We start from the raw sequence: 70298 nt of genomic DNA, 5'->3' as shown, positions 1-70298 counted from the left end.
AGCATTGCCATTTTCCAATGAATACCATAGGCCGAGTAATCAAGGTGTTGGTGAAGGCCACAACTTTATGCTCACAAACACCAGGAAACTTGTTCTGAGCAACAGTAGACATGTGTATCCGCTAAAATATGATGAGCTGGCCTGATTTGATGTGTTTGTTTCTGATGATTGAACATTCTCCGAGCATGCAGCATAATGAGCTCTTCTATAGAGTGAGTCGGACACAATGTACATCAAAATTAACAAGGAATAGACATCAGTCAAATGATTCATGGCGTCACCAGCTGCAGCGTTAGCATACCAGTGCACAAGGGGCGTAAAGTGGCGGCTTCTGTCAGATCCACAGCTGCGCCCGGCTACAATATCTCGAAGCCTGAAGTTTAACAAACCCTGTGATTGAGCCACAGAAGGCGCCTTTTGCGGAACTACCGGAATTTTGCAATTCCGGCTATCATCGGAGGCTCTGGCTTTCTCTTGGTGCTACAGCACCTTCAGTCTCAAGTGATGGTGCTTTACAAGAACGAAGGCTTGCGTTTCCATGTCGAAGACTAAGCAGGTTGCATCATTTTGGATGACTACGTTGCGTCACTGTGAGTCCGTGTTTTGTTGGGAGGCACGCACATTGGTTCGCAATACATTCGAGCTCCTTGAATGCAGCCGAAAGTTGTCATTTATCTGGAAACTAGCCATGAAATCGTCGCGGCCAATGTTGATGCCACGCCGTGAATGAGGCCAGCTTTGTGTTGGAGCACCCCAAACTGCGGTTTCAAACTAAAACTTGTCGGCTATGCTGAAGCTACAGTTTGGCTTAGTACCATGCTCACTTTTAGCTCCTGTTGGCGTTTGCCTCTGTGGCAATATTCGATGGCTTAGCCTAAAACTCTCACTAACAAACCGACGTGCGCAGCTCCAACAGCCTTCAGGATTGGGGGGTCAACAACCAATCCATCGAAATGCACAGCTCCATCAACAACCAGCAGAGGTTGCTTTAGCGTCAAGGAGTCAGCGGAGCCTGGGACTCTTCCGCAGGTTTTACGAGCAGCTGCCTCGAATGCTAGTGTTGTCGAGAGCCAGCAGCTTTACAGACACGCCAGGAAGCAGTATCGGACGTTAAGTGAGAGGTGCACGAGATGTCTAACTGGCTGTAATACCCTAGCCCATGATCGTTCCTGCTGATCGAAGAATTGTGTGTCCAGCACGTGTGGCTCACAGCATTTTGTAGCATCTGTTAGCCACGGTCCTCCATGGCGGAGGAACGTAGGACCTGACAAGAGCAATACCTAAGAGAATCGTTCTTATGTTGCATCGGTTTACTTGTATGTGCGTGAGAATGGCCCTGCTCAGCAAATCTCTCCATTCTGCTTCTGCAAATGAAGGCGACAGGTTAGTAATTCTGCTATATATAACTGAGACTAAGACTCAGAGGATGCCTTTTCATTCCGCTCGATTGCGTATGTTCATAGCGTATAAACCGCAAGGAGATGCGGGGTGCGGGGAGGCACAAGTGATATCGCTGTCGCAACATGCAGGCTGTAACTATTGTCTCGCTAATTCCTGCGCCTGTAGGCGTATAGTTGTAAGCATTAGATTCTCCGTCTTGCTTCTTTCTAAAAGCCAATGCGCCTGAATATTCATTGAGTACCAGAAGCGGCACTCAGCATGCAGGAATATATAGTATTGCGAAGCATCGGCAAATGTATGCACTCTAGCAACAAGGAAGTGGAAAATGAATAACGGGACTTGCGGGAGGCATAAAAGCATCTTCGAAGTCCAAAAGCCCAAGTCCCGAATTGGTAGTTGAAACAACGCAAGTAGAACTGGTAGATTCTCCTGCGCTGCTCGGCTGTCAATTGCTCGACCCACTGCTGTTGAACATTCGTCATGTGCTGCGCTAGAGCAGCTCCATCCGAAGCCATGTTTGATGTAAGCACTATTCGAGCTAATGCGAGTAATTAATGGTGGCGCCTTGCTTTTGTAATATTCGCCTGAAGAGAAGAGATCCATAGTAGTCCATTAAATAGAAGCCTTCAACGCGGGAAGCAGTGTTAATTATTCTTTCACGGTACTTCCTTGGATCATGGGTTCTTGTCCAGGCATTAGAGTCCTGGAGCTTGTTAAATTTTTATCCACTGCTCGTAAACGTATTTTCCGCGCTCATGCGGGAAGCTGAACTACCACTGCTGCGCTGTGCTATCGCATAATGTCAAGATGACACCAAGGAGCATGGGTCCAGAGGATATTCCTGAAATGGCGAAGTTCGTCCTAGCCGCTAAGGGGCACATTCCGGAAAGCCCGTGATTACGTCCGCTTCAATGACTTGCAATAATCTGGAAAGATGACTCTTGCTTTTTTTCATCATCATCCTAGTTTTGAAGCTCATACATGCAGCACAGCTCCGAATTCCCTTCAGCAACAAGGCTTCGGCCGTAACAAGTCTAATGCTAGACACAGCATAGCTAAACTGTAGACTCGCAGAGCTTTCAGTTTATGTGATTGAGTACAAAGGTGGCACAGTGCCACAAGAATACGTCAAAGCTGAAAATTAAAGCATTTGACTCGTCAGATTTCCTCTCATTGGAAATGTCCGTGTGAGGACAGCGGATACATACAGGTTCGAATATTTTCCTGATTATTTTCCGTTATGAACTATGCTAGATATCAGACTGCATACGCGCTACATCATACATCCGTATTAACTTTACAGACTTGGCAACTAGTTTAGGCGCTCATTTAGGGGAAATTCGACAGCATGATATCTTTCCATTGTGTTTTTCAGCAGTTTTTTATTTCCTGGGCTATACTTGCTGCTTACTTGCGCCAGGGACTTTCCTGCTACATGCGCATCAGTTGTTGGATCGCACAGTTTTCTATCGAGGAAGTCCTTGAACCCCGAATATTCCTCTATGATGAAGTAAGTCAGTTATGCAGGCAGAAAATCAAAATCGTCAGCCTTCTTGTAAAGGATTAGTCGAGTGTTCGCGCCTTATCTACTAGTATGAGTTTTTGGCACAAAGCGCTTTACGCAGAGATCTGTGCCATGACTTCGCTTATGCGGGAACTTTCCGTTTTGGTTAGAAGCTTCGGAATCAACCTGGTTGCATTGTTTGGAGGGTGCAGAGCTGAATAAACTAACTTTCTACTCCGAGTAGTCATATTGCTTCAAGCAGACAGTATGTCATTCTGTAGGAGACTTTCATTCGCTGTTCTTCCTGACGCATGCAGTGATAGTCTACATTTGACGCGAAGAATTGTCCATTACTGGTATTCGAAAAGTATCAAACGAAAGCACTACAAGTGACAATTTGGTTCCAATGTATTCGTCGTGATTCACTTCAAAAACACTTATCAGGGAAATTCTACATGTCTTTCCATTAGACAAGCTCTCAGAAGATATAGGAAATTTACTGCTGCGGGAGGACTGGACGGGCGCGTAGTTAGCTTTTTCAGACAGCTGCCCTGTGGTATTGCGTGTCGATTCGCAGATTTCGAGACGGGCACGATAGCACCACTGAGCGTCGACCTTCCAGTGCAGGAAAGGAATGTCACGCAAATAAAAAGGGACTGAGAAACACAGTACTGTTCTTCAAAGGTTTATGACCTGATACACGGGTTTTCTATTCAATGCAGAGTGGGTCTTGTCACGTGATGTGATGCCACCCTACTCAAGTAAGAGCTAACTCTTGAGCAACGCGTTCGACAAAAGACCGCTGCGCTTTAAGGAAAGTGCGATATATTGTGACACACGCCGTATGCTTTGCTTTCCCTGCCGTCGGTTCGCAAAGCAATGCTTTGGCTACATGATTACAACAGATGTCCACCTTGAATGAAGGTCTGCTCAAAGTTTCGTTCTTTCGCGGGTCGTTCGTCTTTCGTGCGGTCATGAAATTTCAGCTTCTCAAAACGAGGATTCGGTTACCGCCTGCAGACCGCTTTTCACTCTGTCTGAAGTGTTGGTCTTGGAAGGTGCAACCATGGAGACCCATCGTTGCTGGGTGATTGACAGAGGGTACCACGGCTACAATAAAGCCTGACGCAGGAGTAGAGTGATTCCCGCATCAGAATGTGGCGAACGGTTTCTCGTGGACACACCGCAACAGCTCCGGAGAAATGGTCGCATCCATGGGCCAGCTCAACAAGGAAAGATTGTAGTCCAACAACGCTCGTAATCCTGAGGTGCGCGCATACAGTTAACGCCGCGCAATGCATCGAGTTCTGATAAGACTTGCAGAAACAATGCAGATGAAATGCAGTGCTTTGCACGTGGAACTCCTGACAAACTTAGGGCCTCCTACCACACTGGTAGCTGCAGAAAACTGGCACGAAACTGTAGCTGAACTGGTCACACAGCGGCTCTCGAAACACTGCGCAAATCGAACCTGTTGATTGGTGAAAGCATCAAAAGCTTTATCACGTATGTGGAACACAGAAAAACTTAGTGGGCACACTGCATCAACAACGTTATTCGAGACCACTACGCATTTGACGGAAAAAGCAAAGTAGCTTCTTGAATTCTCTAATGAATTTTCTCCCTACAAAGTGCAGACTTTGAAACAACGCCATGTGAATTGTTACTTGAGAGAACTCCTCTTAGCATCACAAGGAAAATGTACTGCTTTGGAAACAATGCAGAGTCCCACGTGGTTGTAGAATACAGTGGTAAAAGAACCATGTTAGTAGGCAATCACATAGGGGCTTGAAATCTGGTTTTTAAGCTGAATTTTCTCGTGCATTTGAGTATTCTTTGACGCATCAGTGGTTCTTGCTTCCTGACATGAAGTGAAGACACCTGTAGAGCGTGCGGCCACCAGTTGATGAGTTCAGTTGCCTTTATCCCAGGGATTTACGTCAGGTTGGTTATAGGTCCACCGAACTCAAAGTTTGAAGCTGTTGCATGACTCGCTCGCGAAGTAAACCTGGAGAATATGAACCGCGTAGCTGTTGGCGACTAGGAGCTCTATGCTTTTACTGATACTTGAGCTCTGTTGCTACTGGACTGATTGAATGCTAGCTCACGTGCCAAGCAGCGGCTGTTTTTTCTTCTGTGTAGGCGTCACTCTTAACTTCGCGAGGGCCAATGGTAGATTCACTCTCCCGGGTAGTGGCTACTGCGTCTGCTATCCACTATGACACGTAAAGATGCAGTTGCCGTAACAGTCGTCGGACAGAGTCGTGACATCTGGTTTTGTACATATTCATTGCAACACTTGAGCGTGGAACTCGCCGACCCTATTCTGTGTGCTTGTGCCATTGGGAGCAGGAGGAGCATCGAACAGGTATTGCGTCCTCAGACTCGCCAGCATACGTGGGAGGATGAGAATTAAAATATCTTGTGGTTCCGCTAAAGGGGTAGAGTCGCTGACATTGCACATGTCTTCGAATAGCCGCGATATTTACTGCGTAGTCCAAGTAGGGTCCACCACTTCGAAACACTTGTTTTTGAGCAAGCCGGTATGCCTGCCTGGTTCAGTTGCACGACTACAGGCTATGGGACTCTCCCCTCGCTGTTCGACATTACGCGCATCGGCATTCGTTTCCTGGCTTCTTGTGGTGCCAGGGAACTTGCTGGTTACCTGCATTATTTCATAATCTGCATTAGCAATGAGTATGTACCGAATGGGAGATTTGCCGAGAGGCATGTGACGTAACAGACTACTTGGATCTGTAACCAGACACCGCCCAAAGGACAGAGTATAACATACATGCATGACTTGTTTCAGAGTTTTAGAGTCCGCAAAGCGTTCAGTCACGGATTTAGCTCAGAGGCAACCGTTTGACTTGTTCACCGATTTTCTAATTTGCGGCTGCTTGAAAGCCACTGTGGCACATTGCCGGGTTACCAAGCTGTGCAGCTAGATGAACTTCTCCTCAGACGTGCAAATCGCAGGCTCCCATACTCACTGTTGTGAGAAATCAAATACACTTCTCAGCACTGCTATAGGTGGTCATGTTTGTTGAGGAGGAATCTAATTTTAATCATCGCTCTATCTGCTATTCATACTACTCGCATATAAGAAAATTGGGGGGAGAAGCGGCATGAGTTGCTAGGCACTTTTCGTCCACAGTGTGTGTAGGTGCACATTCTGTACGTTCCACCAACTGTGCTGTCAACAAGTATGTCCGGTAAATTAGCCACTGAGAAACGCCCCGCAGTAGCTTTTGCAGTAAAGCATTGTGATGTAATTCAATAATGTACAGCATATGCGGAACATTTTTGTTTTGTTTCTTAATGGTCTGTGATATAGAGGGTGTATACGTTTCGGTGCGCCAGATTTGATGAAATTGCGTTTATCACTTGAACTTCTGCTGAACAGGAAACAAAGCGCGCCCGTTATCTAGGAAGGAGTGTATTTTCAATGTGAAGAGAGATTTCGCGGCCTTTACGCGTGGTGTCTTGACGATAAACGGTACAGTCTTCCATGTGCCCAGCAAATCTAAAACGTAAAGCGCGTATACCAGAACACGCATAAAAATGTTCTATTTAGTTTTCTTGTGTTTATAAGATCGTAAAATAAATAGTATCTGATTAGCTTCTGCCTGGGTTTATTGGCTGCGTAACTACTTTGTTCATACGTGTGAATGATTGAGGTGTTAATTTCGCCCAAAGACCGGGAACCAGAGGTTCTGAATGCTTGAAACATATCCAGGGAGTAGAAATTCTGCAATTCGTTCTCTTGGCTAAACCGGTGCATTTATGACCAAATGCTTAAATCTTTACGATGAACAATATTTCGTTCTCGCAGGGTAGAAATATAGCGTCAATTTTAGGTAGATTAGATTCTTTTCGATGGTAATCTTCTCTCAGCTCTCATGGTAATCATACGTATCAAGGATATTCTATCTGCGTTGTTGATATGCACATCATAGCACGAACAAGGTTTCCCGCTCTAGAAGCGCAGTCGATGATACCTTTAGTGCGTAAAATAAATAGTATCTGATTAGCTTCTGCCTGGGTTTATTGGCTGCGTAACTAACTTCGCGCTTACACGTTAGATATTCACGGAACTCCACATGGAAGGCTGTCACTAATGCAGGCACTAGCACATGCATTTCGTTTCATTTGCCGTACACCAATGAGCGCCTTACAGCAACCTGCATTGTGTTGTGATTCATCGAAAAGAGCCGTATCTGCTGAGAGATTTCAAAATCAGCAGATGAAATATTTGGAGCAAGTGAAGCTCTTCCACGCAATAGCTAGATGACATAGAGCAGCAGCGTGAAAGCTTTCGACAAGATATTCACCAGGTCACGGTACGCCATGTCGTGAATTTAAACAAATCCTATCCGTACATTGTTGCATTTCAATATAATTTGGGGAGGAGCAATAATTCGTAAATACTGTATTGCATGGATATCCTAAATGTTTTGTGATCCTGTGTATATGGACAACCATCATCTTCCTCCAAACCGTATTGGTCCGAGATAGAAACCCAGGAATGATGCTACTATAAACTCTTGTTTTGACCGTCTGGAGCTAGCCAGTCTTCGTGAACTTTTAGCAAGGAATCATTCTATAGAGGAAAAACCTGTATTGCTGTAGAGAAATCACAAGTTAACATTCCTTCACAGAACCCTGTTTTTTATACTTTTGCGAAGCATAGAACATGTACACAATAAAGTAATTCTTCGCTCTACTGTAGGAATGAACTTATTGTATTAATGACATCTGCGGCGAAGAAGAATCACGTACAAAATATGTAGTCGTTCAGAGGCAGTCTGGAGATCATGCCCGTGCTGCTGTGGAAGCCAGTATAAAAGGGACACATTACAACTTTCAATCGTAAAGTCTGTTGTATAGTGCATATAACCTCTCTCAAAACGTCGCACTATCCTTTTAATGATGACATTATATTGTTTTTCCTAGAGCGTTTTTCATAAATTGTTAGAACTGGATCCTTGACTAGACTTACAAAATCCGTGTATCTGCATAAACGTCAAACATAAGCATTCAACCTGCTAGACATCCACAACCAATGCAGTCTGTAACTGGGCGATGACTGCTCGCTACGACCCATTATGTTTGCATACGCATCAGTACATCGGAAATTACCCGAGGTATAAATGGAATGCTACTATTGTACACCACTAGGCTGCACAATGTTCTAGCAATATTAGCGAGGAGACATTGGTCGTTCTGAAATTCTTCACAATCACACTAGTAAGAGTGGAACTATCATTATTCCGTGACTATGAGACTCTCGCATATTTAGTTCGAGAAAACTCTATTCAGCTGCATTTTCACACCGCTGCGTTTTTCAACCAAGCATTGTCGGTCGAATATTGATCATGGCAATAACCTGCTTTTTTTCATGATGATGTCTAGCAGTTCTATTTCATACACATGGAAAATAGGAGTTTTTCGTGAAATTATCAAGACACACTGTAGTGTCTGTGACTATCGATAAGTGCACTTTGATGTTGTTGACTGTTTGCTTCCACCATCTGCTTCTAGAGTGCGTTTGTTGCATCCGTTCCCGTTGATAAAAAATAGTATCTGCAGGATTGCAACAAACGTTCTGCAGTGTTGAGCCATTTCACATCTCATTTCACCTTGAAATTTCCTGTAACTATTCGAACATTTCTCAGAATATGGGTTGTTTGCTCACTTCACTCGCCTCTTATTGAACGTGGGTTGACGCTTAGTGCACAAGAAAATGATACAAGGCAATCATCTATTCAAAAATGTTTTTGCTGTTTTTGAGTTGCTAGTGCTCGATGGCTATTTCTTCTGTCTAAAAAAGCACACCACGAGAGGAAGAGCGGCATTTTTTCTGAATCCTCCTAGCCAGCGTTTACTGTTACCGTTCTTCCTGCCAACTCCTTGTCTAGTACTAGTTTCGACGAATCGCCACTTTCTTCAGAAAAGCGTATAATTAGCACGCTTCACTAATCCTATTGAATCCCGCCTGTGTATAATCAGTTGTCTCAACGAATAATTATATCTAGAACAGAAAATACAACACGTTAGTTGCAGGATTACGCTACCTCAGATGAAGTTTATGTCACATGCAACAGCATTGAACTTTTCTGCTTATGAATGGAGGCCGCTTCAGTGACATTTTTTTTGTTTGTAATAAAAATATACGCGGAGCAGTTTGGCAACCCAGGAGGGTGATACATTTTTCTCTTGCATTTTCCTCTATGACCTCCAAATCTTCGAAGATATTGCTGAGTGCGTCTGTGTATCAGGAGACCCCGGACCAAACGCGGTTGTTGTGGGTTTCATTGTGCAATCTTTTCTGACTGTCACTATATACAGCACAGATGTTTTCCAGTCGCCTTAAGCCACCTGAAGCCAAGAGCATTACTCCTACGCGTAGTAGCAAGACTATTGGTGGATATCCGGCGCTACAGTTCTCTACTAAAATCCTGCAATATCGCATCTCACGTATCCCAAAGTAGCAGAACGACTCAGCACGACTTTTATATTTGGTAGGCGTTCTTTGATCCTGCTGCTGCATTAGTAGAATGTTAGTCATAACTAGGTTTGCCTGATTATTTCTTTCTATTTACGACTGTCTCTGTAATGTGGTTTTGCAGTCTCCTATTATTCTTACCATTCATCAGTAAGCTTCCCCATTTTGAATCAACTCGGATTGTCAAGCTAGCACCAACGCCTATTACAAAACTATACAAAACAGAGGGACCATGTTTACGACGGCTCTTCACCGGCGCTTCCCATGTTTGAAGCTCTCCAAAAAGCTATGAGGATGCGTTCATAGCACCGAACTTAATAGGGGCAACATTTTCATCCTACTCGACTTGCATACACAAAAATGCTTTCATCCCAGTCCTCAATTGATAGTACTGTGGGTGCATGAAGCTTACCAACGTTTATAGTCTTCTGCAGTTTCACTGATGATATTTGCACCGCTCTAATCCGCAGCAGAACAACTGAGACACCCATTTTCCTGCAGTGATTTAAAGTGAATGATTCATTGCTTCTTTCAAGCAGGGATGCAATCAATAACGACGAAACTGCAGTGCTTTCTGATATCGCAAAGATTCAAGTGTTAGGCACCTAGGGATGACAGAATACCTGTAGTGCACAGGCGCTACGATACGGCTTGCTAGTAACCTGTAGAAGATAGCTAGCTAGCGACCTACACGTGGTCGCAACGCCGGAGCAGGGCTGAACTCTCTTACTAGGATTGATGAAAGACAAGTGTCTGCGAATTAAAATGCGTGCAGTGTAGCTGCCTGTAAATACGTGAAGGCTGCGGCTGGCGCTAGCGCCCGCAGCAGTGCAGGTCTCTTTTGCACGGCGCCCATGAGGCAACAACCCCGAGTGGTGGGGATTTTCAAAATACAAGATTTTGGAAAAGTAGAAATAACTATATTTCGTTACACCTGGGCTACTCTGTCACGGAAAAGCGTCTCCGCTAGGTCATTATCATAGGCCACTGCTCGACTCGGCACCTAACAGCAGAGTGGCAGCGGTAGACGGCCTGTACTACAACACCGTTTGGGAAGGTTTGAGAGCGCAGTCCGCCGCCAAATCACGTGCAGTCATTTGGAGCTATCAGCGACAACAACGTCAGACAGAAATGACACCATAACCGCTTATAAAGTTTGTACGAGCTTGAGGGCTTTAAAAGCTACGATGTTTCCTTTCGCGCTTGAAATCCCCGCAGTTGTCTGTTAGTCAACCTTCAACTGGCGAGCGCGGCTGTCATTCAGCTTCTTCACAGTGCAACAAACGACTTATGGCACCAAAACCATCATCCTCTTTTAACAGACATACGTAACGTATGGGAGCCTCTAGAATGAGACCATGCTCGCTGAATGCACGTACAAGGAGCAGGCAGCACAGCAGACTCGTATGCATGTTCTGTCTTGATTTTCTCCAGTACCCCGGCACTCATACCAAGGGCATTCATAACGCTTCGCCTCATGGTCTGAGCAGGAGTTAAATTACTCACTCCAATTCTGCTTCAAGTATGTTTGGGCAAAGGTGTATAGCTGTTGAACAGCGAATCAGCACTACAGCTTCATACGGAAGTAATTAGCTACACTGCCTTTCTCCTGAGAGAGCACCGCCCCTATTCACTTTCCGCCTCGCTTTTTCGCGTTAGACAATGCGCGGCAAGCCTACTTTTGTCTTTGCAGAGTTCGAATATACCTAGCTTATTATATTGAGAGGGCACTAATGACGGGTGCTGAGCCAACGGGGCAAAACATATATCGGGTAGCCAGCGGCCTCTAGGATACGTACCGCGCTGGGCTGCACCGTCGGCGTTTGGCTGTTTCCAGCATTAATGTCATACAAACGACTGAAGTCAGCCCGCCGCCATAGAGAAAGCCGTAAGTAGCTTCTACATTCTAGCCAGGTCATGGTAGCGCACAGCAAAATGACAGACTGTTTAGCGCGAACTCTGCGCACTCCAACAGATAACCCGCGCTGCTTTAATGACGACAGCCTCACAAGCACAGAGCTGTCCAAACGCAAGCTTCTCGTGCGTCAAAGAATCTCCATCCACGTTAGCGCCAAACCTTCCAGCTCTCACTGCTGGATGCGGGACTCCATATTAGCAGCACATTTGCTGCTTCGAAGCGCCAACTGCGTCTAAACATTCATCCGCCTGCTCCACACATGTCGCCGTAGCTTCGTATCATAGCCACTCTGTCAGAACCCTGAGGGAAGGGGCCTCGCATTCTTTCGTGAACGCCATTGCAGGACACCATTAACGCTTCTACAGTACTGTGGAAAGTTACCAGCGGTTAGTGAATGGCTTTTACGCAGATAAATATTCGCAAATATTATATACTGATAAGTGTCAATACTGAAAAATTGTTGACGCGTTGATTCGACTCGCTATCCTCTAATGCCATCAGCCAATGTAGTTCTTCAAAGCCGCTGAGGCTAGTTGACTACGCCGGATGCTGGATTTTTCTTGTCAAGCTCTTGAGAGACGCCGTTCACACCTTCCTTCTAAACATTTCTTCCAATTTCCCTTAGAGAATACCCGCCAGTTTGGCGAGTTCCTTTTGCGCTGGTGCTTGGTACGACAACAGTGATCGCTCGCACTTTGTGAAGTCATATTCCTTCGCCACTTCTATCATTCCAATCTGATCCTTCTCCCCTACGTCTGTCACCAAAGCCAGCAGCGGGCAAAACCGCGGGGCACAATGAAACCAGAAACAGCGCGGTACATAGGACTGCGTTTCCTTTCTCTAGCAGGAAGTCAGAAATTACGTGCTCAGGAGAGATGTCGATGTCTAGATATTAAGCCACGTAATCCACTGATTCTACTGCTTGCACATATGCTCTCTGCATTGGTAATGAAAACGACGCTTACCGTCCAGGAACCAGACAAATGGCTCAGTAACATCATATGTCCTAATGCTTTATGATCGCAGTCATTCACCTTCAGTGGAGTTGGCACACCCCACTCGAGGAACAGCTTCAAAATACTCGAAAAACACTTTGTTCATCGTGGACCGGAGCGCCTGACCTATCGTTTGCGTAAGAGGATTAACCGAAAACACAGTAAAATTCGAATGCTTCAATCCACGAATATCATCTGAAGGCGTAGCTACAATAATATCATCATCTGTACTTCAGTTCTCGTTATGAGGGACAAGCCAAGCTTGGGGAGTTTGCCCGGTGTCGACTCGTGAAAGGACTCGAATCCATACGAATTTTACCTGGTCTTTGTGTTTAAATACTTGTAATTCTCCGCGTTTCGGCACAATCACCCACGTGACCGCGCATTGATTATTACTCGCGACTAAAAGGGGTCCTTGTTCTATTGAAATCGTAGGTAAACTACAAGCATTCAGTACTCATATTTTTGTACTGTGATCAGCCATGTATCGTGCAGTAAAAATAATCTGTGGTATGCTGCTTTAGCTCTTCTGAAGCAGGTCCCGTCTTTCCGTCTGCGGGTACGGCAATAAAGTCTCGAAAGTCGTCTACGTGTAAGTTTTCGCGCTAGCTGGCTTGCGGCACCAAAGCTGATGCAAAATAAAACGCGACGGATTCAGAGAGAGAGATGCATCGTCCGTAGTACTAATGCCTCCCCGCTCTGCAAACTCGTGGTTGGTGGCTGCACGCTGCTAGGGAACTCCTCCATACTCCCATCAGATCTAGCACCTTAACACACGTATCCGCCTAAACCGGCGCGAAGCCTGCTATCTGCAACGCAGGAAAAAAAGACGGCCACATGACAGAATAAAGAAGATTTGAGGTGAAGGATGAGACGCACAGCATGTGTCGTTGCGTCTGTGAAGGAAACGCGAAGTGTCTAGCTCAAGAGAGCGGAACAAACAATTTCTCTGATGCCTCTTGGAAATCTGGAATTCAGTGTTCACGCCGAATCGGTGTGGCTTTGCAGCCGGTGGCTTCATACGAACACTGGACACACCAAAGCTACGCGATGCCTTCACGAAAGACCATGTGGGTTTGAATATCGGCTGTTCAAATCCATGTACTCCGTGGAATTAGCGCACTCTGTATATCCGCCACAGTAGCTCGACGTTGGTTAGTCACTGGTTATAGTGGCGTCGCAACAGGTCACACCAATGCAATGAACACCGTAGTATTAACAGGCGTAAGGGAATACCTAGGTGGTTCGCTACACACTTGATATTCACAAGGCCACAACAATTCCAAAGGATTCTTTGCGACAGCACTACCAACTCATTTCTGGAAGGTTTCATTGACTTACGAAGCACTGCACTACCTGTGTTCCATGACTGTGTATGCAAAATGCCGCGTGTAGGGCAGTGTATGTGTTACACAGAGGCTTTTCAACGCGTCGCCGCTGGCCTGCCTAAGCAACTAAAAGATGCGGTAAAAGAACCGTATATTTTACCCCGTTGGTATAGCCTGGGAGGGATCAAAAGGCCTTACTGTGGCAGCGCCATTAAATGAAACATTAGTGATACGAAGGCTTCCTGATTCTGTGACCTGCGCCAAAGTGAGCACATTTTACTGGGATACCGAATCATAAATCTATTCCACTTTCATCACGCCTTGGAGAAGTAATTGCATTTGCCCGAAGTTCTACCTGGTTTGCACGATTGTAGTGCAAGAGACTCAGGCAACTAATTACAAGCCTCCAAACTAGTTGAACACAGTATAGCATGTAGCGTGCGCAAGCGCTATTATACTGTTGCAAAAGGCCTAAAAAAGCAAAAGCAGCATATTGAATCTTGTCAAGAACAGGGCACTCATATATTGGATGCAGCGCCTACCGGTGGCCCAGGAAGTTGCCAACACACTGCTCATCATAGATTGCACCAGCTCGCCTGTTAGCAGCAACTCAAGGACGAGTTTCCTTTTTGTATGAATGAAACATCTGTCGTTCCTCAAAATGCTTGTTGCAGTTTCTACATACATTTTGTACGGCTCTTTAACTGAGATGCATATCAGCTAAAAACCAAAATAGCAAGCAGCAAGGCCAAACGGCGCGAAAGAGCCTAGGACGGACATTCTATGCCACAAGATATGCTTCGGCCTGTAAAGTCTGTCCACCAGAAGTTGCAAGGCTCAGCATTGTTTGCATGCTTCTCTTGGGCGTGAGACAGAAAGGGAAAGACTGCATGCAACGAATGCGAGGAGGTGGCAGGCTTCAGCGCCTTTCAGGACAAATATTTCGTGCTTTGGATGGGAGGGCAAAGGTTGAATATGCGTGAGGGCAGTTTCGAAAAGGCTTTATATTTGGCAGACAACGGAAAAGCTCTGTGAGGTTCCCCAATAATTTACCACAAAATAGACCATTGCTATGTATAATAAAGCTTCCTCCCAGTAGCGAAAAGCGGGACAGCTGGTGCTGTCGTCAACCACACAATATTTGGAACTCTATGCCGCTAAGGCCAGAAGAGCCAGTGGCATTTGCATCTCCAACTGGCATATATACAGTAAGCACATGATACGCTATGGCCCAGTTCAAATATTGCCACGCTTGTCTCATGCAGCATAGAGAGTGACCCAGGATTCGTGAACTTTCGAACAAACCAGGCAGTAGGAACAATTCTAGAGCGACGCAGTAAATCCTTTTTCGTTTCCTTCTGACAGGACAGCGCTGCATCAGGACGGGCCTAATTTTCCGTTGATTTACTAACAAAAATTGCGAAATATTTCCTCGGCTCGTAGCCACATTTCATTAATCCGAAGACGTGAAGTCTTCCTTGTAGCGACGCAGGAGCCTACGTGCAACACAACTGAGTCTAACTAGTTAATGCGCATTGCAGGCTTCTTTTTGTGGGGGCCGAAAGCAAAAACTCAATTTTGGTTCCTCAACCACACACTGTAGAGCGCAAAGAAAAGCATTCCACAGTGCGGATTTTACCTGTAAGGTATTCGAACGTCTGTGGTTCGAATGCTGTATGGCCTGCCGTTATCCCTGTATGGTTTCTCATATCGTAACAAAGGAACATTCAAGCCCAATAACGTGAAAGGAGCCCATGCGAACGCTTAAAAAAGAAATGATTCCAGCCTGTGTTCGTTCCGGCGTCCCTTGGCCCTGCGTTGTCCACTCGGATCATTCTGTCTCAACACGGTGCCCTGGAGATACAACTAGGCTCTATCCCTGACGTTCCTGTCAGCTACCCTACGTTAGTTCCGACAGGGACGGTAGGTCTTTCTACACAAATCGTTTCTACTGGATTTTCGGGTGTGGCGTCACACTTGCAACGACCGGGGATATACTGGCATATACTCCGGACAGGACCACTTATAAGGTAATTCCTATTTACTGGAAACTCGATTGCTTCAAGCTGCGCCATAGCTTATTGGCTGGCTCGTGCAGCATGATCCAAGGGTGTCCGCGATGATTACCCAAAAAAGTTTCGAGTCGCCCATTGCGCGTGGGACGTAATATATGTGTTTGTCCTGCATAGTAAAGCTACAAGTAAGCCAATTTGTTCTTTGGGTGCTTTTACGCTATTGTGCTGACGTTCCTGAATGGAGGTGGGATGGCAAGGCACGGCGGTTCACTTGCGAGTGAACTGTGAACTAGCGGGCCGAGCATAGCTCTATCTGCATCACATGCTCTAGGCTTCGCAATGAAGAGGAAATCACTAGGATTTTTACGTCCCTTCGTTGTGCTGCGCTTGTAGCCTTAGTGCCACCTGTTGGGCCAGCATGCGACGGCCAGTATAGCTGGATGCTCCCTTTGGAGCCTCAAAAGTATCTGAAGAAGCGCAGGAAACGAGGAACAGGAAAGGCCTCAGGTGCAGCGCGCCCTCGAAACCATGAAATTAGACAACTCTGAAAACAGTAAAGGTATTTACGCCGATGGTATTACACTGACCTGCCTGCAGATAAGACTGTTCTGACGTGTGCTGCACGGTGGAGGAAAAAAGCTGAAAGGAAAGTTACGCGGAAAGTTACGCATCCATACAAATTTCTGTGATTCCCCACTGTAATGACATGGCTGGGCCCATGTCGTACTTAGAAGCGCAGGTTTACTCATTAGCCTCAGCGAACTTCTTAGAGTGTCATCCATAGCTGAACCTTGGTCGTGATATCCAGTGAAATTTACTGCTGCACCGAGAACTATTCGGCCAACACGGTTACCTGCATGGCAGCTGCCATTCCTCTTAAGGAAACGCTGCGATCTTTGTGTCGATACGTGTCAGGTGTCCGAAGGAGAAGATGGAGAGAGGGAATCTCTGTGCTTTTGGCAAGCAGCTGCTGATAATGCTGCTGTTGCTGCAATATCAATGACTCGGAAATATCTCTTGCTGTCTTACTTCCCCTGAAGGCGAACGCACTTCGCCGTCGTCCAGGTGCTGCGTCTCGCTGAGATGCTGCAACTTGCTTTGTAGTATTTATCTCCCCCAGTGTACGCCGTGTGTTCCCAGACTGTTTTTCAACTACGCTACGTGCAGTGTAAGCTCTCTTAGGTTGAGAAGATGCAGCATTTGTTGCCAACTTAGAGGAAAACGCATCCTGGCCCATCAGGAGTGTATGTTGTTCTTGGATGCCGGGAACAGTTCGAACATGTCTCGTGGAAAACGTGACGTCAATTTTGCCAATCTTGTGGGTTTTCGCGCGTTGAAACAAAGCCTGAGTGAAGCAGTTGACTGGCAAAGCAAACGTAAGCAGCTACTGGACCTGGCTTTACTCTCTCCTGCATTCGCTTTTGTCTATGTCTGTGAGAGTAACTGTTGGTAGAAATAGCAGGCGCTCCCTTGAGAGGATCACAGTGCCTGGTGCTAAATTTTATTGTAAATCATTGGGACGAATTTGCCGTGATTCGTAAGGGCGGGCCTGCCTGCTGAAGTTCCGCTGTCGCGGACAATTAAGTCCCTACCTGCACGTCGCTCAGATGCTGACAGCAAATTTTATTGTTAATGTTCACGGCGTCTCTGCTGATATTTCGGAAGAAGTACTCGAGTACTGAACGCAAATGGCTACAGAAAAGGTCATGCGCCCGCTGGCGACACACCGGTGACGGGGAACGCTTGTTGCTTCTAACGCGTGGTTCACAGGCTTAGGGAATAATGCTCTTACAAAACTACTTAAAGTGGATACACTGGCATTGCTCTTTTATAAGGCAAGGCCAGGAAGCTCATCTAAGGCTCAGAAATCTTCGGCTTGCCTGCTCTACCTGTGGCGGCTTGGCAACAACGCCTTCTCTCTGTTCGTGTTGCCTATGTTACGGTCAGTACAGTGCTGCAGAAAAATTGTGCCTACTTTACAGTAATTCAGTAGCCGTAGAGGCCGCTTTATACCAAGTAGCGACACCGCAGGTCTCACCAGCATCTGACACTATGGGGTGCCCGTGTGCTAGAGCTGAAGAAGCGCATGCCGCAGCCTCCCTTGCAGCAGCTGCTTCCGTCAGTTCATCGGCCTCATTGCTTCCAATAGCTTCACCGGGTGCCGAAACATCTCCTGCTCTCCTACAGTTAGACAAGAGCTTTCCCGTTATAGTTGGTGCGGGTTCCTGCACTGGTACCTTGAAAAAGCGAATTAGCAACACAGGCGGCTGGTTTGCCAAGGTTATATTGTTCTTCAGGGCTGCACTTTTGTTTATGACTATTGCTAAAACTTTTAGTTGTTGACGTTCGAAGGATCGGTGCACTGTGTGAGACTTTCAGTTGTCGCGTAAGTGTAATTCGGTACATAGTACTCAAAGGGCACAGCAATATATAGTAACACTCCGGGCATCCACGGACAGGCGGTTCTGACAGATCCGGCGAAATGTCAGGAAGGCCATCGGGTCTTGCTGTAGTTGCAGGAGGACGAAGTGTTGGGATATTTTGCTTTTCCTCTTCGGTGTTGGTATACTGCGGGTCTCCGGCCAGCAAAATTTGATGTCGCTGCATGCGCCGTTGCTTTTGCTGTTGCATTAAGCGGAATGTCCTGTGATTTAACACCGCGGTATGCGGCTGAAAACACATGAGGTTCCTTGTAAAGCGATCGAAGTGACCTATGAATGCATGAATCACCCAGACGGAACAGAAGTCCACTAGGTAAACTGTAACGTCTCTTCCTGCATATGTTAGGTCTCCTTGTGGCTGCTAGTGAATTGTAAGCAGAATAGCTTACTTTCTAGAGACAATGACGACGCTGCGATATACTCCGTCATCTTGTGTGACAAAAAGGGAGAGAATGTCAACGGCAAAAGTGAGTGTCCTGACCCGATACTGGTGTCTTCTTCCCCAGAGCTGTTGTCTGCAGATGCAAAGTCACCTCTGTTTTGAATGGCCTGAAAAAACAGTTTAGATTTCACTGGGTTTCTTAGTTGGATCCGTCAAATGCATCAGACTGACGAGTATACACCGTGCAAGTTTTGCTCACATCGCGCTGGTGGAGTAGCTCTAGACGTCGAATACGGTCTTCTTGCTTTCCAATGCGTGCCTCCAGGTGTTGCAGCAGCAGCAGTCCAGTGACGCGTACTGCATCTATGACGCCTGCATCATATAAACGGCATTCGCGTGCTTGCAACGGGTCAGCAGCTTAGCAGTGTCAGTGAACCCTTATAGCAGTAGCAGTAGGAAGAGGAGAGCAATAGTTTCACCCCAGGATTTCACTAAAGTGCCAATGTTGCACTTATTTCGCCCACATTAAGCATGCCGGCCAGGCGATGACACCACTGACTTGACTGAATTACGGAACAATTTATCTTCACAACAAACTTTTTGCGTTTTCGATGCAAACCCCACAAAATTCGCCTATTTTTATAGAGGCATAATTTACGGAGGGGAAAATAGTGGTTTTGGCAGCTCATGTGAAGTGGTTGCGGACTAGACGGCATGTGCTTGAAGAGTTCGGATTTGGTAATCGAAAAAACTTGCGTCTTGTTCGAATTAGCGAAAACGGAAAAAGGCTCCGGGGAGTCGAAAAACAACGAGCAAAAGTTTATAATGCAGCCCTCTTGCAGTAGAGCCAGATCTAGCTCTTCCAGCAATACAGACTGCTGGACTGCTTTCCCTCCACTATGCTCGCAATCTTGCTCAAGCATCGGCTCTGTATCCGTAAAGAAATTCTTCGTTGCATCTGAAGCGGCAGCAAAGGGGTTGCTGCAACTTTCTGCAGTTCCTAGACGACCAGAATCGCCTGCCTGAATGGATGACGAGCCGTAAACACTAGAACTTACATCTTCTATTTTCACCCGTGAGTAGAGGTCCAAATAACTAAACACCAAGCCATGACCAAGGGCAGATATGTATATTTCGGTTGCGTTCCTGCTTTCCTAGTGTACTTTCGGTGCATTTTCAGTAGGCTACAACGCTGCAATTTGGCCAGTGGGGTTACTGGTGTTCCCTAATGTGCAATTCGCTGTGTCCTCCATGGCTTCGCGTAACATGTTGCTGGCCAATAAACAACAGGACGTGACGTGAAAAAGGCATTTTTCCTCACAGTTTTCTCCCGCTGCTGTCGCAAAGCTCGAGACACAACCTGACCTTCGATCATCACAAAACACGCAACTTCAGCCCGCGATGAGTAACTTCGGTGCAACTGAGCTGCATATCAACTGTTTGACGATGCTCTCGGTGCTGCGTCGTAGAACTTCTTCGACGACGCAGAGGACAGGCAAAACTGGCTTTTGTTAAGCACAATAATGTTGCGCCGGCGCGAAGATTCTTGCTGGTGGCTTCACTGAGAAACCGTGTTATACTGACTGATAGCATCAACTCCTAACTTTCCCTCGTGTGTTCCAGCACACAGCGAATGGAAATCGCCGACGTATCTTCTGCACCATCAGAGAAGAGCAAGCATGAATGCGTTTTCGCATAGCCACCACCAAGGAAAAAAGCATTGCCGGTTCGCAATATGGAAGCAGGCAATATTCCTCAGGCACGAAACTGCTCGGTTGTCACAATTGCTAAACCTCTGCGGCAAACTGCACTTCACAGTGCTCATATGAATACTAAGCTCTCCTCCCGTCTGTTTGAACAGTCTGTCAATATTGCCGCTGGCTTTAGTGGTGATTGCCTACCGCCTTCGTGTCCGGAGTACACACTCGCCTGCACCATGATACGGCCAATAGGACAGTCCACCTGAAGCTAGCTGGCCATGCAGTCGGTAGCGTGCTTTCTAAAGAAACGTTTTATTTTCCTGGTCACCGCTTTAAGGAATCTGTCGTTCGGTGTTCGAAAGAAAGAGGCTTTTTATGATAAAAGTAAAGAAACGACGCACCCTTCACAATAAGATACAAAGTGTCCTCCTTGTTGCCCTCTGTGCTCAGAGGCATGTCTTTCTGTAACGTTGCTTCTTTAAAAAAGTATGTGAGTTGCTCCACAACAAGCTTGCGCAAATCTCTGGCGCCTGGCAGAACCTGTCTGAGTGTCTGTACCTGTGTAGACAAATTTCAGAATGGCTTTTTATGCTGAAGATATACGTTGTTATTATGGATCATGTCAAGGAAATGTGTAGGGGAGTCATCATCAGTCTGGCAGGCCCTCCATTATTCAAATAATGCAACTCCGTTCTACTGGTTTTGAGCCGCAAGAATCTGCGACGTTGACTCGCTTCACAGCAAGGTCAATTTTGTTCAAACGTCCAGTGGCAAATCAGAGAAGTTTTGAAGTAGGAAATTTCATAGAGAAAAAAACATAGCTCGACAATCCAGTGCGCTAATGCAAGGCATACAGTGTGGCACGTGATCTTGTCAGTACAGCAGAGTCGCCTTCTCACCTTGTCGTCTGTCTTCTGCCGAAGAAAATTGCCAAGACAGTGTTGAAATGACTTTTTATCTAGTGTTAGGAAAAGACAGTCGCTGTGTGCTATTAGCGCCGCTGACCGAACGTCATTGCGGATCAGACCTGCACACGTTATACCATCGACAAACGCCTCCACAAAGCACAAGCTAAATATGCTGAGGCCTCGAAAGAAATCCAAGATTCAGTGAATACCATGTAGTCAGTTGGGTCCTCTACAGTGTTCACAATTCGCAGTGGTTCATTTTGCTCAATGTCCAACACAAGTTTATTTGAAAAGCAGTTCCCTTGGTTCGTTTTGTACTCGGTAAGTTTAGTATAGTATAGGTATCACTTTGTATTGATAAGTAGGGAGTGACATGGCAGACTTGGTGCAGCTTTTTGTTTACTTGCCTAGCTCGCCAAAGGAATGGCCTTCCCCGAGATCTGCTACACAACTGTTCATATCAACACGTCTCTCCTTTGATGGTTCTGTTACTGCTGAAAGCACATGCAAACGTCAATGTCTCTCGTTTCAAAAACTCCGTATACTGACGCTTTTTCTTTTTGCACCTGCAGCAAAACTGTTTTCGTGTGCACGCTGACTGCCATCGACAGAAGCGAAATTTTAGCTGGATTTTTCTCTAGTCATGAGCACAACTGAGCACAAGTGAGCCATTTCACTTCATGTGTTTACTTCATGGTTACAGGTAAACTGTGCGTATTTCACCTTTACAGGTAAACTATGTCAGGTATTCATAACCGACACCCACAGGAAACTCTAGAAACCGTCTTCTACACGCTTCTGGCTCTCGAGTGATGCAACACCGCAAAAGCATTTACCACGGCCCAGGTTTGCAGAGCTGTCGCCTTGCTCGCCGCCGTCTCCTTCTGGAAGATCCTTGAGCTCTTCAATATACACCCCCGCGTTGCCAGCGAGGATCAGGTACCAGTTGTCCGCTGAAACCAGGCTCATACACAGTGGTGTACTGCGCATCACCCTCCATCTAGCAGCCCATAAAAGAGGTTTTAAGAGGACGTGCAGCTCGAATACTTTCGATCGGTTGCACTGAAATGTTGCTGTATCTCTTCTCGGCAGCAGCAAAATTCTATAGGCCTAATGGCTAAGCACAAAGTGGCGAAGGCGCTGGCAGGTGGCCGTGGCGAAATCACCTGGATCGCCTTTGTAAAACACGACTCTGTCTTTTTTCTTGGTCGTGTATGTCATATGGCGACAAAGCTCCAGCGACATTTCAGCGTCTAGCTCTGCAAAAAACTTGTTGTCTTTTACCAGCGAAAAAATACACTCCACCTGTATATGAAGGAGCCGTTCAACGAAAACAACGTTGGTAATCAACGCTGCGAAAAGCATGCTTTTTATCGCATCCGTGACTACAAAGAAGAGAGTTTAGTGGCTACAGAAGTTGCTCGAGGACAAAGATTCAAACAGTCACTACTCTAACAAACAGCGCAAGCAGCGGGCCGTTAGTCGGGGTCTACGCTAGTTCTTGGAGCTGAGCCAAGACAGTTTCTGGAGCCAAAATGTGTAGGGAATTCGTGCACGCTCTGCTCTCAAATCACGGGTTACACACTTCCTTAAGCCTGAAAGCATATGACCGTGGTTTCTGTGGTGCCAGTAGAATGGGATTGAGGGAATCAAGCAGTGGTTGCGCGTTTATGGTTTGCCTGTCATTGAAAGTTCCTGTGCTTGGGCGGTTACGGCTTGTGCATTATCCCTACATTTTCTCGGCTTCTTTCAGCTGGCGGCAGCTGAAGAAGCTCCAAAGTTGTTGCAAACTTCTCATCGGTGGCAAATTGCTCAAGAGGCACTTGGTCTTCGGACTCCTTTGTCTCTTCTTCTTCAAACAGATCTGAGCCGGTGTCCGATGAGACATCAGAAACTTCCTTCTCTTGTTGGGGAGGCATTGCTGGCTAAGGCGTACGCATATCACAGTAAAACAAGCAAACTATGGCATGAATGATTTAAAAAATCGGGATCAGGCTGCGAGCACTGCTCAAAGTTGAGGCTTCCTTGTGCCTTACCGTGGTCGTGCGTGCTGACTATACTCGAGGACGACGTGAATGGCTTACAGAGCTAATAAATCAAAAAGGATGTATGGAAGTGCAAAGACTAATAGTTCGGCTACTACTAGGGTGCTCTCAAAGGCGCCATGTGATATGATGCAACAGCACTTGCAGCGGTGCTGTCGGCCAGACACGTGAATTTGATGCCACAGAAAAATATCTGCAGGTGAAACATTAGTTGAAAAAGAAGCAAAGCTAGTAAAGGGGAGCCTGTGAGGGCAATTCGGCATGCAGAGACTTGACAGGGTGACCTCATGGCCGCTGCACGAGCGCTCAGGGTGCGCCCTAGTAAGCGTTTAAGGAAATGCCGCTTCCTGCGGAGCCTTTGACTAAAATGTTTTTTGATTGTACGTATTTTGCATATATGCGTTTCAAACCCTTTCAAAACCTAAGTTAAAGCCCCAGCCACTAACCGCCTGATGGCCCGCGCCGGTGGGGCCCGAATTTCCACTGCAGCGAGGATGGCAAACCTCACTAACAATCGTTTCGACCCAGAGTTATCACTAGTGATTTGGTATTTACAATTCAGGTATTCTTTAGAATGTAGCAGAGCCAATGTTATGAAGTTCGGTTCGCTGCGGCTATGACGAAAGTCAGCGGGACTGGGGCTTCGGAATCATAAGCAAGCATTGGGTGGTGGCACAAGCCACGACCGGTGGACAAGGCAGTGCCGTTCACTAGACTTAGGCTTTTTCTCATTTCTGGTGTAGCGTTTTCTTAGGCTCTCGTTGCAGTGCGAATAAAGGGCTTTTTTACCCGTCAGTCAGTCCGTCTTTTGCTCAGTTGTGCACAGGCTAACCACTGGCGTTTTTTCTGGAACGTAACCAGTGGTCCTGTCTGCTTGTACCATTTCCTGCCGACGCTTCGTGAGAAAAGGTTCTATGTTTCCCCCGAAAAGGAATATTCTTTTTTATGCCGAGAAAATACGGTGCCTGGAAGGCTCACAAGTACACACCTGTCACGTGGCCGACGAATGGGCGGACCGAGTAGGTAGCTGCACACTTGCCGAATTAAAAATGCAGGTTATAGAGGAGTTACAAAAACCAGGAAACGATATAAGTTATACATAGACAAGATGCATCCCTCGATATATTGGTGTGTTCTTGCAAGTTCATATCAAACCCCAGACTCCAGAAGGTGCGCGTGAGATTTTGCCACACGTTTCTAACTTTTCAAATCTACGTTTGTTCGTGTTCGTGTATATATATCTACTTAGTCAACACATGCGGCACTGTGTGCACTCGGGAGCAGATATACATTCAACTGAATAGTAGTCTTCACAGAAGACTAATATTCAGTCTTCACAAAAGACTAATATTCAGTTGAATGAATATCTGCTCCCGAGTGCGGATGGGCAAGTTCTGGGGACAAGCGGGCAGATATTACATGTGCACGAGTGAATGAGTAGAAACACTCATCTTTATGGAGACAAAATACATATTCTCTGAGATACATTGACGTGTATGCCTCTATATGCCTATGCATGTGGATGCACCGACGCGTTCATCCATAGGAATTGAGACGTAGCTATCCAAATGCAAGTAAAATTGTCGTAGGAGAAGATGTGGAGTTTTTAGGAGCAACGAGCGCATTTAAAACTAGTAAAGTTTGAAGCGAACGTGGACACGATTTTCCATACACGCATAAACGTTAGCGCACAGGAGAAGGGCTGTTGCGTAGCGTAGAATGAGATACATTCACTTGAGTCTCTTTTTGATACACAGAGAAAGCAAGGGGCTGTTTCATGCATCTGGGGACGAGCACAGTGTTAGATATGCAGTGAAGTGTGTATTTATGCACTTGGGTACGAATAATTAGGCACGGCAACTGGCACCCTGGCTCGTGATGCATGCACACTAGCACAACTACATTCTGGCAAAAAATGACAAAATGCAGTGAAAAGGAGGAGTGAGCCTTAGAGACACTGGCGCCTCAAGTTCCTAATTCATGCGCTTTCCAGCGTCCGGCGAAACTGCCTCCTAATCCCGAGCCTTTCACACACTACTTGCTTGTTGAGTTGCCTTTATCACAGGGTTTCGCGCTGCCAGCCCCACATTGTTCCCAATCATATGCCGCTATGTCATGAAATACTGTACACGCGTGCATGCGCGAGTCTGCTAACTGAGCGAAATAGACTATGCACATATGGGCAACCAGGTGGAAGCGTAAAGCTACGTGGGTAAAAAGAGAACGAGAGAAAGGCTGACAGGAGCGCAAGAGCACTGCACTGGCTCGAGACAGCACGGGATGCCTGCTAATGCAGCTGCTGCGAGCACTGCAGTTGCTGCCCCTAATGCAGACGCAGCAGTTGGCGCAGGTATTGGGAGTTCTGACTTAAACTTCTCGTGCGCAGCATCGACCAACAGGGCTTAACGCTCAGGATAAGAAATACTTCAGTTGGGGCGGCAGCATGAGCATATACGTGTGTACATGCTCATAAATGTATATTCAGAGAGATGTGGGGAAATGGACTGATAGAGAGATACAGACAAGCCGGAGAAATGGCAGTGCAACTGGTTGGAAAAATACAGGCTGCTGTTTCTCCTGTGTCCATTCTATTCCTTTAATATGTGTCACTGGTTTTGCTCACTGCGTTACAGCCTCATTGCTGGTGCTCATTGCTGCTGGTGCTCTTGATGCTCTGTCTCCTGGGTCTCGTTCTCGCTGCTCTTCTGACTCGGTAGCACGTCAGAAGAAAGCCCACTCTCTACTTCAGCTTCTTCTTGCAGCATCTCTTGGTCTTGCCTCAGCTGTTGCTGACTTATTTCTTCCTGCTGCTGTTGCACTAGCTGCTCCAGCTGCTGCTGCTGTTGCCGCTGCTCCTGTTGCTGCTTGTCCTGCTGCTCCTGTTGCCGCCGTGCCTTTGCCAGCCTTTGAAACGCATAGTTAAATGCAGCTTGCTTCACGGGTGGACAGGCCAGGAGACAAGCATCAATGAAGCGCCAGAACTCAGGGAAGGTGATATTGTTGCTGTCAGCCACCTCTAGAAGCACCCCACTGCATGCTCCTATAATCCCATTGCTGCTAGCGCTATTATTGTTGTTAGCGCTGTTGGTGTGGGAAGGGTCGTGTAGCGGCAGCAGCAACATCCGGCTTGAGTGGCTGCTGCCCCTGGAGCTGCTGGGAAGGCTCCATGGGTCCGTTTCAGTCTCATCGTCTGCTCCAGCAACAGCAGCAAACAATCCGTGCTGCTCATCCAGACCCCAAAGAGTGTCTAAGGCTTGCAACGCGAAGTGTAGATCTTCCACTGTTAGCGGACATTGGTCCTGCTGCTGCTGATCTGGATGCTGCTGTTGTTGCTGCTGCTCTTGCTGCCGGTGCAGTTTTTTGAGTTGCTGTCGCTGGGAATACTCGCCTTCGCCCTCGTGCCCGTTCTTCTCCAGGCCTTGTGGGTCGTGCTCCTGTTGCTCCTGCTGCCGCTGTTGCTGCAGGTAGTTTTCTACGTAGATTTGCATTTGAGGCTTCACGGCCTCCAGTGCCCTCCAGTTTCTCTCTTCTCTCACCTGCCGCGCCACGGCAGCAAGTAGAGGCAACTCAGAGTGACACAGATGCTCGCCACGAACAACGCGCGCTGCTGCTTCTGGTGCAGCTGCTTTTCCATTTTTTGGTGCATCCCTTCGTACTGTTATCGTTGCTGTTGCTGCTGCAGCTGTGCTGCTGCTGCTGCTACTACTGGTGGCAGCTTCATATTTGTCTGCTGCTTTTGAGTGTCGCAGCAAATACTGGGCGAGCCAAACAAGAGGGTCAAATCGCGCCTTGAGCCCCTTACCTAAGAGTAGCCGGGGAGTGGGGACCCTTTCTTCTACAGAATTTGTGTCTGGCTGCTGGGGCTGCTCATCGCGGTCATGCTGCGCCTGATGGTGCTGCCGCTCCCCTTTCCCTTCACCCTCCTGTTGCTGAATATCTAGTTCCGCCGCGACCTGCGGCTGCTGTTCCTGGCCTTCGTCGTCTTGCTGCTGTTCCTGGAGAAGCCGCCGTCGCTGCTGCTGCTGCTGCTGCTGTTGCAGATGCTGCTGGTGTTGTTCATACTGGTTTGTGTCTGCTTGCAGTTTCTCCACGAAGTTGCAGAGAGCAGCCAAGGCGCTATCTAGCAGAGGCAGAAGGCGCTCACAAAGATACAACTCAAGGGCTTCGTAGCCCTCGTGGCTTGCAGTGGCGGTCGTTGCAGCAGCTAGCGAGCCCCAAGATGGCCAGCTTGCTGCTGCTGCTGCTGCTGCGGGCCCTCGCGGTGGAGAGGATGCTGGTGCTAGTGGACAATCAGAAGCAGCAACGTCGGGCGGGAGTTTGGGAACAGCTACAGACTGCAGCAAGACCGATACGGGTACTGAGGGATCGAGAGCGTCCGCGAGACCCGCAGCCCCAGCAGCTGCAATATCAGCAGCGCTGTCTCCAGCAGCTTTCTCTGAAGCACCCCAGATGTGCCCGAAGGCTGCCCCACTGGTAGGGTCCCCCCCAACGCTGCTACTCTCCGGGTAGTACGCACTCCTGCTAGTCCTGACTTGGTAGAGCAAATACCGCACAAGGGCCAGCCGACTGTTCAACTGTGACGAGGGTCCCCCAGGAAGACCCTCAGATAATCCTGCAGGAGATCCGTCATTATGGTCCTCCAGGGATCCCCTCGAAAGGCTGCCCGGTGTCGGGGGTCCTTTACGTGCCATCTATTAATCCGCAAGCAAAGTTTTTGGGCGGAAGTAAATGCTCCAAGCACCAACGAACCCTGAAAGTCAGTGCAGCGATAACTGGATGTAGGCGGCATAAAGGCCAGAATGTTTGAAGCAAGATATATCCTCGTAGTGTGCTGGTGATGCGTTAAAAGCCTTATATTGTGTTCGGCTTGATGGCGGCTAAGAGCGATCAGTAGCCTCACATGATAGTGTGAGCAGACTGAGACCCCATCGCCAAGCACGCTGAAATGAGGGCAACATCAAAGCAAAAAGCATAACAATCTTGAAAGTAGTGGGGGTGGGAGTAGTGCCGCAAATAGCAGGAAAAGCCATACCAGGAGGGATGACCAAGCCAGCTATTACACCAGAGGGCACCTTGGCTTGGTGAGTGTCTACTAAACTCATACGCAACAACATGACGCCTCTATCTTTATTTGTAGGATTACTAACATCTATTTTCTTACTAGTTCAACAAATTTTCTATTGCGCGGAGAGCGAAAAAACCACTAAACCAAAGACTTAAATTACTGGGGCTGCTGCTGCCGATGCTCACGCACCGATCCCTTTCTGTTGCTGTTGCTATGGCTTCCTGATGCAGCTGCAGCGGGGAAGTCCAAGTTGATAGTTGAACTAAGCAGTAATGTATTTTGTTTTTAATATTTCTGCAGAGCAAATCGTTTGAAGGGACGAGTAAGCGGCGCATAGACACAAAACACACACTCGCTAGACCCGAGCACGCTGGTCGCGGAAGCCATCAAGGTCACCTCCGGTACTGGAGCAGAAGAATCAGCGAAACCAGGAGTAAATGCAGGAGAAGTTGCAGAAAACCTTTTAGCATCTCTTCGAGTTTGGATCAGCTACTTTATCCATTGGGATGCGCAGCCACAGGCGCTTCAGAAATGCTCCAGGCCCCAAACCGCAGATTCTAAACAGCAAGCACTAATCTGTGATCTATATATTCTGAATTTTCGGGGGATGCATTTGTATCATGCCCACTCTACGGGTGGAATAGTCTCCATGACGGATGCTAGGCCCGTAGACGAAACGGTTGGGCTACAGCAGCGGCAGCAAGCACTGGAGCATCTGCAGCAGCAGCGAACAGCTCCTCAGCAGCAGTAGAAGCAGCACAGGCTCCAGCAGCATCAGTAACAGAGTAGTTTAAAATCTCCGCTGCAGATCACTCCTGTTTCAGCAAAAACAGCGACGAACTTTACATTTGCCGCGGCAGCGTTGCTGCTGCAACATTGCTGCGTAGCCGAAGCAGGACCAACAGCAGCGAATAAAATGCACTTTGGTGTGGGCGGCGATGATACACTTTTGGAGGCCTCATGGAAAATCCAAGCAGGTCCTCTCAAACCCCAAGCACTAAACTCTAGATCGCACTTCCTAAACCTTTAATCCTAAGCCCTAAATCCTGAGCAGCAAACTCAGCTCACACTGAATCGGAGGAAGCCCTTTTGGTGTATTAATTTGTAAGTATATAAAGTGGTCGCCCAAGCAGGGCAGCAACCAGGGAAATGCAACAACAGTACCAGCAAGAGCAATAAAAGCAGGAGGGACGGAAGCAGCAGCAACAGGAACAGCAGCAGGAACGGCAATGCCAGAACCAAAAGCAGAAACAATAAGAAATCTGAGTTGCCACTGCAAGCGTTGCTTACTCTGCTGCTGGTGCTGGTGCCATTGGCAACACCAGGAGCTGCAGTACCAGCAGCATCAGGGCTTCAAGAAAGAACTGCAGAACCCACTGAGCCTTTAGCTAGCAGTAGCAACTTGAAAAACAGGATTACGACTAAGAAGATTAAAAGACTCGTTTTGCATCTCGCCTCTGCAGATCATCACAATCATCAGCAGCAGCCGCGGCAGCCTCAGCAGCAGCAGCTTCAGCAGCCCCATCTATGCCAGCAGCAGCAGTATCAGCTCCTGCAGCCTCAGAATCGGGGGCATTGTTGCACGCATGTGACTGTACTCTCTTACGACATTCTTAACCGCCATTGCCACCACTAACCCGGCAGTAGCAGCATAAGCACTTCTGTGGTTTTGAATCTGTGCTTATCTGCGTGGCTGACAGGAGCAATCCGGCAGCTTCAGCGGGTCTCCGGTGCAGCGAGCCGCCGCAACTTGATGCAGTTTTCTCTAAGCCGCAGCAGCAGCAGCAACAGCAACGGAAGCATCGGCAAACACGGCCACCTGCAGCAGCAGCACACTGCTGCTACAATCCCACAGAGAGGGAACAACTCACATGCCTACATGTACGCAGAGTCTGCTCGAAGTAAACTGCAATTCGTGCTAGCTTTGTGCTGCTCACCTTTATGCATTGAAAAACGGTTATAGCGGCAGCAGAACTACCAAAAGGAAGCAGTCTCAGCAAACAAACACAACAGAATGAAGAGGAAGAAACTGCAGAAAAGTAAACACACAAACATATGCAGGAAGAAGCCGGCTAAAAAGCTAATGAGTGCGTGAAGACCTGAGCGCTGCTGCTCTGTTTTGCGCTCCAGGATACCTTCAAGGCGCAGTCAGAGCCTAACGTGGAGTGAGACAAACACAGTTGCTGCCAAGGTTGTTGCTCCTACTGCTGCTACTACTGCTGTTCCTGGAACTGTTTATTTTGTTGCTATTGCTGCTGCTTCTGCTGCGGCGGCCAGTGCTCGTGCTGCTGTTACAATGCCAGTGTCTCCGCAGCTGCTGCTGCGATATTGCATAGTGCTTCTGTTGCTGCTGCTTCATCCGCAGGTGGAAGCGTTAGCACCGATGAACCAACAGTGCTCTCGGCTACGCGCTCCTACGGGTTGGATTACTTAACTGTCTTTCCTTGTGTTGCCGTTGCTTTTCTTTTTGCTTGCTTCTTTGCCAGCTTTTTTGCTGCTTCATTTGACTCCTTTGCTTCCTAGCCTGCTTTGTCGTCTGGCTTGGCTCTGCCTTTCGTGTGAGGGCGTATGCCGCCGTGGCCGACGGTGCTCATGCAATGGCAGTAATTGTGGTGGTGCGGTTTCTTTCACTGCAGTGGCCTTCGAAGCAGCACAAGAGGAAAGTGCAGTAGCAGCAGCCGGTGCAGCAACAGCATGCAGTAAGCAGCTCCACTGCTCTATATGCGCTTCAGGCGTAGGGTTGGCTCTCAGCCTGGAGTGGCCTCTTTTCCTTTGGACCTCCACAATAGGGGGGCCCTAAGAGAGGACAGGGGCTCCCTTGCTGAGGCTAGCGCACCCCTTAGCTCAACTACAGTAGAAGCCACAAGTGAATCCTCGACCTTTTCTGAGACAGTGCAGAAGCTTCTGGGCAATCTGCAGAGCCTCACAGAGCCTCTCACTCTGCACCAGCAACAACAGCGGCAAAGGCTAGGGCTAGGGGCAGCAACTGTGGGGACCCCAGAGAGCAGTCGGTACACTTTATCAGCTGACAGCAGCAGAAGCCAAGTGAAAAGCAGACATGCAAAGCATGCAAACAGCAACAACAGAGATGCAGGCGCAGCAGAAGTTAATAATGCACAGGAGCAGCAGCTGCAGCTGCTGCTCCAGCTGCTGCCATCCGAGGAGCAACAGCTGCTGCATGATGTGATGTCAGCAGGGCAGCAACAGCGAGACTACTTACTGATGCTGCTGCGACAGGCCATGGAAACTGAGCGGCGGACAGCGGCAGGAGCAGCAGCCCGGAAGGAATTTGCTGTCGCCGCCGCTGCAGTTGATCAGCTGCTGCAAACAGGGCAGGCCCCGCCTCCTCCAGCAGCAGGGGCAGCAGCAGCAGCAGATGTGGCGAAAGCAAAAGACATGGCTTCTCCTGAGATGCAGCCACCGGTAGCCGCGGCGACTTTGCCAGCAAAGGAAGCAGCCGCACGCGGCGCTGCTGCGTCTGCTGATGCTACACTGAGCAAGGACGGGCCCCAGCTCTTGGTGGGACGCGACCCTTCAGGCGCATTGGCTGCTCTCAGGAGCAGCCCCACGGGGCAGCAGAACAGCAGCAGCACCAACGCTAACAGCCCTAGAGAGAGGAGCTGGAGGACACAGCAGCGGGTCGAGCAGCAGCGAGTGCATAAAGCAGCAGACACACTCCGAGCCCAAACGCTTCAGCAGCAGCTCGTGCTGCAGGAAGAGCTGTTGCTGCGTAAACAACTAGAAACACGGCTGCATGCGCTTCTTGCGCACCTGCCTTCTAACAGCCAGCAGCAACTGCAGCAGCAGCAGCAGCAGAAGCTGCCGCAGCAGCAGCTGCAGCAGCGGCAGCAGCATCAGCAGCACGACCAGCACCGTCACCAGCTGCAGCAGCAGCACCAGTATAGCCAAGAGCAACCCCCCCTGCCACCCACTTCGGGGGCCCCTCATTTCCCTCGTCTGGCCTCTGCAATCGCTCAACAGCGCATGCACATGCCCAGCAGCAGCAACAGCCGGTCACCGACATGGCAGCAGCAGCAACAGGCAGAAGACAGCGTAGTGCTTGAGGCCTTGAGAGAGGCCGAGGAGTTGCTTCTGAGAGAGAAGCAGCAAACGGCTGCTGTAAGCGAGGCAGTGGCAACCATATATAGTCCAGGAGCAGCAGCAGCATCAGAAACACAGGTTGTAGGAGCAGAAGCACAAGTAGCATCCGCGGGAGCCACTCCTCTTGCTGCAGAGAGCTGTGGCTTGTCCACAGCAACGGAAGGACAAGCACTTCTGCTCTTTCCAGCGACAGACACGGAAACAATAGTTGAAGGAGGCAGCAGCAGCGGCCAGATTCAGCAGCAACAGCAGAAACGGATTTTGCAACCGCCACAGCAACAACAAAAACCTGTAATATCATGGCAAGAGCAGGAATTTGCTGTGACGCGCCAACAGGAGCCGCTCCTGCAACAGCAGCAGCACATCCAGCAACAGCTAGTAAAGCTTCTGCAACAGACACTGCAGCAACAGCAGCAGCAACAGCAGACAGTTGTGGTGCAAAGCAGCACCCCGCAGCAGCAGCGCCAGCAGCAGCAGCAAGTAGACAAGGAACAGCAAACAGATCGACTCGAAGGCCTCTCTCGTTTGCCTTCGCTGTTGGAGCAGAGTAGGGTGCTGCAACAGTTGAAATCTGCTGCTGTTGCTGCTGCATCAGGTTTTCCTTTCCAACCAGCCGTAGAACTGCAACGGCAGCAGCAGGTGCAGCACCAACAACAGCAGCGGCACCAGCAACAGCAAGAGCAGCGATCTCAGGGAAGGCACGAATTGCAACAGCTGCAGGACCTGGTAAACCAAGCACAGCAGGAACAGGTCCGAACTCTGGCTACAGCAGCCGTACAGAGCCACAACGGCGTTTTGCAGCAGCAGCACGAGCAGCAAGTAGCCCAGGAAGCAGCCCTGGGAACGGTCCAAGGAAAAGCAGGGCAACAGCAGCAGCCGTCTAATGTATTTCAGCAGCAGGAGCAGAAGACGCAGTACATTCAGCAGCAACAGCTGCAGCACAACCAGCAGCATCAGCTCCATCAGCAACAGCAGCAAAGACTAAGCAACCAGCAGCAGCTCGTGCAGAAAGAGATAAACCAGCCATTGCAAAACATATACGAAGAAGGACAAAACATCTGCGAAGAAGGAGTAGAGCAACAGGAGCAGCAACTGCTACAGCAGCAGCTGGAGCAGCAGCTTCAGCAGCAGCTGCAGCAACAGCTAGAACAGCAGCAGCAGCAGCTTCATCAACAACAACTACAGCAACCGCAAGAGAATTCAGAGAGCGTTGAATGGCTACTACAGGAAGAAATGCGGCAGGGGTCACCGACGGCCAATCAGCAACAGCAGGATCTCCAAGAGCAGCAGCAGCAACAGGTTCCTTCAAGACCACAGAATCGTCACCACAGCCCCTCAGCCCACAGAACAAAACGCATGCGTGTGATTGAGACACAACAGCAACAGCAGCAACAACAACAGCAACAGCAGGACAGGCAGAAAAGGCGGCAGAAGCGAAGCATGAGCAACAGCAGTAGCAGAGCAGCTAGTACCCGCTCTACGCAGGAACAGGAGTCAAGAAGTACACCAACTGCCACAAACAGTGAAACCCGCACGGTCAAGGAAGGCAGGCAGCAGAGAGGGTCATCTCAGGGTTCCCCCAGCCCGCGTGCAAGGGGCCCTAGTCTGTTTTCTAGTCAAAGCCCAGAAAGGCAACAGCAGCATCAAAAGCAACGAGAGCAGGCGCGGCTGCAGCAGCAGCAACAAAAACAGCCGCAGCAACGGTACCAGCAACAGCAGCAGCAGCAGGGCAGCGGAAGAGTACATTCCGCCTCCTCAAGCCCTGTGGATTCCTGGGGCTCCCGCACAGTGCGTCTTATAAAAGGACGGCAAAGCTCGCCTCATTGTGGAGCTGTCCCAAAACAACAGCAAAGCCTACCAGAGACATTTAAGCCCAAGCCTCGCTCCTTGACTGCTTTTGTGCCGTACGAGGGGAGCCTGCAGCAGCAGCAAGAGCAGCTCCTACAGCAGCTGCAGCTCGAAGAAGAAGATGGTGGGCAAGTCTCAGTGACGGCTTCCCCTAGCAGTAGCAGCGCAGTCGCGGTGCAAAGACAGTACGAGAGACAACAGCAACACCAGCAGAAACAACAGCGAAATCTGCTCCTGGCAGAGCCCCAGCAGCTCAATGGAACTCCGGTAGTTGCGTACACCACATCATTTGGGCTCTTCAAGTCAGAGCAAACGACACAAGGGCAGATGAGCAGTATCAAAAAGGCAGTACAGCAGCAGGCAGCAGCATCAGGTGCTGCCTCAGCTGCACTTGCAGCACCCCCCGTTTCAGATGCTGAGCTGCCGCAAGCAGCAGACGCAGTAGCACGCTACAGTGCACAGCAAATGCAAGTGCCAGCAGCACCAGCAGCAGTAGTGACAGCTGAAGAAACAGACGAGACTGTAGCTGCTGCTTCTGCAGCAGCTGCAAGGGGACACGCTGGGAGAAGAAAAACGCCTAGAGGAGCCTCAAAACGAAGCCAAAGTAGCTGCACGTACTCTTCAAGTGGCCATAATCGTCTGGGCACCGCCTTAAGTAAGGGGCCTGAAGTGCCTTCAGCGTCCCCTAGAAACCGCTCTCGTACTGTGGAGCCCTTCCGGGCTGCATCATTATCAACCGCTGCTGCAGTGACAGCACCGCACGGCAGCAAACGCAGTGCCAGCAGAAGCAGCGGCAACAGCAGAAGCAACATCACCAAGAACAGTGGCACCACCAGTGGCGATGAATACGGTAGCAACAACGGTAAAAGTGGCAACACCTACAACAGCAGCAGTAGCAGCAGCGCCGCCGGGGCTGCTGCTTCTACTTCCATCATTTGCGCCGCCGGCGCAAATGATGGAAGTAGAAGCAGTCCCTCAGGTCTTTCTGCTGCCCCAGCGCAAAGGGCCGCGGGAAGGGTGAGGGGTAGAGCTTACACCACGGGCTCTGCTTCGGAGCTGAAACGCAGCAGCAGCAGCAGCAAGGGCAGCAGCAGTGGTGGCGGTGGCTGCCGGCAGCAGCGGCTATTTACGCAGCAGCTACCGCGTGTCCCCATGCGGCCCCTAGAGACAGCAGCAAATAGCCACCCCAGCAGCCCGAAAACGGGGGGCGGCAAAGCTGTTCGCATTGACTCCAACACCGCCCTTCTAAGAAGCAGCAGCGGCAGCAAGAGTGGCGGGAGCAGCAGCATCATTAAGCACCGCAAGCTGACTCCTTATACAGTCACGAGGGTGCCTTCGGCGCCCCTTAGAAGGCCTCAGCAGATCTCCGGGGGGCCCGTGAAAGGGCGAAGCCACAGTGTTGCTGCTGCGGCTACCCGCAGCAAGAGCTGCAGCAGCAGTGTCAGCGGCAGCAGACGCACAACGCAGCTCTCTACTGCAGGATCCTCTTCACCCACTGCTAGAAGGGCCACCAGCTCTGCAGCCAGCACCCGTGTGCTGTCCAACAATAAAAGCAAGAGCAACAGCAGCAGGCAGAGCAGCAGCTCCACCAGAGACACGTGGCAATACAAAAGGGCAGCTTCGCCAGCAGGAGGAGCCGAGAGAGAGACACGTGACTCAGCAAGAGCGGCAGCAGCAACAACAGCTGGCACAGAAAACGACTACTCCAGAGCTCGTGCAAAGACATGCGCAATGCCCTCTTTTGGAGAAAGCACGGAGCCCCACGGAATTCTTAAGTCTCAGTCGGTTGCTCTTAACTCTGCTACTGTGCTGCAGATGCTGAAGCATCTGAAAGATCAGCTGGAGCAGCAGCAATTTGAGCAGCAGCATTTAGGGCAGAAACAGCAAAAGGAGCTGGAGCAGGCAGCAGCAGCGACATCAGCAGTAACAAGAGACGTTGGAAGAGCTCGTGCAAAGACACATACAATGTCCTCTTTTAGTAAAGATAAAAATCAGCAAGGGGTTATGAAGTCTTACTCTGCTTCCGTTAACTCTGCCACTGCGCTGCAACCATGGCAGCAGCTGCAGCGGCTGCTTGAGCAGCAGCAGTTAAATCAGCGGCAGCTGGAACAGGCAGCGACAACAGAAGAGAAAGAGAGTCCAAGAGCTCGATCAAAGACATGTGCAGTACCGTCACTTAGTGAGGACAAACAGCCACAGGGGATTGTGAAGTCTTACTCTGTTGCACTCAACGCTGCTACTGCAGAGCACCAGTTGCAGCAGCTACAAAAACTGCCTCAGCAGCAGCAGCCAAAACGACAAGAACAGGAGCAGCTGAGGCAGGAAGCACACGCAGCAGCAGCAAACGAGAGAGACGGTCCGAGAGCTCGTGCAAAGACCTGTATAGCGCCTTCTTTCGAAGAAGACAGAAATCTGCAAGATACCATAAAATCCCACTCTGCCGCTATTAACCCTGTTACTGCACTGCAGCTACAGCAGCTGCTAGAGCATCTGGAGCGGCAGCAAACCGAGCAGCATCAGATAATACATGAGCAACCGGAGCAAGCGGTAGCAGCAACAGCAACAGAACTTAGGGACGGCCCAAGAGCCCGCGCAAAGACATGCGCAGTACCTTCTTATGGTAGCGGTGAAAAGCAGCAGGGGATTGTAAAGTCTCACTCTGTGGCTGCGAACTCAAGTGCTGCACTCCATCTGCTGCAGCAGCTGCAGGCGCAGCTGCAGCAGCAGCAACTGGAGCAGGAGCAGGGGCAGGAACAGCTGGAGCAGTCAGCAGCAGCTACAACCGCAGGAGTAAGAGGTGGTACAAGAACTCGTGCAAAAACCTGCGCGATGGCATTTTTGGATGGAGACAAAAAGCAGCAGGGGATTACGAAGTCGTATTCTGTTTCTGCTGGCTCTGGTGCTGCACTGCAACAGCTGCAGCAGCTGCAGCCGCTGAAGCAACAACTGGAGCAGCAGCCTGTGAAGCAGCTGCAGCACTGCGACCAGCAGCAGAACGAGCAGGACCACAGCAACCAGTCTCCGCTGCGGCACTTGCAGCTAGAGCAGCAGCGGCTTCGGGAGCAACACCAAGTACTACAGGAGCAGCAGGAGCAGCAACAGCGTCAGTTGTTGCAGCTTCAACAGCAGCAGGAACAGCAACAGCAAAGCCAACGCCTATTGCCTTTGGCGTGGGAAACTGCTTTGCTGAACGCTTCTGCAGCAGACCGACAGCCGCGCACTATGGATGCCTCTGGAGCAGCAGCAGACAGCAACAGCCGATTCAGCAGCCGTAGCAACAGCAGCAGTGAGCTGCTATTAAAGAGCTGCACAGGCCAGCAACTGTGGGACTCAGCAGAGGGTGCAGAAGAAGGAACCGGGAGGCAGTGGCAGCAGAACCTGCCAAAAGGGCAGCAGTATGGACAGCCTCCACAACAGCAGGCTGGAGAGCTGCAGCAGCACTATCTTTGCCAGCAGCAGCAGCAGAAGCGAGGTGACACTGGGGACAACTTGCTTCCGAGGCCAGCTAGTGAGACCCCAACTTACGTTCTCAACGTCGCACGTCAACAGATGCTGCACCGCAACGATAGCAGCTACGATAATAACCACAGCATGCCGAGCAGATCAATGAAGAGTCTCGCAGGTCTGCCAAAAGCTCCTCCACGCGATGCAGAGACAGCAGGAACAGCAGCAGCGGAAACTGTAGCAGCACCTTTGGCGGGAGTAGCAACTACAGCAGCAGCACCTCTACTGGTGCCTTCAGCAGGAGCGACAGACGCATCCGTCTCAAGAATTGCGGCAGCAGCAACTTCAGCAGAAGCAGTGAACAAAGCAACAGCGAACGGGGCAACACTCTCCGTAGCGTCGGCTGTGCAGCCAGCAGCAACAGCAGCAGCAACGACGGCAGCATCTACAACTTCGTCCTTCGTTGCTTACAGCCATCCCCACCATAGGACGCTTACTCCAGTTTCTGGGGCTGCGTCTAGACATGCAACGGCAGCACAGCAGCTGCAGCAGCAACAGCAAGAGCAGCACTCTGCAGATGGAGCGCTGTGGCGGCAAAACCGGGAATTCTTTTCGAGTGGTCCAATAGCATTGACTTCGGCGCAGGAAACGACAGCAGCAGCAGCAGCTGCAGCAGCAGCAGCTGCGGTGGCCGCCACAGCAACGGGCGCAGCAACAACTGCTGCATCTGCCGCAGCAGCAGCGACAGGAGCAGCAAGCGCGGCAACTGCTGCTGCGGCCAGAGCCGCAGCGGCGGCTGCAGCAGCAGCAACACCCGCTAACGATGTGACGATGGCACGGCAGCTTAGTGAAGGGGAAATACGACAAGCCACAATATATGATCTGCTTCCTCAAGCATTGTCAGGCGTATCTTTAGCTGGAACAGCAGCACCAGCGACGTGGAGTCTCCAAAAGCTCTCTCAAGGGCCCGCAATTATGCAGCAACTGAGTGATGGGGAGGTTCTAGGAAACACCTCTGGCGCGGCGCAAACCGTGCTCCTCTTTTCACCGCCTCAGCAGCCGCAGCATCAGCTGGACAACTTCTCACTTTCGGGGGCAGTTGAAGTTGCGCCGGTTACCACTGCGAGGCTTTCAATTGCTGCTTCCGCCCCTCTGACTGCCGCTGCAGGCAGCAACGGAAACAGCAGCTCTGGCCGCTCCTTCTGGGTGAACAAACAAGGAGCCCCAGCCCTTCCGCCGCCTTGTCCTGCGCGACAGCAACGACAACAGCAGCAGCAGCAAGTTAGCAAGCCCCGGTTTGTAGATGATGGCCGCGTGGCCACGGAGAAGCCTTCAACACCTTCGGAAGCCGCCAGCAGTGACGCGTCGAGCATCTTGCGGGGAGGACAGCAGCTTCTGCTGCAGGAACATCGGCTGCAGTCCATCGAGCAGCATCGGGCGCTGCAGCAGGAGATGCAGCATCTGAAGCAACAGCAGCAGCAGTCTCACCTACTGTTCCACGAAGAACAGAGACGGCAGCAGAATGGAGAACAACAGGAACTGCAACAGCAGCAGCAACGAGTGATGGGCCAGTCGCAGGAACAGCCTATGGGGGAAGCACAGCAATCGCATTATCAGCAGATCCAGCATTACGGGAAGGATGAGGGGCTTTGCGTGCAACAGCAGCAGCAGCATGACACTGGCGTTCTAGGGCTGTTCCAGCAGCACACCCCTGAGGAGCAGCAGCCGCAGCAGCATAGGACAAAACGCGAAGATCAATTCCAGCAGCAGCTGCAGAATCAAGTGGAGGGATGCCTTCCGGAGAAAATAGCAGAATTGAGCAGCAACAGTAGCAGCGGCAGCTGGGCATCAGCAGCAGCCTTGAACGTCGATAAGTCAAAGCAGTTGCTCGATGTTGTAGCTTCAAGTACGCCAGAAGAGCTCGCTAACGGGCCACTCTCAGTTACAGGCCGGCAGTTCTGCTGTTACTGCACCTGCCCGAAATGCTTAGACTGCGAATGCTACTGTCGCTGCTTGGGGCCGTGGACTACGGTTACTCAAGCAGGGGGCCCTCCGGTACAGGACTCCCAGATTAGAAGCTCTCAAAACGGGGCCCCTAACATGAGCACCACCGTGACAGAGGAGCTGCCTTTGAGGTCCATCCAGGTGACGGCTGCAAGCGAAAAACGCTGTCTGATGAATAAGGCCCATTTTTGCTGGGCAAAAGAAAAAGGTTTGCTCTCAAGCGAATGAAACGACACATGCACGCACACACTTCCATTTATGAACTGGCTTGCGGGTTGCAGCCATCCACCCGGACAGTTATGCGAATCTGGCGTTGTGTTGGTCTTCATGCTCATTAGCTGATGTTTACGTGTACGTTCGAGTGCATGTATGCATATTGACACATGATCGTGCACTTTCGTCGATTTCATTATGCACAGGTGTGAAATGCTGTTATATATTTGCTCCTAGGCCTGTGGGCATGTATCTGAGTGTCTGTGCGTGTATACACTCCTGTGCATAATGAAATCGACGAAAGTGCACGATCATGTGTCAATATGAATATGCGTGCCTGTAGGCAAACGCTTGCCTGTAAGCGTCTGTAGACGTTTGCTGGCAGATTTGTAGACAAAATCCGTTGGTGATAGTGAATAATTCAGCCAAACGTCACACACGGCAACATGTGAAGGTAGCGCATCAGCAAAAGCAGTCTGCCTGCAGCCGTGTGCACTGCACGCGTGGCCCTTCAGGTGAGCAGCTTCTGAACGAGTCGCTGGGCGCTCTTACCGTCTTCCCAGGGAGTAGCGATCCCGCGAAAGAGGCCCTCAGACTCTCATCAGGAGCCTCTGCAGCTCTGCAAGAGGCTTTTAGGGAGCCAGAGAGCCCTGTGAAGTACTCTGTGGGACCTTTAAGCAAATTGAACGATGTTGAGAAACTGTGAGCTGAGACGGAGGAGTCGTGATTCGCATTGTTTGTTTTTGCTTTGGTTTCGCTAGTTTTCTCACCCGCGCACATTTCAACCTGGGTTTACGGGCATTTGTGCATGCATATGCGTATATGTAAATAGCTAGATGGATAGGTAGATGACTACTTGTCTGCATAAGCGCATGGATGCCTTTGTACTTTCATACACGTTAATATGTATGCAAATTCATACATGCACATAAATATAGCATGCTGTGTGAAGTTTTACTCGTTTATATTAATGAATGCATATATCTAGAGGTTCTTACCAAACATGTGCATCCTGCGAACATATGTGCATACGCATGTATTTTCTAGGCATGTGCATGAATACACACATATGCGTTTATATAGTATGGAGAAGCATACAAATATATATTTATATGCATACTTACTTCTATACTCCAAAAGCACATGCATGCATCCATATGTGCTCATTCTTTTGCTTAACTTTGTGCACCCACGTGCGCACGCAATTATTCATCACATGGAGATATCCGTGCATTGCTATATCCGCTTTGCGACGATATTCAGCTTCGTAGAGAATACCCTGAAAAATTAACTAGCACATAAATAAGTTACGTAAATGTGAGGAGGGCAGAAACAGCGCGCATGTCTGTGGCTGCAAATGCATTTACAGCAGCTTAGTACTAAAGTATTTAGTATAAAAAGCTGTTGCTGCGGCTGCTTCTTCTGCTGGTTTCCCCTATACAGTCATGAGGATCTGGTGGAGGTTTTAAGGGACTTGAAGGAAGCTGGGGTTTTCTCTGAGAACCAGTTTTTGTTTCTTTCGAAACAGGCCGAAGCGAAGGATGAGTCAGTAAAATGCCCTAGACATTGCAGCAAAAGCAGCAGCAGCAGCATTACTGCTGCTGCTGTTTTTGTGACTGTTGCTGTGGTTGCTGCTGTGGCTTCTGCTGTGATATCTGGTCCCTGAGCAGCTTGACTCTCTTGCTGCTGCCTGTACTGTCCCCGCCGCTGCTGCTGTTGCTTTTGGTGTTGTTGCTGCTGCATCTCGGCGCAACACTGGTGCAGGCAGTTGCTCTGCCGTACCCGTACACGCATCACAAACGCTGCTGTCGTTTTTGCTGCTGCTGCTGCTTTAGGAGAGTAATGCATATATTCTTGAAGTACTTTAAAGCTGGCAACGGCGACGAGTTCATCAAGTCCCTCAGCGACCTAGCGCCTGAACTGTCAAACCCATACCCTGAACCCTTGAGCACAGGCTTCAACCCATGAACTACTTAGCCAAACCCTCAGGCCTAAGGTCTCAATCCTTCCAGAGCCTAGTTGGCACTCCAGTGTCATTGAAAGACGCTTAGGAGACGCCTTAGCTTCAAGAGTCCCGCTTAGGATGCCCGTGCTGGCGCTTCCTGCAAGGATTCAGGAAAGGAGACCCCCATACGGCCACTCACTAAAGCCTTTCATTGATTTCCTTTTTTCGGAAAGCCTCTTCTGTTTTATTTTGCATTATGAAACTTGAAGCTTGCATGCAACTAGAATTCTAGGTGCCTTGGTCCATCACAAGAATGGCAGGGGGCGTTAGAAGGGCCCCTGCCACTTATATCTGAATGTTTTGGGTCAGCTGTCCCTGGAAGACTCTGTTAACGAGACCTGGCGGCCTGCGGAACTCATCGAAGACCAGCTGAGGCCCAGAGGAACTCATACAGGGCCTTCACCACCCCAGTACAGTTGCTCTAGCGCTTGAACGGTTACTAGTAACAAGCTGTCCGTGCTACACAGCGCAGGGTCTCAGTGGCCTAACTGGAAATTTACGGGGTTTGAAACCTAAGCGTAGAAAATGTACATTATCAAGACCTGTCCTCGGGTAGCTGTATCTAGCTAGCGCTCGTTACGCGTTGCCCTTTTATCCGAAGCTTCCACAAATAGACACACCGTTTGTCTGTACCCAGAACCCGCTTGCATGCCCCAAATTCAGTAGTAGCAAAAGAAGTTGCATACACATTTACATGCGCGTATAAATGTACATTGTTGCTCGTGCGCAATGCAAATAAGTAAATAGCTGAAGATTCAAATGTACGCTGTATCCATACATGCAGCATGCGCATAAGATGGAAGCTCCTTATGCCACATATTAGAGCAAGTGCTCCGGGTAAATCTTATCAGATGTGTTAGGCAACCTGTGGTGCCATCCCTTATATTACGACAAAGCCACTTGAAATCGTGCTACTTATGTACTGTGGGCACACGCATTCGTATGCGCAGATTCGCCTGTTCGTGCTTGTGCCTGCCTGTGATTCTGTGGACTTCTTCATACCTGTGTGCTTTTATCTTATCTTTTGCACTGCCTGGCTCGCTAATCTGTTGCTGCGGTCCGAACCATGGCTTTGAAGAGGAATAAACACGCATGCTACAGTGACTCGCAGCACTGAAGCCACAGCGGAAGAGCCCTTAGAAAGAGCGAAAGGCCCTTAGATACCCTTGTAGTCCCCTGGTTGTCTTTAGTGGCTCGTAGTCCACGTCATTTCTCTAATTCTCTCACACTCACCCCCACCGAGGTCGGCACCACCAGAGGCAAAGCAACGTTTTCAGGAAGCTCCAAGCTATCTTTGGGGATCTCATAAGCACACCCAAGAAGCTTTTAAGCAGAAAAGAGTCTCGCTAACCTTAGGTAAACCCACATATCTGGCCTGTATGGACCGGCGACCCTTCGCGTGTTGCAGTGGGCCATACCACGTGCTGCGCGCTCGTGCTATGTGTTGCTGCTATTGCTACTCCACTATTCACAGAGTCTTTGATGCAGGTTCCGGGCTATTGAAGTGTAGGGTTTCCCAATTAGTGCTCAGTTGGGGTTTGGAGGCCTAGAAACTAGTGTGATACGACCTCTCCACGGACTGCGCTGCGAGCAGCTGCGTTTAACAAAATCGAGATTTTGAAATCAGGACACATGGTTGATTGCTACTGCTGCAGGTGCCGATGCTGGTATTTCTGTTGCTGCTCGGCCTGCATGTCTTCTTGTGACCTTTTTGCAGCAGGAGCCCTGCGCAGCCGTTCTGAGCGCAAGACTGGGAATACTCAGCTAAAATACTGCATAGGGTCTTAAATGTACACACATCTGGGTAAAAGTTGCTGCTGTTGCAGCCACTGCAGCTGCTGCTGCCTCTCACATGTACAACAGCGTAGCGGCATGAGGGGCCCCTCGTTTGGAGGGTTGGTCGTTGCCCGTATGCGTCTTTCGCCCACCTCCTCATATTTCTTTTTAAAAACATGTTTGGTATTTAGCAACCTTAACATCGGCTTGTTTCATCGCTGTGAGGTCAATTAGCAACAGCAGTACACGCAGCAGGGGCAGAGGAGGCCTGTTACCTCTACCACACGGTCTTATCAGTCCCAGTCTCGCCCATACTCTTCTCCCTTTTTCCGTTTCTAGTTTAGTTTTTGCTCTTCCTTCATTTTTTAGCTTGGGAAGCTCTTGTTTTCCCCCACAGGCCTCTGTGCTACTGCTGTGGATCAGTGGGCAACCGGAGTCGTGAGCAGCCCTTGCCTTGCAGGGGGGCCACGTGGCGCTTTCCGCACTGCTGCACGCAGCGCAGCAGCAAAATAAGCAGCAGTAGAAAGCGAGGCAATGAGCGGGGAGTGGACTACTAGTGGGGCCTCCTCAGCTCCCCAGGGACCCCTCACATGCCCCTCATCACTCCCCCTAGCGCATTCTAAGGATCCCCGCCAAACGTCTCAGGGGCCCGGCTCCGAGGTTTTATGGCGCTTTGATCAGGATGGAATTGCTATTGGTTCCTCTCAGGGGGCCCCCCGAGACCCAAGCGTCGATGCAGGGCTCACGGGAGCCCCCAACGAGGCCCTCTGGCGGCCCCGTCCTGAGGCTGCGCCCTCTTGGCACCCCCAGAAGGAGCATTTTGGAGCCGGGGCTTCCAAGGCCCCAAGCACGGTCAGCAGCTTTGTTTGGAGCGGAGAAGGAGGGCCCTGCGAGTCAACCGCGCCCTCCGAGGGCGTTTGGCAGGGGCCCGGCTCTCCTGTGCTGACAGGGTCTCCCTTTTCTGTGTCTGACTGCGTGCCGGCTGCGACTCCCGAAGGCGTCTGGGCGCCTGCTGGTGTTGAAGTGCATCACTTATCGCCTGCATCATCTTTCGAGCCGCCAGAGAAGGAGCTTGAGGCAGAGAAAGCGCTGATGCTGCCGTCCCCTGCTGCTGCTGCTGCTGCTGCCCCTACGACTTGCAGCAGCAGCAGCAGCGGTGTCTCTCCTCTCGTCCAGTTTCTACGAGCTTCAAAGACCCTAAAGATGTCTCTGACGCAAACCATGGAGATGCAGCAGCAAACACTGCAGCTGCTGCTGTTGCACCCACAGTTGGCGCCTCCAGATTTAGATGCCCCTTGCTGCTGGTGCTCTACAGCAGCAGCAGACGCGCAGCAGCAACCGCAGTACAGCAGCTGCGTCGTACTTCTGCAGATCGAGATGCTCCAGCAACTGCTGCAGCAGTGCAGCTCGAGGCTGCAGCAGCAGCAGGAAGACCTCCTGGAGGCGGAGGGTCAGTTGCAGGAGCAGCAGCAGCAACAGCAGCAGCAGGACCGGTTGACATGCTTGCTGCCACACTGGCAGCAACAACAGCAGCAGCAGCAGCTAGCTGCAGCAGCAGCAGAGCTCCGTATCCGCCGTAGCGTCCTTAAGCACCAGTGCTCAGACTTCCAGCAAGCGCTGCTGCTCCAGCAGCAACTGCAGCACGAAGCAAACGCCAGATGGTTATTGGAGGCCGCGGACCACATTAGAAGCTGTGAGTTCTGATGCCGCTGCCTCCTCCCCCTGATTGTGTAGCTGCCGCCACTGCTGCTACTGATGCGGCTGGTGACCTCAGTGGCTTCTGCTCCCATTAATGCTGCTTCTTTTTGTCTTAGTTGTGTTCTTGCTGCTGTTTGCTTCGGAGCTGCCGTAAGGTCTGCTGCAGCTGGTGCGACTTAATCTTCAGATAAATGGGCAGAGGACGAGTAGACCCTCCTTGGTAGTCGTGCCTCTGTGTACACTCACACACGCTTGTACTAGTGCAGACTCGCCGATTTGCTCAGATGAACATACTTATATATACTTGTGCGAGCATATGTCTTTATAAACGTATATGAATACAAGCCTGCAGCTTAAGAGTACAAATCGCATTCGTCGTTCTTGCCTTTGCAGCTTTTGCTGATGCCCCCAATGCGGATTTGGCGAATATTTTGCGGCCCGGTTCAAGCCTGAACCCGCAGATCACACAGGTAAGCAGCAACAGCAGCAGCAGCGGCACAAACTGGGAACTTCTGCCACAGCAACAAGTGCAACCCTACAGCAGCATTTTTCTTCCCCGCCGGTTGCAGTGGTAAACGTATCTTGCCATCATGCGCCACAGCAACAGCAACAAAAGCAGCACCGTGCAGCAACAACTGCAACTACAGCAACAGTACCAATCTGGTGTGCGTGTTCTGCTGCTGTGCGGCTGCTGTGCTGTGCGTCCACAGGGTCTTGTGGGGAATCAGCTATCAGAGAAACGCAGCAAACTGCTGCAGCTCGAGGAGAGTAAGCGGCAGCACCAGCAACGGCACCAGCGGCAGCTGCTGGAGCCATTAAAGTTCTTGTCGTCGGCACCCCCTGCCGATACAATAGCTGTTGCTCCATGCTGGTCTTGCTACTTCTGCCGCGGCTTCAGCAGCTCCTCCTCGGTTTGGTGCTGCTGCTGCTAGATACCTGGCGTCCCGGCTGATGCTGCGTGTGTGCAGAACTCAAGGAACTGCAGCAGCTCGCGACAATGTTGCAGCAGCAGCAGCAAAAGCGACAGCAGCAGCAGCAGCAGCTAGCTGGCGTGACGACACAAACGAAGCAGCTTACAGCTGCTGCTTGCACTGATCTGCTGCTAGCCCACAAATACCGCAAACAGTCACTCAAGGTAGAGTGCCGCTACGAATGCTGCTGCTACTATCTGCTGCTGCTGTTCGCCGCAGTCGTTTGCTGTTGTTTGCAGTAGCTGTTTCTTGCTGCTGTGCTGTGATTGCTGAAAATGGCATTTGCTTCCGTCACTCTGTGGCTGGAAGCTGTGGTGATGCAGCGGCCGCAGCACAAGCAACAGCACCAGCAACAGTGACAGCTGCTGTACAGGGGAGTGCCATCGGTGCAGTGTTGGGGGATCCTCATTTCGAGTTGCTTGTATGCGTTTGCTGGTGCGCTGCTGCCGCTTCTGTTGCAGCAATCTCTATGGCTTGCAGCTGCGGTGGTGCTGCTGTTTCTCATTTTCGTCCTTCCGCACACTTCCCTTGGCTCTCTGCTATCGCTGACCAACTGAATACCGCAGGAGCCACAGGAGCTTGGTGGCTGCGCTTTGTTGTAGCAAGAATCATGGAGATCCTGCTGCGGGTGCTCCCACCTACCGCGAGAGTGTGATAAAACGGCGACAGCAGGAACAGCAACGGCGCCAGCAGCGACAAAGCTACAATCGCTGAGGCTGCTGTTGCGGCCAAAGCGGGTGACACCAGTCCGCTGCTGCAGACTTCCGAGCTACTGCAGCATGAGCAGCTGCACCAGCAGGAGCAAGGCACCTCTTCCATCGGCGCACCAGAAAATCCTGACAGCCGCAGCAGTAGCAGGCTGCAGCATTAGAGGCTACTGGCAGCAACAGCTGGAGCAATGGCAGCAAGTTTACTTCAAGAGGGCCATTAGCGCAACGCTGGCTTCGGCTGCTGCAGGGGCTCTTGCCATTAGGCAGCATCTGAATCAGCCGCGTGTAGAGATTAACAGTATTCACAAACACTGTACAGATATGTATTATTACAAACTCGTTACGTTCACCTGAGCCTATGGACAGCTGCATGTATGCCTTTCTGATGTGAACCTCAGACTGCGTGTGTGTGTGTACACTCATCTCTCGAACTTACCTGCTTAGGGTAGAAAGACAAACACACACACACATACATACACACACCCACACACACAGAGAGCGAGAGACACACACACACACTCACGCACACGCACGGATATACATGGTCCGTATATGCATTATTCACGTATATATAAAATATATACAATATATAGAACGAGCGCATACGTGTCTTGGCATGCGCCCATATATGTATATTGTTGTTTCTGGATGTCTACGTGCACAGCCGTGTAGTAGACTGCACTCATGGCTCTGCAGGGCGACACTGCCGGACACACTCGGTTACAGCTAGCAGTGGCTAGCTGTTACAGCTAGCTCTCGCTAGCCACAGCTAGCCTTGGGCAGCCCGGGCTAGCCAAAGACAGTGAGAGGCATCTAGAAGAGCGCCTTGTTGCTGCTGGCAGCAGCGAGCTTCCTCTAATCAGCGAGATCCAGCGAGTTGTGGCCAGTTAGCTGGATTCCGCTACCTGGCAAGGTATGATCAGCTGGCGGAAGGTAACATTGGGCAGTGGGGGTCGCTTGAAACAGCCATAAGAAACTGAAAGTGTTTAAGCTAACTACAGGGTTTTTGGTCCTTTCCCACTTGTTTAAATGGACTGTTGGTCATTCACATGTCCCTGCGTGCACAGTGGCGCACATACTTTTACACAGTTGTGCCCGCATATGTCATTATGCAGAATCTATTTCTACAGCATTAGAAGATATACATTTAGAAGCACTGGTAGCTCATTTAGATGCTGTGGAGAAGCGCTTATATGCATCACCACGGAGGTGCATGCATTTTGCATCTACAAGCATTAAACCCACAGTGTGCTGCAGAAACCGTAGGGCAAGGCTCTGCCGAGCCGTAGGAGGCGTGTTGCCGAGTGCACTCCATGGGGAGTTCTAGATGGAGCTGGTTCAAGCTAAACGATTAGTAGCCCCAATCACAGGTGCCGCAAAAGATAAGTGCAGCCGAGACGGTGATGGGAGGCAATGCTGGAAGGTGCACCAAAGCTGTGTTGCTGCCCGCAGTGTCCGTGCCAGCCGTGCAAATGCTAAGCACTGGTCTGCCGGCAACCGCGGTGGGACCGTTAGACACTGTGGCTCTTCCAAGTCGACACGCAACTGCCTAGAGCGAACGCTCCCATCTTTCTACAGCTATTGCTGCTTGAGCTGCGTGCAGTGCAGTGCTGACCCTACGTGTCTTGACCCTGCCTTGAACCAGCGGTTCAACTACAGGCCTTGCCATGGCTATGAATTCAACGAAGGCTTTACTGGCCAATGCGTTACCTCTTGAGGCATGCCGTGCTCGTTTTAGCTGCCAGCTCTCTAGCTAGTCAACGCCTTCAACAGGCCACCACAGGCTTTTACCCTGCTACAGCGGGTAATATTTGAGCGCCTAAGCCGTGGTTTAACGACGAAAAGCCCTCCCGCCAGAGCACCGCAAACACACGTACAAGTATGAGGATGCATGCCTACGGACTTAGGGGAAAGAAGGAACTGCGTGTGCAACTGGAACTGGTATCCCTTGATACATGTGACTACTTAGCCATCTGCTCTGCAATAGCCAGCTACACTTTTGGAATTGTAAAGCCCACTACGCAAGAAGCCCAAAGCCAAGCAACTGCGGTTTTGCCTTGACAAGGGGTCGACACGAGAATCTAACCTAAACACAAGCGCCAAAACTTTGAAACTATTTAGACTTTTTCGCCTCTCCCCGGTAACTGCTGTATTCAGAACGACAGAGGCTGTACTAAAGCAGCATCCCTCAAGGCATTGCGGCTTGCTGTACCGCTATGTCTCGTGTGTTTTGGTTCCAACAGCTGGAACAAAACTGCTACACTGAATTCGACTAAATTCATGCATTAAACTGATCATATTGATGTATCCCTCACGTGTCATCACATGCTCTAGCGACCTCCTCGTGCTGGTTTGGTTGGCGCTGCATGCGCTGCTGCTGTCTGCATTTTTCTAGCTGGCCTTGTATATCTTTGAAATATTGAGCCGTTTTGATGTATAAATTTTGTGTTACTTTCCGATTCATCCTGTGTCGGCCGCAACGTGACCGAACTTCTTCGTCTGTTTCGCTGCCTCGCTCCCGCTATTCGCCATGGCTCAGGTTGTACTCGACAGCGACGGGCTTCCTACCCTGTCTTTTCCCACTGCCGATCCCTGCACCGCAGCAGCCGCAGCTAGCGCCGCAGCAGCAGAGGTGAAGACGGGCACGACTATCGTGGCTTGCTGTTACTCTGATGGCGTGGTGCTGGGCGCGGACACGCGCACATCAGCTGGCTCTTATGTAGTGAACAGAGCTGCGCGGAAGATAACGAAACTGGCGGATAGGATCTGCGTGTGCCGCAGTGGAAGTGCTGCCGATACCCAGACGTTGGCGCAGATAGTGCGGCTGCACCTGGAGCTGTACACGCAGCAGCTGCCTCCCCAGTTCAACAGGGAGGCCCAGGTGCGCGTTGCTGCCCACCTGCTGCAGAGGCTCGCCTACGAGTACAAGGACATGCTGACCGCCGGCCTTATAGTGGGTGGCTGGGACAGCCAGCGGGGCCCCCAGGTATACTCAGTGCCATTGGGCGGCTGCTGCGTCCCTGTCCCATACACGGCTGGGGGCTCGGGCTCTATGTTCATTACGGCCTACCTGGATGAGCACTACCGCCCCGATATGACGAAGGAAGAGACCGTCAATTTAGTGAAGAGGGCAGTCTCACACGCAATTCACAGAGATGGCAGCTCAGGGGGAATGATAAGGCTCGTGACCATCAGCAAGGATGAGATGGAGGAGATGTATGTAGAGGGAAACAGACTACCTGTGGGGCCCTAAATAAATTAAGTCGTTCCGCACTATCTGTTTCCTTTATTAGCTGCATTTCCTCGGTTGGGGTGTTGTGACGGTTTAAGGGTGGCTGGGGAGGGCGTCAAGGTGACGCGCATGGAGCTGCAGCAGCTGCTGAAGCAGCAGCAATTGTTGGCGCTTGCAAGGAACCAGCAACAGAGAAGCGGTGGGGCTGTAGCAGTTCTGACGAGGGGTAGTGGCAGACGCAGCGCAACAGCTTGCAGCTTCAACAGTACATAAAACAGCAGCACCTGCTCTTGACAAAACTGCAGCAGCAGTGAGTAGCATGAACTGCGGCAGAATGGGGGTGCAGCGAGCAGCAAGGCTGAGCAACAGTTGTAACGGGAGGCAGCATCAAAGTCGACAGCATAGTAGCAACCGCATTAATCGCAGCAGCTCCAGCGGCATGTTGCTTCGGCTGCTGTTCTGTGCGACGAGCGCGCAGCTAATGCTGCTTCGATTTGCATAGACCCATTTGTACTAAAGAGTAACTCATTGAGAACGGGCTCTGTGGACACAAAAGTACTGAAATGTAGCAGAGCGGCGTCAGTACGACAGTCAGTGTACATAGGCGAGTAAACACTCAGCTTATGAACCGGACTAGCAGCAGCAGCAGATGCGAAGCACAGCTGTGTACCAACTTCCAGTGGGGCGCGCTACTACGCGTTCTTGGTTGAAGGTGCTGCCCGCGCTGCTGCTGCGTCGATCCCCGGCATTAGCGCTCCATTTGCACCAGCATGTGCTGCTTATCCAGTAGATGCTGCTGCTGTTGCGACTGACGCGACCAACAACGGCAACACCGAAGGCTCAGGCTGGGCGTCGATACTGTGTTGGCGCCCTGCAGCATCAAGGCAAGAGGGCGCAGATATCTTAAAAAGTCAGACTGTACCTAGTAAAGCAGTTCACAGATGTAAGACTGATAGGGCTGCTGCCGAAACAGATCAGCTTCCCCAGTGGACCACAAGCACCAACACGAGCATCCTTCGCCATGGCAGCAGCTTGAAGCGAAGGACTAGGAGCTGCCCATATCAGCATAAGACATCAAACTTAAGGGATACACTGCAATGCCATTGCCTTCAAAATTTCGAGAGCAGCAAGAGCTGCCCGAACAGTTTACACCGCAGCGATGGCAGTGTGCCGTGCATGCAAAGCGGTGGTTGGCTGGTTGACCATTGTCGCTTTCGCTCTCCATTACGTTTTTCACATATCTATTTTTAACACAGGGTTTTACTTCCGCGCCTGTGAGGTAGAACACCAAAGTTCTTGTCTGCTTCCACACCAACAGCAACAACGACAGGAAGAGCAGCAGTGAGGCAGGTGGGCTTGGAGGGAGGATCCTATGGAAGCAGAAACCAGGGCCCATCGCTCAATATTTCTGCAGCAGCTGCAAGTGCAGCTGCGGGACTTTCTGAAAAGGCCCTAGCGGACCCCGTTGCTTCCCGCAATTGCCGCTGCGGCTACAGGAGCCGCAGCAGCGGGACTTAGCAAGATGCATTCCCACAATATTTTGCCGATGATGATGCCGCCACTCCCACATATGGGAGTGCAGCAGCAACAGCAGCAGCAAGGGGCAGGGGGTAGCGCCGGAAGTTCATCAGGAGCCCCTGATCTGTTGTCTACTTTGAAGCCTTGCGCCCTGCCTGAGGACATGCCGCTGCCGGTGAGCAGCAGAAAAGCGGCGGCAGCAGCAGCAGCGGCAGCAGATAACGATGAGGACGATACTGGTGGGTTTGACTGGAGGGGCCTCGCCCAGCGGACGCAGCAGCACCAGGGACAGCCGAAGCAGCAGCAGCACGGCAACGCCTCAGAGGCCGTCGCTGCAGCGTCTCAGCGCATAGCGCTCATTACGGGGAATGCTGCTGCTGCTGCTTCAGCTGCAGCCGGGGCAGCCGTAGCGGCAGCAGCAACGGCAGCAACTGAAGCAGCACGTCAGAAACATGAAGCGGAGCGCGCAGGACCCCAAGACGGGACAGACGCACTCGGACGTCGGGTGAGGCAGAAATGTTTCAAGGTTGTGCAGCTGTAATGGGAGCAAGAGTATGAGTGGCGCACTTACTAGGGCTACTTGCAACTGCCGCGACAGTTCATAGTGATGCAATGAAAGGGGATTTGGGGCAGATAATGATGGCTTTAGGCGCAAGTGCAGGTTTACGGTGCCGTCTTTGTCTTTGAGAGGAGTAGTAGCAACGGCATAAACTGCGGACCCCCCCCGTAGCTTCTGCAGTTGCTGCCGCTGGTGCTCTGCGTCGGGCGCATTTCGTTTAATTTGAAGTGGCAGCTGTAGCTTGAGCGTTTGACGCCTTTTTCCGCACTACTGTTGCTGGCCACTCTGCTTTTTGGCAGTCTTAGCAGGTCTGTCATTTGGGCGGTTTCATTTAGTGTTTCTGCTCGTGCTGCTAGGTGTGGGACAAGGAGTACTACTCTGAGAAGGCTCGGGAGAAGGCACTGACCGGTGTAGATGCCATTTTGGAGCTTCTCCCGAAGCCGAAAGAGAAGCCTAAGGCTCCCCCCTTGCCGCCTTGCGGCTACCGTCAGCAGCTGCAGCAGAGGACCTTCAAACTCGATTTCGAGAGGGAGGTGGGCCGTACCAAGATGGTCACGCTACAGACGCCTAGGATGCAGCAGGGAGGGTACGGTGCTTCATTTGCACGTATTAGTGTTCCACTTTATCCACTTTTCCTTGCCTCTCGGGGATATCGAAAACTGCAGCTTCACCTGCTGTAGCAACAGTAGCAGCAACAGCAGTAATAACAACAACAGTAAGAGTGGCTTAAACAGCAGCAGCGGTGCCAGCAGTTGTGTTCTTGCGTGCAGGTTTTGGTGTGACATTTGTGAATGTCTCTGTAAGGACTCTCAAGCTTACCTTGACCACATCAACGGCCGGAACCATAACCGCCTTTTAGGTCAGCTACGTCCTCTGTACATCTAGTAACATTTATCAGCGTCAGTGTACATTTTCATACCTATCATTATTCCTTATTGCGCTTTGTGTGAACTGGATCTTGTATGGGCACACGTGTACAGCTGCTTGTGAACACGTGTTCATCTGTGTAGGTATATCCTTTTTGAGAACAATACGATTACTGCATACCTGCTTTGTTCTTTGGTGCAGGGATGAGTATGCGTGTGGAGAGGGTCCCCTTGGCAAAGGTAAAGGCGAAGCTGCAGGCGTTGCGGCAGAGTCAGGGCACTGCAGCAGAGCCGGCAGAGAAGACAAAGGCAGAGAGCGGCCCTGCCAAGATTGGGGGAGCCCCTTACGGCGTAGAAGGAGGGGCACCTGAGGCAGAGGACGAGTTCGACAGGGTCAAGAGGCGCATAGAGGAACTGCAGAGGGAGCAGGAACTGAAAAAACAAAGAAAGAAGGAGAGAAAGAAGGCAGCAGCTGCAGCCGGTGCTGCTGGAGGGGGAAGTTCAAATTCTGTGGGGACAGGAAAGGCCGCAATCAAATCAGCAGCAGCAGACGAAGCAATATCCAACCCAGATGCTGCAGCTCTAGCAGCCATGGGGTTACCTACTTCTTTCGCTGGATGCTGATCACATACGCAGCAGCAGCAGCAGCAGGGGCAGTGACGGCTGCGTGCGGCAGCAGCAGCCCCTTTGGCGGCTTCACTTGCCTGTCATGCCGATTACAGCGAGTTACATGCAATCGCACCTATATGTGTTAACTATACGCGTGCATCTCTATTCAAGAGTAAGGACGTTTACAAGCGTAGGCGTACACCTCCGTGCTGCCATATCTGACGGAGCCACACACATATTCATCGTCCATGCGCGCACGCGTGTGCATGCGTATATGCTCATGTATATATTACCATGTATGTGCATCGCTGTACGGAAATGAGCGTATTCATGCGTGCACGTGTACATAGACTAGTCTGCGTCCGCACGCTTTTCATTCTATCTATTTTTTGGCGGACATGGCTTTGGTTTGTTTTGGCGGCTACAAACATCCAAGAGACGAAGTACGTCATAGGATGAGTAGGACCAGAAGGAACGCAAAACAAAGCGGGACGAAGCGGGACCCCAAATTATACCCTGAAATGCTGAACGCTCATGGGTAATTCAGTGGCGGTTCGCCCAGGCTTCGCAATATATCTAGCTTTAGATAGCTCAACTACTGCGCGGAGGAGGTAACTTTCGAGCTGACGGCCTGCAGTGTTTGAGCTGACAGCCTTCATTGGTGCTGTTATTCGTGCTACTGGATTGCTGCCGGTAGACGCAGCATTTATTGAAACGCGGTAGTGGGGAGGGGAAGAAGGTTAAATAACATTGCAGGATATATGCCAGTCGTATCATTCTGGGTAGTTGCGATAACAATGGCTCGCCGCTTGCAGCACTGTTACGTCCTGTTCCCTGTAGCGTCCAGCAACAGTAGAACAGCTAGGTATGAGGCTTTGTGACACTGTGTGGGCTTTGAGTGGGCTTGCTAACCATACTCCAGTACAGGGTATGTACCTTCTGCTAAACAAAATCACATTTTGACCATATTGAGGGAACCTGAGCAGTTCGTAGCTCGTGTCAAGGGACTGAGAAGGCGACAAAGCTTGGGGACTTGCTGCAGTTGCGGGCTGGCGCATGACTTTCACTTGAGTTACTGATGTTGGCTAGCCTAGAAGCGTCTGCAGGGCATTGTTGTGCATGGAAATTTGGGCACGGACAGATGCCAAGCAATGCGTAAAAGGTGTCTATAGTGGTTGCGGGTGAGTCGTCAGCGAAGGTGGCTGATGTACGGGGCGTTGCGAAACCCCCCAACCACGTAAATAAGCTGCTTCAAGGAGACTTTAACCTTTTCCTCTGATAGTCACCACCATTTTTGACCTTGGGAGCGGTTTGTCTCCGTTGCTTCCTCCAGGCAAACTCGTCCTGATTCCTTTCACATCCAAATTGTGCCTCATTCGGGCCTGACTAGAACTCCATAGAGCCTACATGTGGAGATAGCGGAACCCTCTTTGCTGCGTAGGAGTGCAAATCTTATCTTAATGCTTCAGCCGGGAGAGTTCTCGCCTGATCGTGCCCTGGTGCTGTCCTGTGCAGCTCTCGGGGGTTTGGTCATCTGTGCAAGCTACATGCAACTAAAATATAAAGGAAATGACACTTAAAGGCATAGAAGCTTGTCATATCTTTGCAGTTTTGCCAGGTGCGCTGAGTTGCTCGATTCGGCGCCGAGTCGAGGCACTGGCTATGCTCCAGTGAGCGCCACTGTTGTCTGGGTCTAAATAGTGGAGAAAAGTACACACATGGAGTTAAATCTTTTGAAATCAATACGTAAAACATTACGATTTCTGCCTTTTGGTAGATTAACAGCAAGATGCACCGCAGGGAGCTGCCGAACTGGCCATGCGACGGCCCGCTACGAGCAGTGTGAAGCCAGAGTATGTTCGCAGTGCCTTCGCTCTAAGTATCATGCACCGATTTTTTAATCTATCCTGATTAATTTGGATAATACTAAGCTCACTCACGTGATTAGCAGAAAGTTCCCGAGAGAAGCTTTGTGCATGCCACGAGCAGAGCAGGGTTCTGCAAATTGCGAACAACAGGGGTCACAGGCCGACAAGCAGGAGTTGAATGTCACTTGGTTTCCTCTTGGCCTCGTTCGCAGCTCTCAAGGTCAATGGCTCACTCATCTGCCTAGACATTTGATTTCAAACTGTTTTTTTGCCCTTCTCCTGCCAGAGGCTATCCCCTGCTCAATTGCTCAACTCTACCCCAAAGGCACCAAAGATGTGTGGCTTCATCATGCTGTTGTCTCTCACCATAACCCCAATTGCGGCACTGCTTCCCGCGTTAGCAGCAGCACCATCAACAGGTAAAACTCTTCGGCCCGTTCCAGGATCCCCGTCGCTGCCCTTTGAGCCTGCAATGCAGGAGCAGTCGCAACCGTTACTTTTCTCTCAAGAAGCAAACCGCGTTAGACGGAAGCACCATGCTGCTGTTCTGGCGCCTTTATCATTGCCTCTCGCAGCAGTAGCTGTGAGCTTTATTGTGTTCACGTGCTATAAGGCCCTCACAGCCAGCCGCACGGGAGCCTCAGACGACCTGAGCGTGCGCCGCCTGGCCCATCGGGAAGAAGGCTTATGTTCCGTAAGCAGACTTGATAGCGAGCGGCAGGAAACAGCGAACACACGAACAAACGAGGTCAACGAGGATGTTTGCCTGTTTTTAGTAGTCTCCTGCTTTTGCTCATTCGCTTCTAATGTGGAGTTGCTGCAATGGCAAAGGCAGAAGTACTGCCGAGATAAAGTTACTGCTGGTTCTGTGGTAGGGTTAATGCTGCCACTGCTCTTATGGCTTTTCAGCATTGGCGGGAGCGCTGATTTCAGCGAATGTAGCACAAGGGCAGTCCCACTGCTTCGCTCGTTCTGCTGCGCTGCTCGTGTTTCCTGCTGTGCCAACGCCGCTGTATTGATTTTACTGCTGTGGAAGTTGGTTTGCTTTTGTTTGGGTTGTTCTGCTGTAGCGATGGCGTAGCTTTTTTGGTATGGCTATTGTTCCACTGGCTTTGTCGCGATGCTGCTGCAGTTGTGGTGCTGCGGGTGCGATGCTGCTATGTTGGCAGTGGCGCTGTTGTGCCGTTGGCCGTGCTGCTTTGATGACGATGCGTTTCTGTTGGCTGTGCTGCAACCATGGTGGCACTTTTTTGTGGTGATCAGCGTGCTGCTATGTAGATTCAGCGATGCTTTAGTACCACTGGTGGTGATGCTGGTGTGGTGCTGCTGGCGGTACTATTGTAGTGGGAGTGCTAATGCGATTTTTCTTATGCTCCAGCGCCTGTGGCTGTGCTACATGTGGTGGTGCTGCCGCTGTGGAGCTGTCGCTATGGCGCTGCTGCTACTGCTGCTATGGTCGGAGCGGGGTTGCTGTAATGGTGATGCAACTACAGTGTCATGATGGTGGTGCTGTTTCTGTTGTAGTATTGCTGGCAAAAATTTTTCGTAAATCTTCTGTGGTGGTCGTACTGCGGTTGTAGTACGGATACGCTTTTGTGGCAGGTTCGCTGCTGCTGGGCGTTTCTGCTGGTGCGCTGCTGCTGCGGTATGCTACTGCTTTGGTGCATTCGTTGTTACTGCCTTGCGAATGCTGTTGTTGACGTCTCTCTGTTGCTCTGGCGCTGCTACTTTGCTGCTGTGAATATGCACCCACCCACTGGTTTCTTGCTGCCCTCTGCTCTCGCCTCCATCTGCCTTCTTGTTGCTCACTGCAAGACAATCCCCGTACTCTTGTCTTCCAGAGTAATAACAGGCACTTCGAGAACTCACCGCCACATTTGTCCCTCGAAGGGCGTAAGCTGTCACCAACGCGCAACGGCAAATTACCCAGTTCTGGTTTGGGTTCTGAATCTACGGTATTGGCCTCAAGGAGAACGGCTTATAGTAGTCCAAGGGTTATGGCGAGCCCCGGACAAAGCTGGCGCGCTGTGGCACACAGAACACCTAAGGGGCATGTTTCCAGAAGCCTCAGTCGGGCTTATCCTTGTGAAGGCACCATTAAATCTTGGCAGGTCAAGACAGTAGCAGCGCAAGCAGCAACAGCAACAGCATTCAAGCTTAGTGCTACTTGCCATGGCTGCTTGCCGAGTCGGAAGATCCCCCACTTGCTTACAGCTACAGCTACAGCAGTCGCAATGAAGCGCCACAAAACATACTGCTCCCCACTTCGAGCGGATACAGTCCTACAGCAAATACCAGAAGCCCATGCATTATAGTGCAGGGGATACCAGAGGGGGAACTGCAAGAGGAGCCGCAGCGCAAGCTGCAGCAACTACAGGCAGACCTTTTATGACCCTAGTTATGGCTTTTTGAGTAGAGCATCTGGTGTATACTACTTGCTGAACTTTGACAAGCAACATTGTACGCTGTGTGTCTCACGAAAATCGCGGTTGGGAACCTGCTGAACATAGCAAGAGAAAGTGTGTCTTCCATGACTCCGAAGTGGCTGTCGATGAGGCAGCACTAAACAAACTTCACCGATGAGACAGTCAACCTCCTTGCGTTTGTGTGCCTGCTATCTTGAGGCATCGGAGTAAATTTGATAGCTTGAGTGACAGACGGTCTGGGTTGGAGGTGGTACAGCTGCCTGCCCCTTTTTATTGAGCATATGCGGGCACTGATATCCTGTGCCAGCCATATGTATTCAAAGGTACGTGAAATATGTGTGCCATATTCATGCACAAACTGAGTACGTATATGCATATATGGTAATGCAACATTTACAGTGTGCCGACCACAAATATTATACATTTACGGTTAAGGCCGGCGCCATATTCAGCCGCTTGGTCACACAAGAGCGGAACTGAGCTTAAGAGCAATTCTACAGACTCTCACACGACGAAAGCCTCCAAGCGCAGCGTGTAGCATTAGTTTGCATTCAGAGCTGCGTAGGCTACGGGTAGCTTCAAGTAGGCATGCAAGTAAGTCGCTTGCGAGGTCCCTCACAACTTTGGTGCCATCCAATGGAACGCAAGAAGGGAAATGCAGGTCTCAAGCGTGTTCTGGGCATATCCGTGATCATCTTCACGCTGAGCTTAATGCGTCTTTTTCACGTGATTCCCGGAGCAGATAAGAAAGGCTAGATAACGGTTGCTTCTGCACTCAGAGACATGCGACTCCGCCTTCCACTTCATCTCAGACCAACGACCACAAAAAGATAAATGAAAACACGGCATATCAATCAACATAGAGTTCCCCCAAGCGCCTCAAGATTTTCACTTCAGGACACTCAACAGCATCTTTTACACTGCTTGGATACTGCACAGTTGAACTGTGTGGCATTAAGCTGCAAGCATGTGGTAATGGCGAGACAATGCAATAACATTTTAGAGTGGCTGGACTCCAGAACAAGATCAAAGACGGAACCTCATGTGCATCAGTTCCGCGAAGTTAATGTTAGGTCTTTGACAGGGCCGCAAGCTTTGGCTCTGCTGCTCACCAGGCATAATTTGGACACCCACAAAATTCAGCCTGCATATCCGGATTTTCGCATGTACACATCATGCTAATGTGTCATCATACAGTTATAGGATCCAGTTACTGCAGCAATTCATGCAGTGCTCATTTGAAATACATGCATCGTGTGCGTTAGCGAAGGGATTCGCATGGTCCCTCAGGCAAAAATGATGACAAGCTGTGGACAAAGCCTGTGGGTGTTCAGCCTAACGAGCTGCGCATGGTTGTAAATGAGGCGTTTTCGAGTTATTCTTGAGCAATCCATGCTTCAATGCCGCCTGTTTTTACTGCATAACTACAGGCAAGCACGTGGACATACTGATAACTGGATCGAAAACACACTGTAAGCACGGTTTAAACGACATACGCCGCAGGCAACGGCTTCAAACAGTTAGCACTCAAGTCGCTTACCTGTTCGTCCTTTTGCTTTTTCTGTACTATGCTCAGTAGCATTTCTTCTGCGTCATTATTTCCACCAATAAAACGCGCAGCTAGACTTACCCGCAGTCTGTTGACAGATTGGCTTTCTACTGAACAGGCGGAGCCTCAATGACTTATGGGAATTCGCAGCAGCCCCAGAATTCATGCAGGAGAGTCGTGCCGTTATTCTGCTGCTTATTGCTGGAGGTGCTAACTGCGTTGCGACGTGACAATACTTCACCTCGAGCTTCATACACACTGATCACGGCTAGTTAAAGCGCAAGAATCACCAGTGCAAACGCTGCGCTACTGACGTCTCTGCATGTCAAGCAGTCAACCGTTCCACCTGCTCCCTCAGCACCTCATGGCCAGCAGTGCGGTATCTCTAAAGGCACACTTACCAAGCAACAAGTAGGTCTGCGTAGGAGCACTTCATGAGCGCGCAGGTCTTTGATGGCTGACGGGCGCTGTCGCGTCGCGCGGCTGTCGCGAATTTAGCTTGACGTGTGCTTAGCGGTGTTGGTGTGCATCGTCATGGCCTAGGCACGACTTTATGGGACTGCAGTACTACCTGTTTCATGCGTCTGTTCACGGCCAGTTATCTGCCGATCGCGTGGTTCTGATCAGCGCTGGCCACTGGCTCAGCAGGAGCGCTAGAAACAGATTTGCAGGACTTCTGATTGGCCATTTGAAATCGACAAATGGTATTTGCACTTCAGTCCGTTATGAATCATTTCCCTTTGCGACTACACTCCTGGGCATTTTGGCTGCCTAGCCAAGGCAATTTGGCATCTTGCTTTCTTGTAACTTTTTGTTAAGAGGGCGTGGTATTGCTTTTGAAAACCCAATTCAGATCATCTGCTGTCACAACGGTTTGAACATGACTTCAAGTTTGGCGCGCTTTTGTCACCTGCGCAAAAAATTAAGTCCTGGCGCTTTCCGTTTCCTAAAACCGGATACCAGCGTTTTTCTAGCAGCCCTTAGCTAAATTTCGGTCACGTTACATTATGACGACGCTTTGTGAGTTGTGGTTGAAGCTGACACCTTGAACAGCTGGGCATGGCTGCAGTCCTTGACACTATTTGAAATGACTCTATAGATTTAGGCCACGTGAGAAACCGAAACGCAGAAAGAAGGAACGTCGCAGCAAAAGTCATGTGTCAGCTAACGTGTTTTGCCCATATAATACCATACAAGCTAGTCATCATGATGCTGAGCATGGCTTGATAGAGAATTGCCTGCAGGACAAAAATGGGACCAAGCTACGTAAGAGCACATGTATCTCGCCCAGTCTTGCAGTCTCATTTTTTTCCAGTTTTATCTCTATACTAAGCTGGCAAATGCGCGAATTTGCACGCCGCGCGGGTGATATGCAGGACAAGAATGGGACCAAGCTACGTAAGGGCACATGTGTCTTGCGCAGTCTTGCAGTCTCATTTTTTTCCAATCTTATGTCTATACTAAGCTAGCAAAAGTGCGAATTTGCACGCCGCGCGGGTGATGTGCCATGTCTCAACATTTGCAAGGTCACCTGTGCAACGCTAAAGCACAACTTTGACACTAGCAATGTAGGACAAATGTATAGGGTCAATGCTTGTTGTGGATGGATCCAGCAAGTCAGCACCAGCCAATCTGTAGCGACAAGACAAGCATAGGGTAATCTGTGATGTGCGGCCAGTGAAAATGAGACACTGCAAGTTTCGGAAAGGCTCTTGTGAATTGCTCCGATGCTTTACTCTTTGATCCGGGTATGAGAATACTAGTGTGCCAAGCTGATAAAATCAAGTGCCGCGGAGGTAGTCGTGAAGCACAGTGAGTGCGAAGTCAGTCAGCATTTCTGGAGCAAGCGTGCTTAAGATAGAAAAAGGGAGCGACAGGGCTTATTGCGCAAACCATCTCGACCTCGTTCAACAGTGGGCCGACTCAACATTAGGAGCATAGAGACAGATGTGTGTACGCTGCATTTGGAATTTTGGAGTTTGGGGCGTGCACAATAGAATGGTCGGACTGATCGGCACAGAGAGTACGCGCCGACAAGTTGAATTCATTCCTCTCAATGTAACAATAGCAGTGCCTCTGACGGCATATTTTAAAGAAGACAAGAAACCTTTTGCCTGATCGTCACCTAAACATTCACGCTGAGTCTTTGACATCTATGAGTGACCTAGTCGCAAAACTGTCTTGACCTCAAGCCCTTGTGGGCTCTACAGGTTCACTATAGCGATCTGCAGCTTGTCCTGGTCAGGACAACCTGCACGCGGCAATTTTGGGAGGATTTGATGCGACACATATTCTGATTCATCTACTTGTTTGCAGCCGTTGTGCCTGCTCAACAAGGAGCTCTTAAATATCTAGAAGCTGCCTGCGCACTCTCAGCTCACTTCAAACCTGCGCACTCTCAGCTCACTTCAAAATGGAATCCACCTTCCTTGCAAAGGCCTTGCTCCGGCTACGTGAAGCTCCAAACGGCCTACCGTAAACAAAAGAGGGTCTGCTGGGCTTCCAGATTTATTAGAATGATGAATGCATGTGAGGCCGGCATCAGCACTTGAATTGCAAACTTGACCTCGTTCTGCACGCACTCGGTAGTTGCGGAAGTGGAAATGCTAGTGCGCATTGCTCCCTGTGGGCGCCAAGTAGCTGAACGTGGCGGATAACTTTATGTGCACAGTTGAAGGACAGTACAGTCGTTAACCGGATGGTTGCGGGATTTTGCATTTGAATAGTACACAGCGACCCACAATGCACTGGCTCCACGGGAAACAGAGGGTACGACCGATTCCAAAGAATGCCAGCCTGACAGCCTTCCATAACAGGACCCCATACGTGGACGTCAGTGCAGAATGCATACAAAGGAGCTCAATTACTAGGGATAAGCAACAGGATTCTTCTAAATGTGGACCAGACGCACGCATTGCAGAGAGTATGTGTGAATTTTCACCATCTTGGGCCAATAAGATCTGTCATGGCAGCTTCTGTTCTTGCATTGCTGCTGGGAGTCACCTATGCGTCGACACAGTCCGATAACAAGGTTATCAATGAAGGCGTATTGCTGCTGCCTTTGCTGACAGCCGTGTTTCACAAGTGCTTGGATGAGTCCATGAACAGCATGCAGCCGCTTGGCTATAAGTGAGTGTGATGTTTCACTGGAATAGGATGTAGTATTGCGTTTGTTTGCACTTTCGCCAGGGCATGCATTCGAACTACAACGCCCATACCTAAGTGAAATGTGGCGTTGCTGTGACGATGACTGTCGGCTTGAGCTGCCACAGCAGGTGTTTTTCGGGCTCGCATTTCTTTCGGACCAGCTAGTGCGCAAGCGCATCGAACAGCTGTCGTGGAGATGATTGCCAATACTCAGGCAAACCTGCCCACTGAAGGTGCTGGCAATAATGTAATTGTAAATGTAATTGTAAAAGCGAACTGTCTGGTGTGCATGGTAGGAACAAAGTGACGATCTATAATCCAGGAAAGATCTTCGGCAGTGATTGCAGCTTTAAGCAGGCGAGAGCTTGGACTTCGATGAAACTCTAGGTTTATGTGTTCGACATGGGCTGCAGAGTCACAAAGTAAGTACATGACGCACAGGCAGTGAGCGCAGAAGAAAGGATGCGGAGCCAACAATGTGGGCTTAGGATTTCAGTCTCCTTAGCTAGTAAAAGGCTTGTATCGCGATGCAGTATCACAGCTTTATTTATCATACCACCGGCGACGTGCGAAACAATAGTGCATTCGGAAAGTTTTTCGCCACATGCGGGCCTACGTTAACTTAATCTAAGGAAACCAACGCGTCACGTAGGGCGACGATAGAAATGCTGCGTTTAGGTTAGTGATGGAACGGCAAAAATAAAACTTAGCTTAGGGATTCGCTGGGTTGGGGTCTCGTGCTGCGTTCTGTGCATGTGATATCTCAGAAATTCACTCTGCACCTTCACTATGTGCGTGTTGCCAGCAGTTTCTTAGTCGCATTGCTACCTGCGAGCGCACACCAGTGGAACTATTTGAAGCCTCTGAACGTACGTACGATGAGCTGGTTCAGAATCGCTTAGATACGTCGCGTGCTGCGGGACTGGGTTGTCCCGAGTTTAGCCCGTGCTTCCAGACCTCTACTCCAGATGTAAGCGCGGACTGAAGGCAGGCAAAATGGTGCCGCCCAAGGCGTATTCTGCTCGCATCTCACTGTAGCATCCGTCGTACGCAGAGGCTGTCTTAAGGTGCCATATAAGCTTCGCGAGCTAAATGCATATGGACGGCAAAAGAAAGTACGCATGCCTGCGAAGCAGTTACTACTGCGCTACCCAAGGATGCTTAAAGTCATCTCACAAGAGCTGGAAATGCCATGTACCGTATATTATCTAGGGATTTCTGTCTAGAGTGAGGGGGTCAAGAGTCTGTCTGTTTCGAGGATATGCAGCAACTACAGTGCTGCGTGAATGGCCATTTGCGTGTCTCAGAGAGTACGTGTGGATGTGCGGCACGTCTAAGAGCCAGTGTACACAGGAGCTTGTAAAGAAAGTTCAAACTTTGTGGCTACTGCGCCCTAGGACTACACAGCCGAAGCTTCCACGCTGTTTCGCGCCGCAACTGCGTCTGTGGAAAGTTGGAACGAAACGACCAAATGCCAGTGCTAAAGCGACACTACCATCGTTTTTCATGTACTTTGCACGAGTGGTTCTTTGGAAAGGATGCACGCCGCGTACCAATCGCGGAAACTGCTGTGGCTTCCTACTCTGGTCGCTAGTATGGTTGCCTGCTTGCTTAGGACAATGGAATCGTCCCTATCCTGCAACAGATCATGGATATGCTCAGTTTTGGAGAAAGAGTAACTGATTCAGTGGACTAGTTGAAGTAGTGGATAGCGTCGCATCGCGTTCGGCACACCCTGGTCTTGACAGCTGGGATATGTCACTTTGCTCAATAAAACAAATATGATTGAGCGGTTTGCAGTTCGACTGCACACTATGCAGATCCGGACAGAGACTGTTTAGAGTCATGGCTTAGCACAGGGCTTGTGTATGCGTATGGACAACAGGTCGTGTAGAAAGCACGCTACATAAGGCAGTAAGATTGAAAAAGGAAACGAAATTGCCTGCTAGATGTGGAGTCTGACTGGAACAGCGGGTATGCAAGCCTATTAAGCAGTAGTTGTAGGGTTGGTCTGGCCCAGGTGTTTTAAGATATGCAAGCAACGAGTGCAGCAATAATGTGCGCTTGCAGTGTTGGGTGAGCCGTGCGGTCCACTGTACGCCAACTAGTAGAAAAGAGTGACAAAAGTACGCCGGTTTCGTGGGAAAGCAGCAATATCTACTCCAGGGCGGCACTTTTGTGTTCAGTGCAGCCGCGCGCATTATAGCTGCATGACGCAGAGAGTTCGTCCTTGCGTGCAGCATCTCATTCCTGCACCTTGCTTCGCAGGCTTTAACAACGGCACTTAATAAGTTGCCCGTAGTGACAGTAGCGCGCAAATTCATTAAGGTATGCTTCGTCCGACAATGGATGTACACGCACTTGAGCGGTGCGAAGATGTCAGTGCGAGGAAAATGGACATGCCACACGTTGGCTTCGAGAGGATTCGGCGATTTTCTGCGTCACTCTTTATGCCTTGTTTTCTTGTACAGAGGCTTCACCAGCGCGGCTGTGAGTATTCGAAGAGTGCCCACGCGATGTAGGCAGGTGATGCCAGGACACGGAGGCGCAAGACACTTGCAAATTTAGGGAACTTGCGGAGAGTGCGCTGCAACGGAAAGCATTCGCTTGCTAATAACCCAGACTGGAATTGCTGCAATGTCCACTGAAATATGATTGGAGGCCCTGACCAGATGCGGCGAATATACTCGCCAGCCCGCACGGCGGGAGTCGAAGTGGCGATGCAACGTACTTGATCTTTAGGTCAGTTTCACAGGTGACAAGCTGATAGTTAAGATCATTTGAAAATGCACAGAATTGTGATTCGTATGTCACTGAAATGTTGGGGGCCAGATGTACATATCCGTCCAACGTCGACGTGCAGGATTCGTTGCACACGAAGAGGATCAACAGTGTCGCGCAGTTCTGCAGTGCTCAAGGTGAAACTGCTTCCGTGCGGGGCTCACGATGATAAGAACGTACGCAGGACTTTTTCTCAATGTGTCATTATCCTGAATTTCTAGGGCGACCTGCTACACATGAACGACCACGCAGATTGCTGCGTTCGGTAAGGGTATTGGTACACCGACATGGGAGTAGGGAACCTGCGGGCATTGCTGCTGCCTGACAATTATCGCTGCCATGCAATGGCATGCTGTGAAGCAGCATTATGGGCACGCGGTTGCGACTGCAGAGGTTGCAAGCCACAGGATGGCTTTGAAGAGCTTCGACAGCTGGCGGGCTTGCCGTTTTTAAACAGTGTGAGGCTAAAAGCACTAGTCGGGAAGTGCCGCACTTGGTGCAGTCCAAAATTTCACGCATGCAACATAATTCGCAAGTATTCGTCTTTCGCGACACATCAGCTTTGATGCGCTGAAGACTCCCCGATTGGTGTGTGACAAGTCACCGTGTATCGAGTGTCCTGTGCCTTTTGGTGGATGATGCACGCCGCAGCGAGCTGCACTCAGGTGTCCTAGGTGACAAAATTGCATGCATTGCACTTTGAAAAATGTAGTGCGTGGATAAACGGGTTGCCCTCTACTTGGAAACAGAACATGCATGTTAGGCTCTTGCTCTACACAGCATGTGTCGCGCCGCTACCCAAACAGGCGCAGAGCAATGCACTAGAGAACCCCTTCGTAGGTTGGATGAGACGTGGGAGGAACAGTTAGTACGCAAGCGCATCAGTCGAGTAATGCCTTATTTGGGGGCGTTCGTCCACTAATACGGTATACGTTTAAAAATAGTGAGAACGGAACCAAACCCGCACAACGCTGGCTGAATGAGCCATGCACACGTTGTAGCAAGCCCGTCCAGAGCAATAAGCACGAGTGTTTTCATAAATACAAGTGGTTTATCTGGTGCAACTGCCAAACTGAGTTTGTGTCAACACTGCCGTTGTAGGCCTTGATAGTCTTCCCCAAGTCCCATTGGGTCGAGCGTCGGCAACAGTGGGGATCACTTCGCTGCTCACAGCACAGAGGCGAAGTAATTGACTCTGCTAGACCTTTTCAGTTGAGCTCACAGAGAACGCACACTCCTTTGCCGACATCGCCTTCAAGTATGTGAAGAGATCATGCAAAAGTACGGAGGAATCTAGCCTTCGATAATTCCGATAGAGTACGAATTTCGATCGCTCCACGCCAAAGCCTATAATGTTGACAAAATCGCGTGCCCCGCGTTTGAACAATTGCGTGAGCTACACACAACGCTTTCTTTGAGGCCTGTGCATTTTAGTCGTAATATATTGATTGCGATTTTCGATGGCAGCTAGTGTTTTCTGGCTCCTCGGCTAGCGCATGAGCTTACTATTCGCCGGAATCATCGCCTCCGATGCCAGGCAATGCATGCGTACGCGAACGTGCATTGACAGCTTATGGCGTTTACCGCAGCAAGACGCGTAATTTCAAATTAATTAAGCAGTGGAACAGTACGGCGGGAGCCTGGAGTGATCAAATGCATACTGGATAACAAAAGGTGCTGCGCTGTGTGTTTCTTAGCACTTAAGCGTTGAACAGGAGGCGTAACTACCGTCAACGTGTCCACTGTTTTCGCCACTAATTCGTGCATCCGCCGTCCGTAGCTGTTTGTAAGAGCGTTTCAGTTTTCGGGCTATCATCCTATAGAGTTGCAGCACAACTAAAAGGCACAAAGAGGTTCGTACCGGTGACGGTGTTGGGCAATGCTGCAAGCCAATATGTGCTCTATAACGCCGTATTTTCAGGTGCAGCTTGATCCTGAGCTGGCGTTTCTGTGAAGCAGTTCAGTTACGGCGATATGAGGCACGTCGCGTCAGTCGCACGACTAATCAGCAAGAGAACAGATGCCCGCTTGTTTTCGATTCTGACACCCTGTAGCCAGTACGCTGCTGTAGAGGCACATGCGCCTCCGCTTCAACGCGAATTGGAGGTCTGGATGCAGGCAAGAAGAAAAAGCCTTTTCTTGTCTCCTGGCTTGTGAGTTTTGACTACGCTGATGGTACGCTCACTGTAACTGGGCAACCAGAGAAAGCCGACAATTACACTTCTTCGCCATTTACTTCCGGTGTGCCCTGGATGAGAAATCTACCCTAGCCAGCGAAGTGCCCGTTTCCTGGCGAAATATCTTTCTTAGACGTTTGCAGTGCTTGCAAGAGCCATGATGCGTAATGGCTCAACGCCTTCAGGCGTCACAGCAGGGAGGAAAAACGTTGGATGGCATAGCCAAGCCCCAATTTTAGCATAGTGACTGTGGCGGCCTTGTTTCTGTGCTGTCCTTTGGCCGAGCACAGCATAGGCGATTCTGGAGATGGTAGTCTACGGTCAACTAGCTAGGTGGAGCAACTTATTTACTTTAAGTTTGAGATTGGTCAGAAACTCGGCCACAATGATTAGAGCAAGTCTACTCTGGCATGCTAAATCATTAGTCACGTAATCAAATATCGACTGCAGATTTGCCCTAGCGCCTTCTGGAATCGCGTGGGCCAGTGATAGAGATGAATGCGGATCGCTTCAGAGGGTAAGGGTGCTACGCTAGCACAAATAGGCGTGGAGTATGATGAAGTAAGCGTTGCGAAATATCAATCTTTTGTAATCGCACGATAGCGGTTATTGTGCCCTGTAGCGATGCTGCACTGAGCCCCGTGATACCAAATGGAGCAAACGCAAGAGCATACTGCTCTACTTGCAAATGATGAGGCGCCGGTGACCTACGACGTCGCTTAACTGTGTCATGGGCTCCCAACCATTTTCCAGGTACGGCGGCAGCTTGCACGCATGGATTGATGCCTGCACCAATGTATTACACCTATGCAAGCCCATGGCTTGTTGACACTGGACGCTCTGACGAAATAGTGCACCATTTAAAAGTCTTTTTTCTGCAGGTCTACTATCCAAAGAACCTCCACAAGCCAATTTTGGAGGCGCGCAAGCTATTTCTGCTATCTCGGTCCAGAGGCGAACGCCGTAGAACACAATGCTTTCAGTTATTGTGGCTGAGTATCTTGGCATTTCAACCAGCTTGTACGTCGTATTTGCCGCAAACCTTAAGGACAAAAGTTCTTGATTCCGTAAGTACACGTAGACTCAGGTTTCAGAATTTTTGTCGGCGTTTGCTAGCAACGAGAAAAGAAAAGATAATGGGGTTAGCGCTGTTTAGTTACTTCACCCTGTGCGCGACTGACATACAAAAAAATTTTGTCACTAGCTGTGCGCCGTTGCGTGCATAGAAGCGGCTCGTGTGAGAGAGTTGCCAGTTGCTACCGCTTGTCGCTTGATACTGTTCCAGCGCTGCCCACAAATGCAGTTCATTTGGCCCTGCGTGACCTGCAGTTCTGGCTGGTTGCCTGTGTGGTGTGCTAGAGGTTGGAAGTCTGTGGCATTACCACAATAACGTAAAATTGGATTCACTGATCGTCGGCAAGCAGCTGCCAAGTTTGTTCCCTGCCGCTGACGTGCAGACGTTCGGAATGTTGTAGAGTACACTGTGAATAGTTACAATCGTACAACGTAAGCTGACCAGAGCGCCTGATGTGTACTCGACGTATCATGGCTTCAGGACGAGCATGTGCGCCTTTTACAATGATCCCAACAGCCGACGCAAACCATGTATCGTTTGTGTGACAATAATGAGTGTGAGGCAAAAAATGTGAGTTCGATAGTAGGCGTTTCAAAAAATCATTTGAAATAGTGGAAGGAGACCAGCTTTACGTGATACCTACAGTATGGACCGGTGTATATACATAGTATACATATAGATACTTGTGTGTGCGTGGGTGAATGTTCACAGCACGTGTATAAGAATGAGGCCAACTCCACATACAGGCGGCGCCACGCTTTTGCCTTCAATTGAGGCATATGTGGGAGAAGGCATATGTGTTGAGCTGCTATTAAGCGAGCGAGCAGCAGCGCTTGTCTCTCATTTCTCACATCTACGTTTGCAGAAAAATTGCTCCTTTTGAACATGCCCTGGGTTAAACAGCTGCTTTACTATTGTAACACTTATGAACTTCGATACATTGTAATCTGGCGGTGCCTTGAAGAGGTAATGTAGGAGTGCTACTTGAGCATTCGCTGCAGCCTATCCACGGATGCACAAAGGAGGCACCGCGAGCTTTAGCCTTGATACGGCATTGTTGCGGCAGAAGGCACTACACTGTCAGTGGATGAGTATTTGAACTTCAGCGCTCCTGTCCGCCTCACATCTTTGTTGTGTGTTTTACCGTGCTCAGTTGATTTAAGACTTCCTCTTAAGATGCATGCAGTGCTTGTCAGTGACCCAATGGCTTAGTTCGTCAGCCGTATGAGTTGGACAAAGTGAGCAAGCCCGTCTGTCTGCAGTACGCTGCGGGTCTATAGAAATCGGCTTCCTGGCAGGCAGAAATCAATGATGACAAGCGTCTTAACCTAATTCTGTTCCTAGTGTCTGAGCATTGTATTTTGTCTAGTGGAAGATTTCAGTTTGTGCAGTGCTGCAGCATATGTCACCATAACCGGACAGGAGATTTCAGGTGGGAGTCTTAGAGGTGTGCTGGATGTTGTAGTGCGCGCTTTCGCCTAAAAATGGCGCAGTCGATCAGTAAGCTGCAG

General features: G+C 50.1%; 7 protein-coding genes across 7 annotated transcripts; 4 read left to right on the top strand and 3 right to left on the bottom strand.

The window, feature by feature from the left end:
* Positions 1–17645: 17645 nt before the first annotated feature.
* Positions 17646–18300, bottom strand: ETH_00000855 (uncharacterized protein; the record flags this gene model as incomplete). The annotated part of the gene is made up of 2 exons (XM_013380738.1): positions 17646–17906; positions 18127–18300. The coding sequence occupies 2 exons, from the start codon at positions 18298–18300 to the stop codon at positions 17646–17648; spliced, it is 435 nt and encodes a 144-aa protein (XP_013236192.1).
* A 1791-nt stretch (positions 18301–20091) lies between these two features.
* On the bottom strand, positions 20092–23019 carry ETH_00000850 (cyclic nucleotide-binding domain containing protein, putative; the record flags this gene model as incomplete). The annotated part of the gene is made up of 6 exons (XM_013380737.1): positions 20092–20147; positions 20594–20750; positions 21092–21219; positions 21937–22053; positions 22267–22405; positions 22834–23019. 6 exons carry the CDS (start codon positions 23017–23019, stop codon positions 20092–20094), a joined length of 783 nt encoding a protein of 260 aa, XP_013236191.1.
* Positions 23020–25793: 2774 nt separating this feature from the next.
* Positions 25794–27836, bottom strand: ETH_00000845 (uncharacterized protein; the record flags this gene model as incomplete). Its single annotated transcript, XM_013380736.1, has 1 exon — positions 25794–27836. The coding sequence occupies one exon, from the start codon at positions 27834–27836 to the stop codon at positions 25794–25796; it is 2043 nt and encodes a 680-aa protein (XP_013236190.1).
* A 3095-nt stretch (positions 27837–30931) lies between these two features.
* Positions 30932–41788, top strand: ETH_00000840 (uncharacterized protein; the record flags this gene model as incomplete). The annotated part of the gene is made up of 4 exons (XM_013380735.1): positions 30932–39815; positions 40336–40522; positions 41264–41365; positions 41656–41788. 4 exons carry the CDS (start codon positions 30932–30934, stop codon positions 41786–41788), a joined length of 9306 nt encoding a protein of 3101 aa, XP_013236189.1.
* A 2347-nt stretch (positions 41789–44135) lies between these two features.
* Positions 44136–46629, top strand: ETH_00000835 (uncharacterized protein; the record flags this gene model as incomplete). Its single annotated transcript, XM_013380734.1, has 5 exons — positions 44136–45294; positions 45693–45769; positions 46010–46067; positions 46268–46434; positions 46594–46629. 5 exons carry the CDS (start codon positions 44136–44138, stop codon positions 46627–46629), a joined length of 1497 nt encoding a protein of 498 aa, XP_013236188.1.
* A 2881-nt stretch (positions 46630–49510) lies between these two features.
* ETH_00000830 (proteasome component PRE3 precursor, putative) lies at positions 49511–50442 on the top strand (the record flags this gene model as incomplete). Its single annotated transcript, XM_013380733.1, has 2 exons — positions 49511–50221; positions 50311–50442. 2 exons carry the CDS (start codon positions 49511–49513, stop codon positions 50440–50442), a joined length of 843 nt encoding a protein of 280 aa, XP_013236187.1.
* Positions 50443–51758: 1316 nt separating this feature from the next.
* ETH_00000825 (uncharacterized protein) lies at positions 51759–53779 on the top strand (the record flags this gene model as incomplete). Its single annotated transcript, XM_013380732.1, has 4 exons — positions 51759–52235; positions 52646–52875; positions 53060–53148; positions 53358–53779. The coding sequence occupies 4 exons, from the start codon at positions 51759–51761 to the stop codon at positions 53777–53779; spliced, it is 1218 nt and encodes a 405-aa protein (XP_013236186.1).
* Between the last annotated feature and the right edge of the window lie 16519 nt (positions 53780–70298).

Source organism: Eimeria tenella, genomic scaffold (assembly GCF_000499545.2).
Source record: "Eimeria tenella Houghton genomic scaffold, Eth_scaff85, whole genome shotgun sequence".
NCBI classification, from domain to species: Eukaryota; Apicomplexa; class Conoidasida; order Eucoccidiorida; family Eimeriidae; genus Eimeria; species Eimeria tenella.
Note: the sequence above shows the minus strand (reverse complement) of the source record. Positions and strands in the feature narration are given on the sequence as shown.